The sequence below is a fragment of the Micromys minutus genome (assembly GCF_963924665.1).
Source record: "Micromys minutus genome assembly, chromosome: X".
Lineage (NCBI taxonomy): Eukaryota > Metazoa > Chordata > Mammalia > Rodentia > Muridae > Micromys > Micromys minutus.
This window is the reverse complement of record NC_137970.1, coordinates 122,007,409-122,079,497: the sequence shown is the minus strand read 5'-3', so window position 1 is coordinate 122,079,497 and position 72,089 is coordinate 122,007,409. Positions and strand designations below refer to the sequence as shown.

At 37.7% G+C, this 72,089-nt stretch overlaps 2 pseudogenes across 2 annotated transcripts; both read left to right on the top strand.

Moving 5' to 3' along the window:
* Window positions 1-44,801: 44,801 nt before the first annotated feature.
* LOC308415603 (60S ribosome subunit biogenesis protein NIP7 homolog) lies at window positions 44,802-45,343 on the top strand (annotated as a pseudogene). Its single transcript has one exon. The product of its transcript is annotated as a 60S ribosome subunit biogenesis protein NIP7 homolog (transcript).
* Window positions 45,344-67,755: 22,412 nt separating this feature from the next.
* On the top strand, window positions 67,756-68,687 carry LOC308415524 (heterogeneous nuclear ribonucleoprotein A3-like; annotated as a pseudogene). The gene has a single exon. The product of its transcript is annotated as a heterogeneous nuclear ribonucleoprotein A3-like (transcript).
* Window positions 68,688-72,089: the final 3,402 nt, after the last annotated feature.

Sequence of the window (72,089 nt, the reverse complement as noted above, 5' to 3'; positions counted from 1 at the left end):
GTGAGTTAAAACATCCTTTGGATTTTGTATACCCAAACAAAGCCAAAATATAAAGATAATGAGAAAAATAAAACTTTTTATTTTATTCTAAAAATAAAAACTATGAAAATATATACCCAATTCAAATGAGCATTTATCAAGAATGAATATGACATCACCAGTGTGAGGAAAAAGGGTGCCCATGATTTACCTTAAAGAAATAGTAATATATGAATTCCTTCACCTAAAGGCTAGGGAATCATCAACAAAGAGAAGATGAAAAGATTATAAGGAAAAAATAGTGTGTTTCTGCAGTAAAACAGTATTTGTCAGACATAACAAAGCTGTTATATAGATTAACACATACCAACTATGACTACAAGCATAAGATCTGCACAAGATCAGGCCAATCAAAATCCCAGCATGCAGAGGCAGGGGAGAAACTCAGGAAGTACCACCGTACCTGAAGAGGTCCTGGTGATTGAAAGGTGTAGAGAGTGACACAGTCAGTTTTTATCAGGGATGTAGCCACTGAGAGGCAACCCACACTCTATAAGTTGCTCTATATCCATGCACAGACAGAAAATATTAAGCAAACTCAATTGGCTTTAAAAACATATAAATGTGGTAGGGCATAGTGATCAATGAGATATAAAAAGAATTGGAGAAGGGAGAATGGGCTTGGATTTGATTAAAATAATCTATCATTTTAATGAAATTCTCAAAAATAAAATACATCTAAGAGTATTAAATTTATAAATATATAAATCCATTTTAATTTTTTCAAAAAACTAAAAATACTCTTTGAAGAAATTGTCTATAATTGAAACTGTAAACTTATAAGGTAAAACTATTCATATATAACAATAAAAAGTTTTCTATACATTTTTATATTAATTAGATATTAATTATAGTCAAAAGAGTATTGATACTAACAATAGTAAATGTATATTCAGTTGACAGAAATAAGATTTACCGAACTACATAGTGAATTCAAGCCCAACCTGAGTTTCTTACTTAATTTTCTATTGCCTTGAAGAGACATCATAGCCAAGGCAACTAATTAGGGAATTATAGTTCCAGAAGGTGAGTATGGCATGATTACCATGGCAGGGAGTATGGCAACAGGCAGGCAGTCATGACATGGAAGGAAAGCTCAGAGCTTACATCTAATGTACAAGGACAAAGCAGATATGAAATGGGGATTTGAAACTTCCTTTAATAAAGCCACATCTCCTAATAATTTTTAAACATCTCTACCAAGTGGGATCCAATCATTCAAATAATAAGCCATGGAGATCACTTTCTCTTTTTTTAACAACTTTATTTTAAAAAACAAAGATAAATGTACAAATTTTAAGCATTTTTGCATAAAAGTATACGAATATATTTTTGTCAGTGCTTAGTTTTTTTTAAAGGATTGATCGTGTGCATTAAGATCTTACTAGTTACAATGAGCATAAAGTACATGTAAAATAGGATGTAACCTGAAATTAGTCAAAGATTTCTTGGTGTGTAAGGATTAGCATAATTGTTTTTTCTTTTCTTTTTTTCTCTTTTCGTGAACTTCATATAGTCTGTGAGTTGTTTCTGGGGTGTTCAGAGCTTTCTGGGGTTAGTATTCAATAATGAGTGACTGTATATCATGTCTGTTGTTTTGTGACTGGGTTATCTCACTCAGGATGATATTCTCTAGATGCAGCCATTTTCTTAAGAATTTCATAACGTTATTTTTTCCTAATAGCTGAGTAGGACTCCATTGTGTAAATATACCACAATTTTTGTATCCATTCATCTACTGAAGGACATCTGGGTTCTTTCCAGCTTCTGGCTATTATAAATAGATCTGCAATGAACATTGTGGTGCGTGTGTCTTTGTTGTATGTTGGAGCTTCTCTGAGGTATATGCCCAGAAGTGGAATAATTGGGTCTTCAGGTAGTATTATGTTCAATTTTCTGAGATCATTTTCATTAAAGGACAATACTGATAATCTCAGCGAGACTTTTTTTCCTAAAGTCAAAATGTATAAGGTACAGAAGCAAGAGAGATAGAAAAGACAAATCTCTTATGTATGAAATTAAATGTCTCATAACAATGAAAAAAAAGAAAAGACTATGATGGGAAAGGAGAAGCAATGAGGTGGAAATAAAGCAGAGGAAAAGATGTATGAAAATGCCATATGGAAATCTATAACTTTGTAAGTTAATAAAGCATCAATAAAAATGGTGGTTATGAACAAGTTGATAATATCTTCTATTTTGTTTCACTGGCTCACAAGTCTATTTTTGTTCTAGTACTATTTTACTTTTATTAATATAGCTTTGCCAAATAATCAAGATGGCTACTTAAGAAAGTTTAGCAAGAAAATTTAGAAAAACAGATGAGCAAAATAAGTATTTAGTAAAATGATGGATTTCACAGTTTGAAATAATAAAACAACCAATTGAAACATATCCTATAAAGTATAAAATGAAAGGAATAAAAATGCAAAAGAGAATATAATCACTACAAGATATCTGACAAAATAAATAACCTATAACATGAAGACAATTCATTGGAAAATACAATATGAGGTAAAATGAAAGAAAGAAGAAAATTTATTAGGTTCTATTCAAAAGGTCCTTCCCTACAGGCCGCTGCCTGTTTCTTTCAATTGGTTTCAAGTTTCACATTGAGATCTTTGACTCAATCAGAATTACTTTTTGTTTTGTTTGGAAGATAATGGGTACAGGTCTAATTCCTTTTTATTTTCCCACAGAAGGCTTTTTTGGGGGGGGTGCTGGGGGCACAGGATATGAACACATAAGAAGGAACCTAAAGTATGCAAATGAACTTATGTTAAATGAACAGTTATTGAGGAATTATATTAAAAATGTGCATTGATGGCTCAACATCCAGCAATTCCGCATCACTGTTTGTGATGCTTATTTTCTCCAGGTTACATTTTTACTGTTTTAGCAAATATCAGAGAGCTGTAGTTATGTGTACTCAGGTTTGGGCCTTCTATTTTGTTTCATTGGTCCACATGTCTATTTTTTATGCCAGTACCATATTGTTTCTATTGGTATAGCTCTGCACTGTATCTTGAAATCTGGGATACAAATTTCTCCAGCACTGTTTCTTTTGCTCAAGATTGATTCTGCCATATTCTGTTTTCTGTGTTTCCAAATAAATTTTCAGATAGTTTTTTTTTCTACTTCTGTGAAAAAATAAAATGTGAATATTAAATTTCAATGAATTTACCAAGGGATTAAGATAAATAATTGGCAAGTGAGACTTCATAAAATTAAAAATCATCTGTACAGCTGAATAAGCAATCAACTTAGTGAAAATGAACCCCACAGAGTGAGAGTTTTTGCCAACTATAAATATGACAAAAATTAATATTCAGAATATACAAAAAGTCAAATTACAAAGAATTAAAAGACAAATGAGCTATTAAGAAATAAACTAGGGACCTGAAAAGTGTTCTGAAAAAAGAAAAAGAATCTCAAAAGACCCTCCATCATATTACAGAAGATACTTGCTCACAGATGTTTGTTGCTGCTCTAGTCATAATAGCTGGAAACTAGAGATAGCCAATTTTCATCAACAGATGAAATATATTTTCATCAACAGATTAATGGATAATGAAATTATAGTACATTTACACAGGGGGATAGTGTTCAGCTGTTAAGATAAATTTAATGATGAAATTTTCAGGCAATGAATGAAGCTAGAAACATTCATCCATCCTGACATACTCCAGACCAAGGAGGACAAATACTGCATGCTTAATTTCATCTGTGGATACTAGATTGGAATCTTCAGATATCTGTGCTTCATTTGAAATAGCCATAGAGGTCAAGAAAGTGGTAAGTAACCATGGAAGTCTTTCAAGAAAGAGGACAGAACACAGTGGCATAAAGGGTTAAATGGGAATAATGGGACAAATATGCTAAATTGGAGTGTGGTAGGGGAGAGCACAGTAGAGGAGAAACTACAGAGAAGTACACATAATAATAAGAACCTTTCAAAAATTCATATACAAACCTATTGCTATTCTAATATATATCAATGACTTAAAATGGGGTTACCCTATAATAGGATGCCCATACTCCAATAGAGAACATGCCCTAGCAAAAGTGCCTTGAATGCATTGCCTCTTCTTGTAAAGAGAAATCTCAGACTGATAAACATTACAGGTTCCTTCCAATACTATTGCTTACTATCAAGAACTTGGTGGTAAGTTCCTATTGCTGATGAAACCACACAGCAGAGTCATTGAATATGGGAATAGCAAGCTGTTAAGGACATAGAGGAATCATCCATACCAGCTACCTTTCATAGTGCTGGAAAGTACCATATGTTATTGCTGAAGAAAAATATAATCATTAGTCTTACTTACATACTTGTGAGCTATGCAAGCAACAGTAATTACTTCCCTAGCAAAATATGCCCATTCATGAAGAGGAGCTTAAACATCATAGAAGTTATTAGCCATTTCTTGATTGAATTTAGGTCTGGAATCCTAAGATTCAACTCATACCTGGCATCATTTTAGGAGAAAGAACTCTTGAATAGACAGGTAATGGTCCCTAGGGGGAAATCCTACTACTACTATACTGATAAATAGAGATAGCATTAAAATGACTCCTAGTCTACTATTATTATATCTATAGATTAGTGCAAGTGCAGAGAATAAGAAGATACTGTGAGCATCTATAACAAATGGGCATCTATAGACACTTTTTCCTGCCATCACTCAGAGACCATCATGTAAGAGGGGTGGAATAACTGTGGACAGATACAAAAAAACAGTATTTTCAAGATACAGAATGACAACTGTATATATGCATTTACTGCACATGTAACAGTGTGCACTGGACTTGTGCAAGATTAAGGCAGACAAATTCAATCATGGAAAGAAGAGGTGGACAGGAAGTTACATGGCTAGCCGAGGAGATGTTGATATTTCCTGGGGGAGTGCAGATTGGAAGAATGTAGCCTCTGGCAATTATTTTGCCATGGAATGCCATACATAATTATATTGTGCATCATGAATTAGACTTACTGAATTAAAGCAGTAGTGGCACATCTGGGTGAGTAGGGAAAAGTGAGAAGATCTTGGAGATTTTGGAGAGAAAGTGAATACCATCAACACACATTTCATGACATTTCTGTCAATTAAAATTTTAAACCTAAGAAACTTATGGGATTTCTTAGCTTCAAAGCAGCAAAACTGGCAACTTTAGGGATTAAAAAAATGTGGCAAAAGGTAAGAGATAGTAAGCATATTAAATAGTAAAACATGGTAAGATACAGTTTTAATCTTTGTTATAGGGAGGGAAAGGTAGGAGAATCATATATTTGAGGCTTGCTGGGATCTAAAGGAAAAGCAAGTCTCAAAAGACAAAAATATTAAATAAAAGGCTTATTTAAATAAATATAAAAAGAAAATTTACATATTTATGAAAAGACGTTAACATCCAGATACACTTCAATCAAGTTTCTGGTTATATTCAACTAAAGTAAACTGAACACAAAATATATTCTAACCAAATTGCTCAAAATAAAGACAAATAAGCCAATCTTAGTGGCAGATGCCTATAATCTTAGCAACGAGAGTATTGTCAGATCAAGGGTTGCCATGGCCACAAAATGAATTCAAGGCCAGCTTGACCTAAACATAGTGAGATCCTGTCACAAAGTTAAAGTAAAATGTAGAGCTCGAGATGTGGGTCAGTGGTGGAGTACTTGCCTAACACACTAAGCACAATGATTTCAATCACAGATACTGAAAAATAGAGAGAGAGAGAGAGAGAGAGAGAGAGAGAGAGAGAGAGAGAGAGAGAGAGAGAGAGAGAGAGAGAGAGAGAGATATGTGGGTGGGTGGGTAGATAGTTGGATGCATGGATGCATGGATACATGTATGCATGAATGTATGGATATATGAAAATAACATAAATAACAATTTAAAAACACAGAAATTACCAAACAAAAGAGGAAGCAGCAGTACAGGGAAGTTCTGAGATAGCTATATACAGAATTCTTAATAGAAACCTTATAGATCAGAAGGGAGTGGAATAACATACCTCATATAGAGTTGGAATAAAAACTGTTGAGGAGAAATATAGACCTATCAAAGAAGTCATTCAGAAATAAAAGAGAATTAAAGACTTTCAGAGAGAAACAAAACTTTAGGGTGACCTCTGCCATGAGATTAGTCATAAAAATGCTAAAGGAATAACGGCATCAAGACTGGGAAAAGGCATGCTAGTGGTTAATACAAAAGCAACTACAACCTGGAGATTCAGCCAATATACAGCTACCAAACCCAGACAATATTGTGGATTCTAAGAAGTGCTAGCTGACAGGAGCCTGATATAGCTGCTATCTTCTGAGAGGCTCTGCCAGATCATGACAAATACAGAGGCAGATGCTCTCAGCCAACCATTGTACTGAGAATGGTGTCCCCAATGGAAAAGTTAGAGAAAAGATTAAAAGAGCTGAATGAGTTTGGAAACCCATAGAAAGAACAACAATAGCAACCAATCAGACCCCAAAGATTTCCAGGAACTGAACCACCAACCAAAGAGTACACATGGACGGACCCATGGTTCCAGCTGCACATATACAGAGGATGGCCTTGTTGGTTATCAATGGGAGAAGTCCTTGGTTCTGCCAAGGTTTCATGCCCCAGTGTAGGTAAATGTCAGGGCAGGGAGGCAGGAAGGGATGGGTGGGTGGGTGGCATACCTTCATATAAGCAGAAAAAGGGAGAATATGATAAGGGGGCTACAGAGGTGAAACCAGCAGGGAAGAGGATAACATATGAAATGTAAATAAAATATATCTAATTTAAAAAGAGAAACAAACAAAAACCAAAATAGCTGGACAAACTCCAGTTTGCAAACACTATAATGGTAAAATAACTATGTATAAATCATACATGTTATTAGCATGAAAAATAAAATATAAACAAATCAAAGCTACAATAATTTATTAAAAGTTGAAAGAATATAATATAATGAAAGAATATAATTGCAATGTCAAAGTCAAAGTGGTATGGAATAAAGAAAAAAAACTGTGTCAATTTTTGTGATTAGTTAATTTATACTTAATTGAATATAAGTCGATTCAATTGTCTAAAGACAGAATGGCTCCTCTTTCAGCAACGGAGCCAGATAATTCAGTCAGAAAAATCAATAAAGACACATTAGACATAACTATTCTTGATCAAGTGGACTTATCAGACATCTACAGAGCATTGCTTCTAAGAGAAACAAAATACATGCTTTCTCCAGTGCACACAAAAGATTCTCTAGGAAGGAGCAGATGGTTTTCTAGGAAACAAACTTTAATAAATTTAACAAGACTGAAATCTTGTTAAGCATCATTTTGACTAAAATGATATGCAATTGAAAATCAATAATAAAAAGGCCTTTCAAAAATGCACATATATATACAAACAATACAGTACCATCTTAAAATATTCATAAGTCAATAAAAAGTTAAAAGGCAACTTTAAGTGTCTTAAGAAAAATTAAAATAAAATAAAGTACATCAAAACCTGTGGTTTATAGAAATGCAGTTCTAAGATAAAACTATATACATTAATTTTATAAAGAAAGAATATGATATCCTTTCAAAAACCTTAAGGGAGTAAAAAATATCAATATCCTAAATTTAAAATAAACAGTTATGAATGTTAGGTTGGGAACAAGACAGAAAACAGGCAAAGAATAGAGGTGAAAATGGGAAAAAAATGGTTTTTGAAAAGGTAAAATGTAAAACATTTAGCTAAATTAAAGTTTTTGAAAGTTTAAATTAATAAAATTATAAAAAGGAAAATCAAACTTAAATAATAATAATATAAAGATTTATGAGAGATTATTATGAAAAATATACTCTAAAAACCCTGTATAGCCTAGAAAAAACAATTAATTTCTCCTTTAGTTTTCTTTCAGAATCTTTCTTATTAAGCAATGTTAGCCTATTCCTGTCTTCCTGACTTAGCCTCTTGAGTTCTAGGATTACATGTACATATGTTTATACCTAACATATGTATTTTCATGCACTTGAAATAATGAGCTGGAATTTTGAAGAAAAAAAAGACCTTAGCAGGTCAATAATGAGTCAGATTAAAGAAGTAACAAGTGTGCTTTCAAATTCAAACACCTAATGGCTTCCCTGATAAGGTCTATCAAACAGTGAAAGAAGAAATAGCAACAAGTCTTTCAAATTCTTCGAAAAATTAAAAAAGAAATACTAGTTCCAATCAGATTTTATATGAAAAATATCTCCTTGATACTAAAGTGAGACAAAGACATTGTGATAACAGACAAAACAACTCTAATATTCCTTATGAACATGGAAGCAAAATCAATCAACTATATAGTAGAAAATTGACTGTAAAAGCACATCGAAAATATGATTTACAGGCCACTGACAAGGGGCCAGTGGGTTACTTGCCATCAAGCCTGAACAAACATGGGTTTGATCTCCCAAATCCACATGGTGGAAGGAGAGAACCAACTCCTGCAGGTTGCTTATGACTTCCACAACTGAACTGTGGTGAACTCACATATGCATGCTTGCTCACACACGCACACACGCACACACTCACACAGACATGCACACATGCACGCACGCACATGCACACAAATTTACATATGTAAAATATGTAAAAGAAAATTATAATGTATTGCATTAATGTGACAACTACAAAAGCCATTATTTCAATATACAAAATGTAATGAAATTCAATATCATTTCACCATTAAGAAAATTGGCAAATTTTGTATAGAAGAAATATACTGTATAAGTACCTGGTGCTAACTGATTGCCCCACTGTGCTCAGGCATATCTGTCACCAGGAACAGCAGAGATCCAGGGACTCAGGCCTGGTGAGACTGCACTGGGAGTAGCCAGGGTGCAGAGAGGTCTGGGTCAAGCGCCCGGAAAGAACCCCTCACCGATAAGTTCAGGGGAGCAGAAATTCTGCCAAAGGGTCTCGGTTTCCATCAGGGAGGCCCATACATGAAGAACACGGGTGCTCAGGCCATTTGCCACTAGAAACAGCAGAGATCCAGGGACACAGTCATGGTGAGACTGCACTGTGAGTAGCCTGGGTGCAGAGAGATCTGAGCCAAGACCCGAGGAAATGCGCCGCCCCCATTGGATCAAGGGAGCAGGAACTCTGCCATAGGGAGTCGGTTTCCAACCAGAGGGACCTTGCATGCAGAACATGTGCTCAAAGCCATCTGCCACCAAGAACAGTGGAGATCCAGGGACACAGGCCAGGTACACGGGAGAGACAAGAACCAATCACTGACAACAAGAGCACAGATAATCACAGACAACAAGATGGCAAGAGGAAAGCGAAAGAACTTACCTCAGGAAAAACAAGACAACCTGCCAAAACCAGAACCCAACTCTTCCATCACAGCAAAAAGCAGAATGACAAACACTCTGGAAAAAGATGACTCAGACCTGAAATCATACCTCAAGATGATGAAGGGGATCTTTAAAGAAGAACAGGAGGAAAAGCATAAAGAAATAGAAGATTTTAAAGAAAAAACAAGAAAAACATCAGAGAAATCAAAAAACTAGAGGAAAACAGAACCAAAGAAAGGAAGGAATTGAAGAAGGAATGTAAAATGGAAACATAAACAATAAAGAAAACGCTAAAAGAGACAACCCTAGAGGTAGAACACCTAAAAAAGAAATCAGGAGTCACAGATGCAAGCATTTACAACAGACTACAGGAGATGGAAGAGAGAATCTCAGGGGCCAAAGACAAAATTGACAACATAGACAAAACAGTAAGAGAAGATGCAAAAGCCAAAAAGCTCCTAACCCAAAAGATTCAGGATATCTAGGACACAATGAGAAGACCAAACTAAGGATAATAGGAATAAAAGAGGGCGAAGAATTTCAACTAAGAAGAACAGTATCTTCAACAAAATTGTAGAAGAAAACTTCCCTATCCTTAAGAATGAGATGAGCATGAACATAAAAGAAGCCTTCAGAACTCCAAATAGAGTAGAACAGAAAAGAAATTCCACTTGACACATAATAGTCAAAACACCAAGTGCCTAAAGCAAAGAAAGAATACTAAAAGCAGTAAAGAAAAAAGGCCATGTAACATATAAAGGCAGAAAAATCAAAATCACACCCGATTTCTCAACAGAGACTATGAAAGCTAGAAGATCCTGGACAGACATCATGCAGACACTAAGAGAGCATAAGTGGCAGCCCAAGCTGAAATACCCAGCCAAACTCTGAATCACCATAGATGGAGAGACAAAAGTATTCCAGGACAAAGCTAAATTTACACAATATCTGACCACAAACCCAGCAGTACAACGAATTATAGGTGGAAAACACAATATAAGGAGGGAAACTACATCCTAGTAAAAACAAGAAAATACCTAAGCAAGAAAACCAAAAGAAGAAAGACACACAGTCAAAATTCTACATCTAAAAGGAAAAATAACAGGAAACAGCAACCACTATTCCTTAATATCTGTTAACATAAACGAGCTAAATTCCCCAATAAAAAGATATAGGCTATCAAACTGGATACATAAACAGAATCCAGCATTTTGATGCATACGGGAAACTCATCTCAGAGACAAAGACAGACACTATCCCAGAGTAAAAGGTTAGGAAAAAACTTCCAAGCAAATGGCCCCAAGAAGCATGCTGGAGTGGCCATTCTAATATCAAATAAAGTAGATTTTCAACCAAAAACTTTCAAAAAAAAAGATAAAGAAGGACACTTTTTATTCATATATATATATATGTTCCAAATACAAGAACACCCATATTCATAAAAAAAACCCCACTAAAGCTTAAAAAATACATTGCACCCCACACAATAATACTGGGAGACCTTAATTCCCCATTTTCACCAATGGACAGATCATGGAAACAGAAACTAAAAAGGACACAGTAAAACTAACAGAGGTTATGAACCAATTGGAATTAATAGACATCTACAGAACATATCATCCTAAATAAATACACCTATTTCTCAGCACCTCATGGCACCTTCTCCAAAACTGAAAATATAATTGGTCACAAAAGAAGCCTCAATTGATATAAGAAGATTGAAATACTCCTATGAATCTTATCAGATCACCATGGTCTAAGGCTGTTCTTTAATAACAACAAAGACAACAAAAAGCTCATATACACATGGAAAGTAAACCGTGCTCTATTAAACAATAGCAGGGTCAAAGAAGAAATAAAGAAAGAAATTAAGGATTTTCTAGAACTTAATGAACACAAAAACACAACATACCAAAACCTATGGGATGAAATGAAAGCAGTACTGAGAGGAAAACTCATAGCTCTGAGTGCTTCCAAAAAGAAACTGGAGAGAGAAGATACTAGCAACTTGACAGCACAGTTGAAAGCTCTAGAACAAAAGGAAGCAGATACACCCAAGAGGAGCAACAGCTAGAAATAATCAAACTCAGAGCAGAATTTGACCAAATAGAAACAAAAAGAACCATTCAAAGAATCAACAACACCAAGAGCTGGTTCTTTGAGAAAATTAACAAGATTGATAAACCCTTAGCCAGACTAACTAGAGAGCAAAATGAGAGTATCAAAATTAACAAAATCAGAAATGAAAATGGAGACATAGTAACTAAAACTGAGGAAATTCAAGAAATCATCAGATCGTTCTACAAAAGCCTATACTCAATCAACCTGGAAAATCTGGAGGAAATGGATGAATTCCTAGACAGATACCAGATACTAAAGTTAAACCAGGACTAGGTAAACCATATAAATAATCCCCTAACAACTAAAGAAATAGAAACAGTCATTAAAAGCCTTCCAAACAAAAAAAGCCCAGGTCAAGATGGCTTCAGTGCAGAATCTTATCAGACATTTATTGACAACATGATACCAATACTCTCCAAACTATTCCACAAAATCGAGTCAAATGGAACACTACCTAACTCATTTTTGAGGCCACAATAACCCTCATTTCTAAACCACACAAAGACCCTACAAAAAAAAGAGAACTTCAGACCAATCTCACTTATGAACATTGATGCAAATATACTCAACAAAATCCTTGCAAACCGAATCCAAGATCACATCAAAATGATCATTCATCGTGATCAAGTAGGCTTCATCTCTGGGATGCAGGAATGGTTTAATATACAGAAATACATCAACATAATTCACCATATAAACAAACTCAAAGAAAAAACCCACATGGTCTTCTCACTTGATGCTGAGAAAGAATTTGACAACACTGAACATCCCTTCATGTTAAAAGTCTTGGAAAGAACAGCAATCCCAGGCCCATAACTAAACATAATGAAAGCAATATACAGCAAACCAATAGCCAACATCAAACTTAAAGGTGAGAAACTTGAAGCAATTCCACTAAAATCAGGGACTAGACAGGGTTGCCCACTCTCCCCCTACCTATTCAATATAGTACTGGAAGTCCTGGCCAGAGATATTAGACACCAAAAAAAAAAAAAAAAAAAAAAAAAAAAAAAAATCAAAGGGATAAAATTTGGAAAGGAAGAAATAAAAACATCACTGTTTGCAGCTGACATGATAGTGTACAAAAGTGACCCCAAAAATTCCACCAAAGAACTTCTACAACTTTTTACAAAGTTCAGCAAAGTGGCTGGATATAAAATTAACTCAAAAAAATCAGTAGCCTACCACTACTCAAAGGACCAACATGTGGAGAAAGAAACTAAGGAAAAGATACCCTTCACAATAGTCACAAAAACTATGAAATACCTTGGTGTGACTCTAACTAAGCAAGTGAAGGACCTGTATGAGAAGAACTTCAAATCTCTAGAAAAGGAAATTGAGGAAGATCTCAGAAAATGGAAAAATCTTCCATGCTCATGGATTGGAAAGTTCAAGATTGTAAAAATGGCCATCCTACCAAAAGCTATCTACAGATTCAATGCAATTCCCATCAAAATTCCAACGCAATTCTTCATTGAGGTGGAAAGAGCAATGTGCAATTTTATCTGGAATAACAAAATACCTAGAATAGCGAAATCTATCCTCAACTACAAGAAAACATCTGCGGGAATCACTATCCCTGACCTCAAGCTATATTACAAGGCAATTGTGCTAAAAACTGCATGGTACTGGTACAGAAATAGGCTCATGGATAAATGGAATAGAACAGAAGATCCAGAAATGAGCCCTCACATATATGGTCACTTTATTTTTGACAAAGGAGCTATAGTCATTCAATGGAAAAAGTACAGCCTCTTCAACGAATGGTGTTGGTCCAACTGGCACTCAGCATGCAGAATAATGAATATAGACCCTTTCTTATCTCCTTGTACAAAGCTGAAGTGCAAGTGGATCAAAGATCTCCACATTAAACCAGGTACACTGGAACTATTAGAAGAGAAGGTAGGGAAAACCTTAGAACACATATGCACAGGAGAAAATTTCCTGAACAGAACACCAATGGCTCGAGCTCTAAGGTCAAATATCAACAAATGGGACCTAATGTGATTGCAAAGTTTTTGTAAGGCTAAAGACACTGTCAAGAAAACAAAACGGCAGCCAACAGAGTGGGAAAAGATCTTTACCAACACCACATCTGATAGAGGCCTAATTCCCAAGGTATACAAAGAACTCAAGAAGTTAGACACCAGAGAATCAAACAACCCTATTAAAACGTGGGGTATAGAGCTAAACAAAAAAGTTGTCAATTGAGGAATATCAAATGGCTCAGAAGCATCTAAGGAAGTGCTCCACATCATTAGCCATTAGGGAAATTCAAATCAAAACAACCCTGAGATTCCACCTCACACCAACCAGAATGGCTAAGATCAAAATTAAGATGACAGCAGATGCTGTTGAGGACACAAAAAAAAGAGGAACACTTCTCCACTCTTGGTGGGGTTGTAAACTGTTACAACTACTCTGGAATTCAGTCTGGCAGTTCCTCAGAAAATTGGACATAGTACTACCCGAAGACCCAGTTATTCCACTTCTGGGCATATACCTCAGAGAAGCTCCAACATACAACAAAGACACATGCACCACAATGTTCATAGAAGCTCTATTTATAATAGCCAGAAGCTTGAAACAACCCAGATGTCCTTCAGTAGATGAATGAATACAAAAATTGTGGTACATTTACACAATGGAGTACTACTCAGCCATCAGAAACAATGACTTTATGAAATTCTTAAGAAAGTGGATGCATCTAGAGATTATCATCCTGAGTGCGATAACCCAGTCACAAAAGAACAGACATAATATGCAGTCACTGATAACTGGATACTAACCCCAGAAAGCTCTGAACACCCCAGAAACAACACACAGACTATATTAAGCTCAAGAAAAAACAAAGGCCAAAAAAAAAAAAAAAAGAAAGAAAGAAAATGAAAACCCATTATGCTTAATCTTTACACACCAAGAAATCTTTGACTATTTCCTGGTTACATCTTGTTTTACATGTACTTTATGCTCACTGTAACTAGTAAGATTTTAATGCATACAATCAAACCTTTGAAAAAATAAAGTACTATCATAAATGTATTCCTGTATTCTTATGCAAAAATGCTTAATATCTGCACATTTTTCTTTTTTAAAATAAAGTTGTTCAATTTAAAAAAAACAAAAAATAAATAAAATAAATATACTTCAACACAATAAAGGCCACAAGTAACTTATCTACAGGTAAGATGATGCTAGATGAAGAAAGACAGAAGCCGTTTCTTGTGGATCCAAAACAAAGGATGGTGACTTCAACACCTACTTATTTTGAATAGATCACTGAAGGTGAGACATACTGGGAAAAATGAAGGAACAAAACCTATTCAAGTTATAAAATACATTAAAGTATACTTATTTAGACACAACAGAATCTTATAGAAAGTTCTAAAGATTCCATCACAAAAAGTTACAAGTGAACATTTTATTGAACTTGAAAAATACACAATAAATATAGTAAAAATAAAGCAATAAGCATGTATAACAGTAATGAACACTGGCTAATAAAAATAAAACAAAGAAAAAGCATTGGCATTTAAAGTTACTATAAAATAATATGTTTTAAAATAAATTATGGTGAAACATTCTGTGTGATATCTGTAAATATGCCATAACAGGGTCAGATGCTGAGCAGGTGATGCTGATGGGCTCCTCAGGTGTCCAGGCCACCAGAAGTTATGAACAACATAATGGGGAGGCAGGAGAGAAAGAACTCAGTTGTTCTTTCCTCCCATACCCTAAGTCATTCAAGGGATTCTGCTTTGCCATACTCACATGAAAATCATTCAGCTGCTCTCATGCAGCTCTAACAGAGAGGTCCAAATTAGTGATAATTGAGGTATCATGTCAAGAGCAACAAAAAACTGAAGTTCTGTTAATAGTCAAAAGAAAGCGCCATATTAGAAAGAAATCCTTCAACCCTTGTAAAGTCTTAGATGAACAAGCTAACATTTTTAGTATAACCTCATAGAGACTGACCTAAAACCACCTAGCTAAGCCTTAAACTGTGAAATAATTTGTTTGCTTAAGCCAATACATTATGAGACTCTTACATATAATAATAGATCACCAATAGCACAGAACTTATTAAAATAAATAAAATTTATCTAAGGACAAAAACATTATTCATGCACTGGGAACAATGAAATATTTAAAGAAATTGAAAAGGATGTCTTTTTATGTGGGTTAAAAATATAATATTTAAATGTCCAAACTACCTAAAATGTTCTAACAATTTTCACACAATCCATATTAAAATTCCAATTGCGTTAGTCAGAAAAGGTCATGGTAAAATTCACAAAACATGCTGAATTACAAAAATTAATCTTAAGAAGAAAGAAAGAACAATGTTGGAGGTATACCCACTGACTTCAAAATGTATCACAAAGTTTCATAGCTGCTGGCTACCACAATCTTGCCAGAAGATAATTATTTAGGCTCCTGGGGGTAAATTGCCATAAACAGTCTTATATAGCAATGGGTTATCCCTGTAACAATACTGACTGCCCAGACAGTAGTTCTTCTCTGTTTGTAAAAGTGGCCTGTCTGTTTTGGAGGTAGCCAACTGCTTCCCAACTGGAGAGGTGTCAAGAATAAAGAGGGAAGTGTTTCCCTCTTTAATAAATGCTGTTAAGTGTGGAAGAACAAAATTAGTGACTTATTCCACACAATATACAAAATTCCACAGAATGGAATTCACAGTTGATATATAAAATCCACTCAAAGCTTGTGGCTGAGGTCATAGACCCTATTAGAGATGTTACTACTGATATTTAGCTAATTATATTTGTCATGCCTATCAAATTACTTTCTAATACCTATGTATCCATTTAAAAATAACACTGCTGTCAGTTTTGGTGAGAAAGAGACTCAATTTTGGTCAAAGTACACAAAATAATTTGACTGTTAAATTCACAGACATAAATGTGCCATTTGTATCACATACACTCTAAGGTTCAAGGAACATTATGGGAGAAGGGACAAAAGAAATGTTGAGGTGTCCACTTTGTAGAACACTTATTTCTAGGTGTGACATGGCTTTTATTCTCTTTAATTCATGACTTCTGTAATGACCTGCAGAAGAGCTATATAAAATCGGTCTTGTCAACACGCTTTCATAGCAGTTGGAATGTCTCCTGACACCTTCACTTTTGCTGAGCATTTAAAAAAAGATAACAATTGATGGGGAAGAAGAATCACTTTCTATATTGGTGCAGCCATGGAAGTTACCTATATTTCTCTAAACAAGTCCCACATGTGTTCTTATAAACAAATTTAAATAAAATCCAATGGATAACACACACACACACACACACACACACACATGCTGTGTGCCCAGTCATTAAGAAGAGGAGGAACTAATATTAGTCTCTATGTTTAGAGACTAATGAAAGAGAATAGGCAACCCAGAGATACATCCTCATACTTCTTTGTAAATGCTTTTCAATAAATAAAGCAGCAGTTCCCTCTTTTATTAAGTCTTGTTAAGTATAGAAGAAGAAAATTAGTCAACCATCTCACACAATATACAAAAATAATTCTACTGGGGAAGAAACGTAAATGATGCTTAAGGGGAGGAGCTAAGTGACTGGAATACAGAGCAGCATAAGAGTAGTCATCAAAATACTTCAATGAAATTCATTTTTCACCGTTAATGTATGCTGATTTTAAATAAGAAACAGTGTGTAAATGACCTGAAAGGATATTTACCAAAAGAAGCTTTCATCAAATGACTATTAGAAATCTAAATGTACTCAACATTGCTTATAATCATTAAAATGTAAATTAAACCCACAGCAAGATACAGTCTCATAACTCAAATAATAGGCACTACCGAAACCACAATGGAAGAAGAAGCCATTGCTGTTGCTTGGTGTGAATGCAAGTTATTGTAGTCACTTTAGAAAAGAGTGGGCAGTTCCTTCATATGTTGAAAACAGAACTACCACATTATCCAAAAATCCTTTTATTAACCGTATAATGGATATTAAATCAAAACATCAAAGGTACATCTGAACTCACATGGTCATTGCACCATTTTATATAAGAACCAAAAATGAAAACAACATAAGCAACTACAAGTGGATGAATGGAAAAAGTATAATACATACACACACACACACACACACACACACACACACACACACACACACACACATATATATATATATAACCAAATATAGGAACAAAAAAAAAACCTACCATTTGTGGCAGTGAAAGAATTCATAGCTCATTGTGTAATTGAAACAGGCTAACAAAGAAACAAACAGAAAAAATGCCATGTGGTTTAATTTATATGTGAAACCTAAAAGTTGATATTCTATAAACAAAGAACAAAATAATCCTTAAGGGTTTGTTATGTTAGGAGTAAGGTTAGAAGATTCTACTCAAAGAATGCAAAATTTCAACTTGACACAAGAAATAAGCTTAAGAGATTCATCATTCATCTTGGAAACTATAATAATATACTGTATTCTTGAAAAACACTAGGAAATGGATGAAGGGTTGTCACTATAAAAAAGATACATAGATGAGGTAAGTATATGTTTCTTTGTCAGACAGTTATATCATGTATTCAAACTTACATGGCTTACATAGTAAATAGAATTTTATGTGTTCACTTTTAAAAGTTAAAATAATCAGACTGTTTACATTTTTCTTTAGAAGATGCTATTTGTAAATGCATTTAATCTTTATTTTTACATCTATACCAGCGTATATGCACATACATATCTGAAAAGGTATCTTAATTATCCAACTATTTGCCACTTCGAATAATAGTTCTTTTCAAAAGAACTTGGAAGATACTTTTTCAAAAGAAAAGAACACGAACTAAACCATAAGCTTTGTGAAATCCCAAAAGGGGTCCTAAGTTTGGAGCCAGGTGCTATTGCCAGCCCCTATATATCATTCGAATACAGTGTTTGTGGAGGAAACCATAACCCATAGGGATCAAGTGGAAGAATTTGAAATTCATCATGTGTATTTTGAAGTCTGGAACTGTAGTCTGTTCAACCACATTAAATGTTCCCTCTATCATAAGCTCAGAGGCAGCCCAGCTCATTAGAAACATATATAAAATCTGATCTTAAATAGATAGCTGAATTAAATATCTCCTGATTATGACATACTTAGTTTTATAAAAAATATTTCACCATTTTTGAGTTAATAAGATAAAGATTTTCTTCCTCATACTAGGAGCTTGAACATGATATTAAGGTTTTCATAAAAATAAATAAAACAGTAGCTGTGTGAATAACAACTCTTATTTCTGGGCAGTAGAACTAAGTTGCATCATTTTTTCCACTGAAGAAAAATTATCATAACCTACATTATATTATTTCTACTTCTTTTGAAATAATACATGACCTTACATAGTCTGAGTTTTTACTGAGCCTATATAACTTTTGTGATAAGAAATAAAAAAATATGTTCATTGATTATACATATATATGTAGGCAATAATAACTGAACAGGAGGTTAATAAAATAAAAATAATAAAAAGACATGAACTTAGGAGGAATATTGAGCAGTGAGACACTGGGAAGTGATGGAGAGAAGCAGCAGTGGATAGATGTAATCAAATAATATTTGAAACATTGAAAGAAAAACTCGTTAAAATATAATAAAATGTATTCACTAGAATGAACAAATATAAATTAATTAAACTAAACTAAAATCAAATTATAATGTAATGTTTTATTATACTGCTAATAAAACTGATTAAAGATGTTAAATCTACAAAACAGCATAAAAGTTCTGGAAAAAGATGAGATAATACAAATGATTGTAGAAAATACAGATACATGGAAACAATAAGTAAAATTTAGATATACATTTTTTTATCCAAAGGCAAGAATAAGTTTACATTACTATCTGGGTAGAAACCTCCGGGAACTCTCAGAGCACAGGTATCATGCTACTGCTTGGGTCTGTGCCCCTCAGGCCTCCATCTGCACCCAGAGCTAGAGCCCATTGACTCACTCAGAACTCACAGCTGCCCATAGAGAGCTAAACACTCACTGATCTCCCTTTGGAGTCCACAGCTGACTGACCTACAGGAAAAAACAGCTCTATTCAGAGACAACAAGATTAACTAACAACAAAAGTATTAAGATGGTAAGAGGCAAGTGCAAGAATCTAAGCAACAGAAACAAAGAAACGCTGGCAACATCAGAACCCAGCCCACCTGCCACAGCAAGTAGTATATACTGCAACACACCAGATAAAGAATATTTGGACTTAAAATCGCGCCTCATGTTGATGATAGAGGACCTAGAGAAGCACATGAGTAACTCCCTTATAGAAATACAGGAGAACACAGAAAAACAAGTACAAGCCCTTAGAGAAACATTGGAAAAAAGGCAAAAAGATGAAGGAATTGAGCAAAATCATCCAGGATCTAAAGACAGAAATGGAAACAACAAATAAAACACAGAGAGAGACAACATTGGAGATAGAAAACCCAGGAAAGACATCAGGAGTCACAGACACAAGCATCACCAACAGAATACAAGAGATGGAAAAGAGAATCTCGGGGCAGAAGATAACATAGAAAGCACTGACACAACAGTCAGAGAAAATATAAGAGTTAAAAAATTCCTAACCCAAAACATCCAGGAAATACAGGACACAATGAGAAGACCAAACCTAAGAATAATAGGTGTAGAAGAGAGTGAAGAGTCCCAAATGAAAGGCCCAGTAAATATCTTTCACAAAATTATAGAATACTTCCCTAATCTAAAGAAAAAGATAACCATGAACATTAAAGAAGCCAACAGAAAACTCGAAATATATTAGACCAGAAAAATTTCCCCTGTCAGATAATTGTCAAAATACAAGATACTCAAAACAAAAAAATATTAAAAGCAGTAAGGGAAAAAAAGATAAGTAACATATAAAGGCAGACCGATGAGAATTACACCAGTCTTCTCAACAGAAACTATGAAAGCTAGAAGATCCTGGACACACATCATACCAATCCAAAGAGAACACAATTGCCAGCCCAGGTTACTATATCTAGCAAACCTCTCGGTTACTATTGATGGAGAAACTAAGATATTCCAGAAAAAAGACCAAATTTACATAGTATCTGTTCATAAATCCATCCCTAAAAAGGATAATAGATGGAAAGCTACAATACAAGGAGGGAAACTACACCCTAGGAAAAGCAAGAAAAGAATCCTCTTTCAACAAAACCAAAGAAAAGGGGCAAACAAACATTAATCTACCACTACCAACAAAAATAACAGGAAACAACAATCATCTTTCCTTAATATCTTTTAACACCAATAGACTCAATCCCCTAATAAAAAGACACAGACTATCAGACTGGATACATAAGCAGGACCAAGAATTTTGCTGCATACAGGAAACTTATCTCAGCCAGAAAGACAGTTACTACTTCAGAGAAAAGGTTGGGAAAAATCCTTCTAAGAAAATGGTCCCAAGAAACAAGCTGGAGTAGCCATTTTAATATCAAATAAAATAGATTTTCAACCAAATGTCATCAAAACAGGTAAGGAAGGACTCTTTTAAAACATAAAAGGAAAAACCTATGAAGACAAATTCTCAATCCTAAACATCAATGCTCCAAATGCAAGGGCACCCACATACATAAAAGAAACTCTACTAAAGTTCAAAGCATATAATTGCTCTACACACAATTAGTGGGAAAGATCAACATCCTGCTCTCATCAGGGAAGCAGAAACTGAACAGAAAAACAGTGAAACCAACAGAAGTTACAAACCAAATGGATTTAACAGACATGTATAGAATATTTATTCCTGAAAAAAAAGAATGTATCTTCTTCTCAGCACCTCACGGTACCTTCTCCAAAACTGACTATATACTCTGCCACAAAACAAGTCTCAACAGATATAAGAACATTGAGATACTGCCATGCATTCTTTCAGATCAGGATGAACTATGGCTGGTCTTCAATACCAAGAAAAACAACAAAAAGCCCACATACACATGGAGGCTGAACAATCCTCTTCTCAATGATAACATGGTCAAAAAAGAAATAAAGAAAGAAATTAAGGATTTTTTAGAATTTAATGAAAATGAAAGCACAACATACCCAAACCTATGGGACACAATGAGACCAGTGCTACAATAAACCTCATATCTCTGAGTCCCTCCAAAAAGAAACTGGAGAGAGCATACACTAACAGCTTGACAGCACAACTGAAAGCTCTAGAACAGAAAGAAGCAGATACACCCAAGAGGAGTAGATGGCATGAAATAATCAAACTCAGAGATGAAATCAAACAAATAGAAATGAAAAGAACAATCAAAGGAATCAAGGAAACCAGGAGCTGGTTCTTTGAAAAAAATCAACAAGATTGATAAACCCTTAGGTAGATTAATGAAAGGGCACAGAGAGAGTATCCAAATTTAATAAAATCAGAAATGAAAGGAAAGACATAACAACAAAAACTGAAGAAATTTAAGAAGTCATCAGATCCTACTACAAAACCTACATTCAACAACACTAGAAAATCTAAAGAAAATGGATACATTTCTAGACAGATACCAGATACCAAAGTAAAAGCAGGATCAGATAAACCATCTAAACAGCACCATAACCCTAAAGAAATAAAAGCAGTCATCAAAACACCTCCCAACTGAAAAGAAACAAACAAAAACAAAAACAAACAAACAAAAACAACACCCAGGACTGGATGTGTTTAGTGAATTCTATCAGACCTTCATAGAAGACCTAATAAAATACTCTCCAAAATATTCCAGAAAATAGTAACAGAAGGAACACTACCAAACTCATTCTTCAAAGCCACAATTATGCTCATTCCTAAATTTCACAAAGACCCCACAAAGAAAGAGAACTTGACACTAATTTCATTCATGAACATTGATGCAAAAATACTCAACAAAATTGTTGCAAACCGAATCCAAGAACACATCAAAACAATCGTTCACAGTGATCAAGTAGGTTTCTTCCCTGGGATGCAGGGATGGTTCAATTTATAGAATTCCATCAATGTAATCCACCATATAAACAAACTCAAGTAAAAAGACCACATGATTATCTTACTATATGCTGAAAAAACATTTGAAAATATTCAACAACCCTTCATGTTAAAAGTCTTGGAAAGATCAGGAATTCAAGGCCCATATTTAGACATAGTTTAAAGGGTTCTCTCTCTCTCTCTCTCTCTCTCTCTCTCTCTCTCTCTCTCTCTCTCTCTCTCTCTCTCTCTCTCTCTCTCTCTCTCTCTCTCTAATACAGTAATGGAAGTACTAGCCAGAGCAATCAAACGGCCAAAAGAAGTCAAAGGAATACAAATTTGAAAGGAAGAAGTCAAAATAATACTATTTACAGATGATATGATAGTGTACTTAAGTGACCCCAAAAGCTCCACCAGAGAACTTCTACAACTAATAAACAACTTCAGCAAATTGGCTGGATATAAAATTAACTTGAACAAACCAGTAGCCTACCTCTACTCAAAGTACAAACAGGCTGAGAAAGGAATTAGGGGAATGACACCCATTACAACAGTCACAAAGAATATAAAATATCTTGGCGTGATTCTAACCAAGCAAGGGAAGGATATATATAAAAAGAATTTCAAGAATCTGAAGAAGGAAATTGAAGAAGACCTCAGAAAGCACAAAGATCTCCCATGCAGATGGATTGGAAGGATTAACATATTAAAATTGGCCATCTTGCCTAAAGCAACCTACAGGTTCAATGCAATCCCCATCAAAATTCCAACTCAATTCTTCATAGAGTTAGAAAGTGCAATTTGCAAATTCATTTGAAATAATAAAAAAAAATACAGGACAGAGAAACACTATTCTCAACAACAACAATTAAAAAAAAAAAAAAAAACCTTCCAGGGGAATTACCATTCCTAACCTCAAGCTGTATTACAGATCAATTGTGATTAAAAACTTCAAGGTATTGGTACAGAGACAGGCAGGTAGATCAACTGAATAGAATTGAAGACCCAGACATGAACCCACACACCTATAGTCATTTGATCTTTGACAAAGGAGCTAAAAACATTCAATGGTAAAAGGACAGCTTCTTCAGCAAATGGTGCTGGTTCAACAGGCAGTAAGCATGCAGAAAAATGCAAATCGATCCCTACTTATCTCCTTGTAAAAAGCTTAAGTCCAAGTGGATTAAAGACCTCCACATAAAACCAGGTACACTGAAACTAATAGAACAGAAAGTGGGGAAGAGATTAGAACGCAGAGGCATAGGGGAAATTTTCCTGAACAGAACATCAATGACATATACTCTAAGATTAAGAATTGACAAATAGGACCTCATGAAATTGCAATGCTTCTGTAAGGCCAAGGACACAGTTAAAAAGACAAAATGACAACAAATAGATTAGGAAAAAAATCCTTTCCCATCTGACATCTAACAGAGGGATAGTATCCAATATATACAAAGAACTCAAGAAGTTAGATTCTAGAGAATTAAATAATCCTATTAAAAATGTAATACAGAGCTAAACAAAGAATCTTCAACTGAGGAATAGCAAATGGCTGATAAGCACCTAAAGAAATGCTCAACATCCCTAGTCATCAGGAAAATGAAAATCAAAACAACCCTAAGATATATCACCTCATACCACTCAGAATGGCTAAAATAAGAACTCAGTTGACAGCAGATGATGGCAAGGATTTGGAGAAAGAGGAACACTCTTGCACTATTGGTGGGGTTGTAAGCTGGTATAACCACTCTGGAAATCTGTCTGGTGGTTCCTCAGATAATTGGACATAGTAATACCTGAGGACCCAGCTATACCTCTCCTGGGCATATACCCTAAAGAAGCTCCAACATATAACAAGGGCACATCTTCCACTATGTTCATAGCAACATTATTTAAAATAGCCAGAAGCTGGAAAGAACCCAGAAGCCCTTCAACAGAGGAATGGATACAGGAAATTTGGTACATTTACACAATGGAGTACTACTCAGCTATCAAAAACAATGACTTCATGAAATTCCTAGGCAAATGGATGGAACCTGAAGTTATCATCCTGAGTGAGGTAATCTAGTCACAAAAGAACACTCATGGTATATACTCACTGATAAGCAGATAATAATCCAAAAATGTTCAGAATAACCAAGAAACAATTCACAGAAATTATGAAGCAAAGAAGGCCAGAAGATGGATGCTTCAAACCTTCTTTAAGAGAGAACAAAACACTCCCGGGATGAAATAATGGGATAGACAGGGGATCAGGGATTGGAGAAAAGATCATCCAAAGACTGCCTTACCTGGGGATTCATCCCATATGCAGCCACTAAACCCAAGCAATATTGCAGATGCCAAGTAGTGCTTATCAAGAATCTGATGTGGATGCCTCCTCAGAGGCTCTGCTGGAACCACACTGACACAGAGGAAGGATGCTTGCAACTAACCATCAGACTGAACTTGGGAACCCCAATGAAGGAGCTATAGAAAGGACTGAAGGAGCTGAACGGAAGAACAAAATTATTAACTAACCAAACCCATTACAGCTCCCAGGGACGAAAACACCAACCAATGAGTTCGCATGGAGAGACCCATGGCTCCAGGTGCATATGCAGCAGAGGATATCATTCTCTGTCATCACTGAGAAGAGAGGACCTTGGTCCAGGGAAGGCTCCTTTTTCCAGTGCAGGGGAATTCCAAAGCATTGAGGTGGAAAAGGGAGATTGGGAGAGGGAGCACCTTAATGGAGGCAATGGGAGGGGGAGGGGGAAGAGGCAGATTGAAAGTGGATAATATCTGAAATGTAAATACAGACAATATCCAATAAAAAGGAACGAAAAACGAAAACCAGCAGATATTTTTGCTCTTATTAATAAGACCAAAGGGATTAATAAAGGTAGAATTTCAAAAAATAGGAAAAGAAAAAGAAAGGAAATTGATTAGAATATATCTATTGATATGCTAAAGAAGCTGCACCCATTAAATTTTAGCATTGAGGACCCTTAAGATCTGAATGAGACCAGTTGATATTCCAATATAGGTGGAGAAACAATCTCATGGCACCCCATAACTACATTAAAAAGTTCCTAAGGACAAAACCACCAATCAAAGAGTACACATGGAGGGAACCATGGCTCCAGCTGCATATATAGCAGAGAATGGCCTCTTCAGACTCCAATGGGAGGAAAGGCCTTGGTACTGTAAAGGCTCAATACTCCAGTGTAGGGGAATGTCGGGGTGTTGAGGTGGGAGTGGGTGGGTGGGCATGGAAGCATCCTCATAGAAGCAGGGGGTATATGGGAGGGGGAAGGGAAAGGGAATAACATTTTAAATATATATACATAAACTATCCAATATTGTCTGGCATCAATAGGAGGAGAGGCCCTTGGCCCTGTGAAAGTTATATGCCCCTGTGTAGGTGAACACCAGGGCAGGGAGTTGGGAGGGAATAGGTAGGTGGGTGGGGAAACACCCTGATAAAAGCAGGAGGAGGGATGATAAGATAGAAAGTTTCCAGTGGGGAAACTGGGAAAAGGAGAATAATATTTGAAATGTAAATAAAAATATCCAATAAAATAAGAAGGAAATAAATAAAATAGTTAAAATTATTTTAAAAGGCTGTATGCAATTAATAACTACAGACAGTTAGAGAAAGAGAGGAGGGGGGAGGAAGGGAGGGAGGGGAAAGGGTGGGAGAAGGGAAGAGAAAGAGGAAGAGGGAGAGAAAAGTGCCCATAACTGAACATAAATATATACAAGCAACACTTAGCAGATTGTATTTATCTATTTGTTCACATATATTATAATTAAAGAGACTAAATTTGAGAAAGAGTAAATGGCTGGTTGGAAGTGTGAGTATTTAGGAAGACAAGAGGGTAAAAAGAAATGATAATATTTTAATTAATTGAAAATAATGTAAACAGGCACAGAAATCAATAACCATTTGGAAGGCAAGTCATCCAGTCTATGTACCAACAACAGACATTACTGAGGAAGTATATATACCAAATGGATTAGAAACACCAATGAAAATTATAGTAGAAGCAATGTTTTCAGAAAAGTCATCAGAGATTATATACTCTACAGACTCAATGTATTCCACCATACCAATAAAATTATAAAAGATTAATATACATTCATCTATTGACAGCTATATTATGATTTAGGAGTTCATATTGGGGCTCTGAGAAGGCTTAATAGGTAAAAGTTCCTGTTATGAAATCTTTTGACCTAAGGTCAATTTCAGGGTCCCACATGGCCAAAGGAAGAACTACATCCTCCACCTTGTCTTCCACATGTGTACCAATGTCTGTGTGGTTCCCACCACAAGGACATACACACACCCCAAAATAAAACAAAAAATTAAAATACATTTCTATTCATATCCAAGAAGGAAACAGAAAGTCATCTGACATAATCTATAATTTGTTCCTTTCAAATAAAATTAATAACATCATTTGTCCCTACAAAATTTTTTGAGGCTTTGTCTTGAGTATAACAATATTTAAAGATGACAGAGTAACTGGGGTCATTAGGAATCAACCTTCACAAACAGATTAGTGTTTTTCTTGTGGGAATGTGTTTATTATATCAGGAATTGGGTCACCTTCTCCAGTCATCTGCACATACCACTTCTTTCAACAAGGCATAGAACAGCATGAAAGTCACAGAGAGGCTGCGAAAATAATCACACCATTATCATGGACCTTCAGGATAGTGAGCCAAGACAAATCTTTCTCCATTATGCATTTTATAGCCTTGTGCATTCTATTACAGCTACATAAAACAGACAAAGTCAACCAACAAAAGACAAAGAAGCAGTAACTTAATGAGTTTGAGAAAAAATACTACTAAACGAGTTATTTCTATTTAGTAAACTTGGTTTTGATAGGTTAAAAAAAAAAAAAAAAAAACAGAAATGTTTCCCGAATGTCCTTAAAGATGCCAGATACTTTCCCTCTATGAGATAGCATTGATTACTGAACATGGAGACACATAAACAGAGCCTGAGATGGGCTTTAAAGCAGTGAACTTCCTCTAGCAATGAAGAAAATTTCATTCAAGGATATTTAATGGCAGCGGATTATCATAGTTGGGAAAACGGGGGTGATAAAAATGGAGGCAGCCACTCAGCAAGTACAAGCTCCACCCTCTGCGCCACTTCCAGTCTCTTCCTCAGCTCCAGTCCTAACATCCCCAGCAACTGCAGTTCCTGTGTCCACCCCAGCTCCAGTTCCCATTCAGGCCTCAGCCCCAGCTCCAGCTCCAACCTCAGCCTCAGCTCCTGTTCCAGCATCCACTTCATCTCCAGTCACAGTCTCTTCCTCATCCCAACCAGCAGTTCCAGCTCCAACTCCTATCCTGGCCTCAGCTTCAACTACAGTCTCCATCCCTATCCTCACTTCAGCTTCAATTCCTATCCTTGCTTCAGCCCTAGCACCGGCTTCAGCTTCTTCTCCAACCCCAGCAGTCTCAGCAGCTGTACCATCTATTTCAACAGCAGCTGTCCCAGCCTCAGCCCCAACAGCCTCAGTTCCACTTGCCCCAGCCTCAGCTGTATCCACTGCCCCACCCCCGACCTCCACGATACAGACACAGACCCACAAACCTGTCCAGAGTCCACTTCCACCTTCAACACCATCTTCAAAGCAGCCACCACCTTTGATTAGACTACCTTCAGCTCAGACATCTAATGGCACAGAGTATGTAGCTACTGGGAAATCCATGCAAACTTCACAGTCACATAGCTCTCTAACAGCTGAGTTGTGGGATAACAAAGTGGCTGCTCCGGCTGTGCTAAATGACATTTCTAAAAATATTGGGTCCTATTAGTCCACCACAGCCACCGTCAGTCAGTGCATGGAATAAGCCCTTAACATCATTTGGATCAGCAGCTTCATCAGAGGGAACAAGAAATGGTCAAGAAAATGGTGTTGAAATTGGAATTGACACAATTCAGTTTGGTGCTCCAGCCTCAAACGGGAATGAAAATGAAGTGGTTCCTGTGCTTTCAGAGAAACCAACTGACAAAGTTCCTGAGCCTAAAGAGCAGCGTCAGAAACAGCCTCGGGCAGGGCCCATTAAAGCTCAGAAGCTTCCAGACTTGAGTCTGGTAGAAAACAAAGAACATAAACCTGGTCCCATTGGAAAGGAATGATCATTGAAAAATAGAAAAGTGAAGGATGCCCAACAGGTTGAGCAGGAAGGACAAGAGAAACCAAGCCCAGCTGTGGTCAGAAGCACAGATCCTGGAACAGCAAAAGAAACCAAAGCAGTCTCAGAAATGTCTGCTGAAATAGGAGCAATGATCTCAGTATCATCTCCAGAATATGGCACTGATTCGAAAGAGTCTGTAACAGACTACACTACACCTTCCTCTTCTCTGCCTAACACTGTGGCTTCTAATAATGCAAAGATGGAGGATACTTTGGTTAATAATGTGCCCCTGCCCAACACCCTTCCCCTCCCTAAGAGGGAGACTATACAAAAAAGCTCCAGCCTAACTTCAGTTCCTCCCACTACTTTCAGCCTGACCTTCAAGATGGAGTCTGCATGGAAGGCATGGGAAAATTCTCCAAATCTAAGGGAAAAGGGATCCCCAGTCACTTCTACAGCACCTCCAATTGTGAGTGGCGTCAGCAGTAGTGCCAGTGGACCAAGCACTGCCAACTACAGCTCGTTTTCCAGTGCATCAGTGCCTCAGATCCCAGTTGCGTCAGTCACTCCTACAGCGTCGCTGTCAGGAGCTGGTACTTACACTACCTCTTCCTTGAGTACAAAATCTACAACCACATCCGACCCTCCTAATATTTGTAAAGTAAAACCTCAGCAACTACAGACCAGCAGCATACCTTCTACAAGTCATTTTTCACAGTTGAACTGCATGCCTTCCCTTATTGCACAGCAACAGCAGAGTCCACAAGTTTATGTGTCTCAGTCGGCAGCAACTCAAATCCCAGCCTTCTATATGGATACAAGTCATTCATTCAATACCCAGTATGCGAGATTGGCTCCACCATCCCTGGCTCAGCAGCAGGGCTTCCAACCTGGTCTCTCACAGCCAACATCTGTTCAACAGATTCCAATTCCTATTTATGCCCCACTGCAAGGGCAGCATCAAGCCCAGCTGAGTTTGGGGGCGGGGCCTGCTGTTTCCCAGGCTCAAGAATTATTCAGTTCTTCAATTCAACCATATAGATCACAGCCAGCCTTTATGCAAAGCAGTCTTTCCCAGCTTTCTGTGGTCCTCTCTGGTACAGCTATCCACAACTTCCCAGCGGTCCAGCACCAGGAACTTGCCAAGGCACAACCAGGTCTTGCCTTTCAGCAGACTTCAAATACTCAGCCCATCCCTATACTATATGAACATCAACTGGGGCAGGCATCGGGGCTAGGAAGTTCTCAGCTGATTGATATACATATTCTTCAGGCAAGAGCAAATCTTACTCAAGCCTCAAATCTTTACTCTGGACAAGTACAGCAGCCTGGTCAGACGAATTTTTATAACACTGCCCAGTCACCAAGTGCTCTCCAGCAGGTTACAGTACCTTTACCAGCATCCCAGCTTTCCTTGACTAATTTTGGATATACAGGACAACCTCTGATTGCCTTGCCTCAGACGCTTCAGCCCCAGCTACAGCACACAACCCCACAAGCACAGGCACAGAGCCTGAGCCGTCCTGCCCAAGTGAGCCAGCCTTTCGGAGGGTTGATCCCTGCTGGAGCACAGCATGGCATGATGGCGCCCATGGGGAAAATGTCTGAAATGGAACTAAAGGCCTTTGGGAGTGGCATTGATATCAAACCAGGAACACCTCCAATTGGTGGTCGGAGTACCACACCAACATCTAGTCCATTCAGAGCTACATCAACAAGTCCAAACAGCCAGTCTAGCAAAATGAACAGCATTGTTTATCAGAAACAGTTCCAGTCAGCCCCTGCCACAGTGAGAATGACAGCCCTTTCCTGCACAGTTTGCACCCCAGGCAAAACAGAGAGCAGAAGTTCTTCGGTCCACGCAGCGCTTCTTTGAACAGCAACAGAGCAAACAGATAGGAGGCAAAGCCCAGAAAGTGGACAGTGATACAAGTAAACCCGAGACACTGAGCGACCCTCCTGGTACCTGTCAGGAAAAAGTAGAAGAAAAGCCACCCCCTGCACCCACCATAAACACCAAACCTGTTAGAACTGGACCAATCAAACCTCAGGTCATCAAAACCGAAGAAACAAAATCATAAAGGCTGTGATTTATTGGGGGTGGGTGGGCAGGGAAAGTGAAGTCAAACAATGCCAGCAGCCACAGGGGAAAAGTGATCTGTGATATTAGCCTGTGAGACACACAAGGGGCATAGAGAATTTTACACTGACAGAGCTGCTATACCAATTACAATGAGGCTCCACAGGCTTGCACCTCCTCTGTAACATTTGCATCTTCAGTTGGTTTACACACAAGTGTGCAGGCAGTCTGTAAGTGCGTACAGTTTAGTCCTAAGGAGCATGAAACACCAGAAGTAGGAGGAGAATGATAACCACAAAGTAGCTGGGTGGTCCCATTAATACATCAGCTGTGGTTCTTTTGCTCCCTTGTGTTCTTTGGATGTGTCTATGGCATTTCTAGACTTGAAAGTAAAATGATGCTATCTGGTGCTGGATAGAGGAGCCTTATTTTTTTATTATGGCAGCTTGCTATTTTTGTAACATGGTGATTTGGTTGAACACAATAAAGTACAGTAGTAACTGATCTCCCCTTCCTGGATGAGTGAGCAGATGATTAAATATTGATGTCAGCATCCTTGAGTACATTTGGATGAGCAACACATGGCTACAGCTTCTGCTTCTGTTGAAAACAGTGCTGCGTTTGGTTGTGGTCCCAAGCTTTGAAGCACTACTTGGCATCTCCTTCAGTGGAGGTCTCGCCATCGAAATCTAGCAGATTTAATGATGGTAAGGTGAGGTCTAGCTTGTCTTCACTAGGTCATCTTCATACTAATCCAGTGGTTATACGGTTTTGCTTTAGGGATATTTCATTTTTTAATAACGGTTTTTAGCTGACATTTATGGAGAGAATTAAGCCTTAGAACTGTGTCACTAGTGAAAGGAAATCCTATCTAAGTGTATTTCTTTACAAAGCTGTGTCACACCATCCTTTGGGCCCTCTTGCTGGAAAAGTAGAATCAAGTCTCAAATAATGCCTTTTAAATTGTATCCTCTAGTATTATAGATGTAGGACAGTACTGTATCTTCCCTCTGTGAGTGTAAAATAGCTTGTACCTGCTTTATGATACGTAGTAGTGACTGTGCTTTACCAGAGCTGTTTTTAATGATGTTGCTCAGAATGTTTTCTTCCCAGATGATGATTGAGAAGCTAATTTTAAAAAAAATGGTGCCAGGTACCACAAGAATAACAGAACTGTGCTGTTTTCTGGGGTTTTGTTTTTTACTTTTTTTTTTTTAATGGAGTGTGCTGGTTGTCTCTACAATTTTGTTCAAATGACTGCAGAACCTGGAAAAGCTGTTGCTGCTATTGATGCATAACATGCTGCTATTATTGGTCTTTTTATATAAATATAAATATATATACATATATATAATTTGAATTTTTGCAAACTTTAGCTGTGCTGTCAACTTTGGAAAAAAGTATCCCAGTTTACTGTGTTGAGTTGGCATTGTACAGAAATTAACAGCCATATTGGTCTAGAAATGTTGAACTTAATTTTTTTTCCATTTGTACAGGGGTAACGCACTGTATTAAATATGTAAGGTCTTATCTACGTGGGTTTGGTTACAAAAACTAATAAAGTATTCGCTAAATAAAAAAAATGGAGGCAGCCATAAGCAAGGCTATTTTCTTTTTTCTTTTATTTTTTTTTGCAAATTTCAGATATTTATATGACAAATTGGATAGATAATTAAGTAAATGAATTTGCAAAAAAAAAAAAAAAAGAACTAAAGTAAGGGTTTCATTACACAGAAAACAATATTGTAAGAGGAATGTTATGAGAAACATTAGATAGTTATGAATGTTATGAAAACTCTAGTGAAAAGAAAGGCGTGTTTTCCTCTCTGACACCATGAGCTAACTCGGTGACCGGTGTGAAACAGGTCCTTTCTAAAGAGTTATGGAATGAATAAAGAGCACCAAAATATGTTGACCAATTGTGTTATCACTGGATTGAATATATTTCTACAGATACTAGTTTGAATGTTAATGCTTATTTAGAGAGAGAAAATTGTTGGTATGTTAAAGTTGAAATCACACATATATAGGCACCATTAAACTAACTTAGAAATACACATTTATATTCTTCATATCGCTCTTATTTTAAGAGGGATGAGGGGGTTATGGGATGGTTTGAAGAAGAAAAAGGAGGGGGTAAATAATGCAGTTGTGTTTAAATTTTAAAAAAATGAAAATGAAAGAAATCAGTGTTTTTATTACATAGTAACATTGTGAAGTTTGTAATTTTAAAACCAATGCACCATATGTCATGTATTAGACATGACAGGAAATAATAATCAAATTTGTTCTGTTTAATTAATTTACTGTGTTTATGAATATATTCTTAGCCCAAATGCCAATCATTATTTAATTAGGCCCTCCTGCTTTATGAAATGCCTACTTAAACCCAAGAAAATTGGGATGCACTTGCCTTTATTATACATGCCTGACTTGTGATTATCAGATTTACCTACAAAAGAAATGGCTACCATTGGCTCAGGAGCTGTTCTCAGCCCAGACCACTTAATCTTCCTTTTCTCCATCTTTGGCAAGGATGCAATTTTTCCTGAAGCTTTTTAAATATTCAAATTTCATTAACATATATAATAAAATAAACACAGAGTTTCATTCTATTATAGTTCCCTTTGTTCTGTGAAGGTTTATTGAATAACCCCATATGTTCAAGAAGTAAACTAGCCATGCCAAGAAATACACATCATTTTGGGTTATTGCACAAATGGGACAGCTGTGCTGGGTCAGACAAATCATCTATCTAGTCTGGTGCTTGAGGTTATCCAATAATTTTAAAAAATATATGGATTGTGTTTCAATTAAAAATTAAAAATTGGTAATGAGTTAAATATCATACTTTAGGTGTGGTTTTTTCCAAAGCATGCTTTCAAAAACAAGCAAAACTGATAATATATTATAATACATTATATAATATATAATATAATATATATATATAACTGATAATGTATATTTTAGTATAAACTATGAAGACCTACCAAGAAAAAAAGATATTTAGTCCTCCTGTGATCAGCTCTGTTATCCAAGAACAGCATCTGCCATGCAATAATGAGAAGATGGGGGGTTTCTTTTGCTGCTAGGCAACTTAAATCTCTTATAGTTAAGAATACCAGCATATCTTTTAAAGAACGGTCATTTTTGTCTTGCAAAGAGATTCCACATACATACATATATACATACATACATATATACATACATACATATATGTATATGTATAACTACACACATGCACATATATATTATAGTACTAAACTTATATTTAAACTACAATTTTTTGGTCTTCTCTTAGCCATACTCAGGGAAGACAGTAGTGCAGACTGTCTTTCTATATAGCTCTTTTCTTACATTGTCAGTTATGTTTGGATATTGTTATAGGGCTTTCCCCTCCTAATATTTATTATCTGGTACTTAGTATCTATTCATGAAATATGTGGTAGGCATAGTGTGAATTTAGTTCCTTTCTTGGAAAATTAAAAATTCTTATTTCAGGATTTTCAGAATTCAGTGTTTTTTTTCCCCAATAAAGAATTAAGAATTGCAAAGAAGTCTAGTGATTATCTTAAAGCCCAATTTCTTTTGTCTTTTTTAGCCTCTGCCTATGAGTATAAAAATTGAAGACAGAATGGAAGGGAGGTGAAGGCTAGTGGAGTTTGCAGTACTGAGAATACATGCTGGGATCAAATATTTCCCAAGGCTAATTAGCAAGTTAAAAAGTCAACTGTGGAATGCATATGAGACTGCAAGGGAAGTCAAGTGAGAAGGGGAAATGCAAGTAGACATGTGCAGCATATACTTGTAGAAGAGGAATTGCTACTGCCATTGAAAAAGTGAAAGAGACTTCGAGAAAATTAATGAAGTGAAAACTAAATTAGTTAATGAAGTAAGCGCCACAAAATTAATGAACCAAGGACTAGAAGAGCACATATTCAGAAAGTAACTCTTCACACACAAATTTGAAGCTTAGCCTTTATGTATTTTGAGAACCTGGCCACCCAAGACAGAAATAAGCAATATATTGACAGTGACATTTTCTTTCTAAGAATATAAATAAGGACATACCAGCAGAATTTTAAGCCATGGCTCTATTTTCATTCTACTGTAAAGGTTAGTAGGAAATTGAATTAGACTAGACATCATAGTAAAAAGGGTAGTAGGTGGGAAAAATACCCATTTACACAATGATCACTGTGTTTCAAAGGCTTGCTTTAAGTCACTCACTCCATCTGCAAACCTTTAGACACAGGTGTATTTGCCATTGTCAAGGTTATGAAAAGAAACTAAAAAATGACACCTAAGCAGTAGATGAGCTACATATTGAATGGCTCTTTCAATTGTATTCCAATTTCCTACACACATTTAGGTTTCTGATGGGTATTCCTTTCTCCTTTTTTTTTTTTTTTTCCCTTCACCTCCTTTTGAAGGTTTTTTGATCTTTTCTACCACGTATTCTTGCCAATCATTGAGTACTTTAATCAACTTTACATATGGGAGAGTCACTTGACCTCCCCAATGTAACATTGAAATTCCATTTTTATAAGGTTTTTCTCTATCGAAATTTATCAAAATTTACAGAGAAGTTACTGGAGAGTACCTGTGTGCTCCCAGCCTACAAGTTCCCCCACTACACGTAATTAAGGCCAACTTTTTTACTTTTCATCTATAATCATGTCCCCGTTCTGTACCAGGATCCTCCATTCAGTGGTCATGTTTCCTGGGGTTTTTCTCGGCTCAGGCCATCTCTTAAGTTTTTATTTTTTAATGAATGTGATAGATCTGAAAAGAACTTGTCAAGTATTTTATAGAATACAGCTTAATTTTGATTTGTCTTTTTTTTTTGTGAGTAGGTTGGGGTTGTGGCGTTTCAAGACAATTACCATGGGACATAAACACGGGTAACTACTACTCATGTTGAACTTGTGTCACTTGACTGACGTAACACTTCTGGTTTCTGCACTGGAAAGGCAGAATATTATTTCTCCCTCCTCTATAACTCTTAGAAAAAGATCACTGTTTCTTGTCCATGATGAACTTTATGGTATGCTATACTACAGCTCTCCACAGAAAAGTTTCTAGGGAATTGCCATTCATAGAACTAGTCTTTTCTTCCCAGTTTACTATTTTACTATCCAAGAATTTTCTTGCATTAACTTGAATTTTTTTAACATTTTCTTTACCCTTTCTTTCTTGTGTATTGTTGTCAAATTGTCTTAACTTCAGGCATGTCTGGCTAGTTTATTTGGAGTTTTCTGTTCCTTTGAGTATATTAACTATAATATTTTAAGAATGCTATAATTACTTTCTAAACCTAAAAGATCTTTCAAGTTTATGTGAATCTCCTACCCAACTCCAAATACCAAACATTTATTCATAGAGTCAGGAAATATGGTCGTGGAAACTATTTTTGAACAGTAGACATGTTCATTGATATAAGGGAGTCACTGCTTCTAGACCCTCTTAGCAAACAGAGCAAAGATGACATATATGTATAATATCCAAGTATATTTACATATTTATCAATAAGATTTCTTCATTACCATCTATACCTACATTAAGTTTAATAATTCATGCCATACCGGTTCTTTACTCTTTCCCAAGCATGCCAAACAAACTTCTTTCTCAGAACTGTTATACTATTTCCTCTTCTTAAAATACCCTTCCACATGTAGCCTCTAGGCCCATATCATTACTCTCTGTACACCTTCTTTTAGATGTCACCTTCTCTACAAGTCTAATTTTCTAGAATTTTGTATCAGCATTCTAACATTTTAGGAAACACCAATAATTCCTTCTGGTGTTTTCATAAGTATTGAACATATCAGAGACTAAAGCAATTCAAAAAATGCAGTTCTGGGGGCTTATATCCATCCTTCTCATTTCAAGAAAACAATACTAGGCTTCCTTTTAATATTTTCTTTCTCAGATAGTAGTATCTGATACTAAATTAAGTGACTAAAAAGCAGTATCAATTCTCTCATTCAAGATGCAGTCATTCCAAAGAAGTAACCAAAGTTGTAAGAAGTTGCTTTCTTGTATAATACAGCAATTTTCACTCTGAGTAAAACAAAACAAAACAAAAAAATATGAGGTTTGTGAATATTGTTCACTGAAGAAATGGCACATGTTCAGGAAATTTTCCCGTGCCAATGTGTCCAAGGTTCTTTTCCACTTTGTCTTCTATTAGATTCATTGTATCTGGTCTTATGCAAACGTTCTTGATCGACTTGGACTTGAGCTTTGAACAAGGAGATAAGAATGAGTCCATTTGCATTCTTCTAAATGCTAACCTCCATTTCAACCAGCACCTTTTGTTGAAAATGCTGTCTTTTTGTCACTGGATGGTTTTGGTTCCTTTGTCAAAGATCAAGCCACCATAGGTGTTTAGGTTCATTTCTGGACCTTCAATTTTATTTCATTGATATACCTGCCTGTCTCTGTACAAATGCCATGTGGCTTTTATCACTATTGCTGTGTAGTAGAGCTTGAGTTCAGGGATGGTGATTCCCCCAGAAGTTCTTTTATTGTGGAGAATGGTTAGGGTAGACAGAACCTGTAGAGACCATATCCAGTGGATAGGCATGGCCCCTGGTTGAGTGATGAGGCCACCCACCCTCCTCAAAAACATTAATCCAGAATTCCTCCTGTCAAAAGGAAATGCAGGGACAAAATGTGGTGCAGAGGCTGACTGAAGGAGAGGTCACTCAGAGACTGCCTCACCCAGGGATCCATCCCTTATGCAGACACCAAACCCAGTCACTATTGATGATGCCAAGAAGTGCTTACTGACAGGAGTCTGATATAGCTGTCCCCTGAGAGGATCTGCTTGAGTCTGAACAATACAGATGCAGATGTACAGGGCCAAATATCAGACTGAGCGCAGGGACCCCAATGAAGAAGTTAGGGCAAAAACTGAAGGAGCAGACGGGTTTTCTAACCCCATAGAAAGAACATTATCAACCAACCAGACTCTCTAAAGCAGCCAGGGAGTAAACCACCAACCAAAGAGTACACAATGCAGGGAAAGATGGCTCCAGCTGGATATAACAGAGGATGACTGTAGGGAGCCGTTTGTGCCACACCCAAACATGGCACCGGCTTCCCACCGAGAACTCAGCAAACAGAGCTGTTGCCCAGCCAAGAGACTTAATGCGCATGCGCCACATACGTCATAGCCCGCTCTCGGGGCATACTATTGAGTTACTGGAGGGCGCACCAAACAGGTAGCGACACGAGTCTCCTAGGCATATATAGCAGTGCATTTCTCCCCCACGTGGAGAGGAAGATAGTGGAGAGATTGCAGGAGACTCCACCTGGAGGGATGGCGGAGAGGTACCACGTGGAGAGAGACTGGACAGAGAGATCGCACGTGGGAGACTGCTCGTGAGAGGTCGCCTAGACAGTAGAACCCGGCAGGGAGTCCCCGGCTCAGAGAGAAGTTTCCTGCTCAAGAAGTCCCCTGCTCAAAGTGCCGTACAATAAAGGTTATCCGCAGAAGAATCTGTTTGGTTGTTGCACGCCTGTTCCTATCAGCGGGAAGCGTGGGCGCGTGACAGATGACCTTATTGAGCATCACTGGGAGGGGAGCCCTTTGGTCCTGTTGAGGCTCAATGACCCAGGAGTCATAGGGTGCTGAGGCAGGAGTAGGTGGGCAAGTGGGGGAATAGAGGGTTTGTGCAGAGGAAACTGAAGAGGGGGATAACATTTGAAATGTCAACAAATAAACTAACCAATAAAAGTGAAAAAAAAAAAAAAAAGAAAGAAAGAGCAAATGCTTGGCCAGTCCAGCTTATAGCTGATCAGGGCCAAAGATGACTTTAGAAATGTGATTGGTTCCTTCATTGTTGAAAAGCAAATAAAAAGTCAGAGAAAAATATCCCAGTTCTACCACAATCACACCAATTTTCCCAGCCCACCCATTCCCTTAGCTGTCATCCCATAGCTTCCAATTTACCTCTGCCAGCTTCTTTCTTCCTTGTTTTCAGGACTGGATCTCAATTTTACTTCTTCTAATGTTCTGTTTCCTCCCTCATTTGATATACTGAGCTCAGCCTCCCCTCTTGATTTTCCTTGCCACAAATGCTGCAAAGAAGATACATCTATTCACCAACTTCACCCTAATAAAGACCCAAACATATAGCTAGAGCCAGGCTAGGATCTTCAGTTCTGCCAGGAAAGATGCACAGTATAAGAGTATTCTTTTTACATAGCAATAAGGCATTTAGATTAGGAATGTACCACAAGATTAGGGCGAAAAGGAAATGCTAGGGATCATTTTTATGGTAAATAAATCAGAGGGGGTGTTTGTAATTTTGTCTCCCTGATCCCCTAAATCTTATCTCCCAGGTTCCAGGTTGTTACATATTTTTTAAATGAGAAACATCTAGTTCTCTAGTGAAGACAAGCAGGATGGCATCTATGGAAAGCCATGAAATTGACAACAAAAAGGCAAGAAACGGCTTCAACCCTGTTGACTAAAAAACTAAGTCTAAATATGTTTTAAAAATAAATAATATCATTTCTCAGACTCTTCATACCAATATTAATATCTGTAAGTAGTTAAGGTCCTGAGAGTTTAATTGCACTGACAATGTCATTTTCAAAGTGATAAGATGAAAAACAAAACCGAACAAAACAAAAGCTGTGAGAAATTTGCAGCTGTAAGGTCAGACCTGAGACTTCCTGGGCTTTCATGAAACTGATTTCATTTCATTGAAAATGAACATGATCTTATAGCTGATATCAAACCCATCAATAAAGGAACCGGGCAAAAGAAAACACAGGTCCTGAAAGCTATAGATAACTTCAAACTAATAAGATAAATATATTTATACAAATATAAACAAAAACTCAAGCCAACAGAGATCAGGATTTCTAGTTTTCTTATGGTTTTGTCAGTTGTATTTAGAAAATATGAAATTCATAACCCATTTTGTAGAGTCATAAATTAACTTTAATTTTCTGCTATGAAGGTGGCTTCTTTAATGTGTCCTTAAGGAAATGTGAAGCTTTAGAGAAGCTGTCAAAAGGGCCAGAGCCCCTTGGTGAGGCTGGGGGCAACCACAGCACCACCACTGCTGCCACTTTCTGGTGTTCAGCCTGCAGGCCAGGTTGCTCAGTCTCCCACACTTCCTCCCCGGACAAAAAGAGTAATCACTTCAACATCCACAGGTGAGATATTGGTTTAATGAAAAAGACTGGAGTAAGATTAGTTATTTGAAAAGTTTCATGACAGGCAAGTCAACAACCAATTGGGATTAACTAGTTTTGATAAGTTGGGAGAAAATAGGAACTTACACCACTGAGACAAACATCCTAAGATTTTGAATACTTATTCACAAATGACAGTATTTTCTGTTAAAGCTGCTCTCTGAGCACCATTATCAGAGAGAATCAACTTTTCACTTCACCTACTCAAAAGACTAAAAGACTCTGTTGACACAGTTCTTCTTAAAAGCTGTGCTTTATGGGCTTTAGATATACCTCTAGCAAAGGGGCAGGAATCACTGTGAATGGATAAACAAACCATTCCCTAAAGTAAATTCTAATTCTCTCACCTAATAATTCAGGCTTTACAGTCTTCAAAAATATGAAATGGGGTGATGGAACATTAAGCCAAAATAAATGCTGCAAGGGCCAGAGAACTAAAGAAACAATCCATGAAAATTTACGAAACAAATTAGCAGCACATGGGTAGTCAGATCACAGGGCAGAAAACAGTGAAAAATACTGCCCAGATGATGTCTTTCCTATTGTTTCCTGTAATCATCACAGAAATTCCTTCTTATCATCCATATTTTCATTCATTCAGCTATTTGTTTTTAAGGGGAAAAAATCATAGAATACCTACTATGTGCCAGGAGATGTTCCAGGTACCAGAAAGACAGTAGAAATAAGAGAGAAATTGTCTATATTTTCATGCAGCCTATCTCTGGCAATAGGTAATGAGCATGAAAACTCAGATAAAACTGTACAGACACAAATATTAGAAATAAAACGGAAATAGACTGATGTCACAGGGAGGATACCGGTACAGGTACTCCTTTCTATGAATCAGTAAGTCTGAGGACATAGTCTGAGTACAGGCTTCATGGATGAATGGAGCCATTCATGCAAATAGAGGTTTGCAGATATATGAAAAATAATGTTCCGAGAAGAGGGGATATCCATGGAAAAGTAATGTTTACACAAATGAAAGCTTAGATTCATAGGGGCTGGAACTTCCCAAGCCTGGTAAATATAACAGATAAAATCAGAGAAACTGGCAGGAAGTGACTGGTAAAGACCTCAGAAGCACTGGATAAGAATGCAGAGTATTTTATCCCAAGCATAATGAATGACATAAAACTATTTGCACTTTAGACTATTTATTTTTTACTTAGCCAGAGAGATTAATGGCAGATGAGGGTGGGTATAAGGAGATGAGAATGAACGTGCAGTAAAGAGAGAAACAGATACTGGCCAGTGCCTTGCTAGAAAAAGAGACGTAAACAAAGTTTGGCTCAGCTTTAATGTAGCCCGCATGAGACTTGCTACTGAATTCACTGTGAGTTGAGTGAAAGAAAGGATTCAAGAGCTTACTTAGGAACCGATTAGAGTGGTGCCAGGTCTCTGGAATGGGGAGCAATAAAAGAAGACGATTAGAAGTCTATTATTATCTAATAATACTGCAATAAAATGCTTTAATTTTGTTTATAGATAAGAGGACTATGTCAGAAGGCCATGCAGCCAGAGTACCCACGCTGTTCTGGCTAGTTTCCCAGGCTATGGAATGTCCCAGGGTCAAGTAGCAAATATCTCTCCCAAGGTTTTATTCTTCCCCACAACTCCTTTTTTTTCACATTTTTATTGGAGAGTTTATGTATTTACATTTCAAATGTTATCCCCTTTCCAGGTCCCCTAACCCCCTCTGCCTGTTTCTATGAGGATGCTCCCCCACCCACCTACCTATTCCCACCTCACCAACTGGCATAGCCCTACATTGGGAAAACGAGCCTTCACAGGACCAAGGGCTTCTCCCCCTATTGATGCCAGACAGTGCCATCCCCTGCTATAGAAAACAAGCTCCACTGACTTTTTCCTGTTGCTAAGCTCCTTTCTTGTCTTCTCATACTTAACTACTTCTTATCCACTGGTCCAAGACCTGAATTCTGGAGTTATTGAAAATTACTCCATTACCCACTGCAACATGGGTGAAGTTAAATTTGATGAAGGATTTTAAAATCTCATGATGAGTTTGAGTGGCTTTTACATCCAGTAAACAACAACAAAAGCAAAGCAAACCAAACAAAATCTACACTCACTCATAGGACATGAAAGCCAGAGTGATGGTGGCTCATTTCATATTTTGTTTGTTTATCATGGAGTTATAAACATTGTTGAAATGCTTTTCTGTGCTAAGAATTATCATGCAGACTCCTAGATGTTTAAAAAAATTGTAAAAGTATTATAGTATAGATATTTAAAATAACATTTTTTAGTGTGAGTGTGTGTAATAGTTTAATTAATGCTATGATAAGTGGAGTGACAATCTTCTTCCTCTAAAATCCATTCTCTACCTACCACAAACAAAGTGCCAGGTACAGGAAACCTTTGTTCAGATTTTTGGTTAGGGAAGTCCAAGAAACATCTAAAATAATATACACTATTGCCATTGCCCTTGGTTGCCTCAATGGAGATAAGACCACGTTGCTGAATTATGCATACACTTCAGACACAAGATTTGGAGTAATCATTTTGGATCTGACCTGGAAACCACCACACTGAGGACTAGCCATCACAGTTTTGAAAAGAGCCATTCAAGGTACCAACAGAGAAAAGCAATTAAATAGTCCTATCCAGCTATAACACCAAGGAACCACCATGGCCAGTATGGCAAGATATTCTGAAAAGGACAATAGTAATATTTATATCTTAGAGATAAGCAACAATCACTCAAATTGAATATGAAGGCCTATTCAATAAGAGGATATCTATGTCTGGTACTACAGATTTAGCTTAACCTTTGAGAGTTAAGGCCACAGAATCCACAAGACAGCATAGTACGACCAGTTTTCTAAATCAGCATAAGCTCTAACAGCATTCTAGATATTTATCTATATGTATCTATATAGATACATGTATCTCTTGTGCATCATCAAAGAGGCTTCTCTTTGCAATAGATTTATATCATTAAAAAGCCACAAAAAAATTGTAGAAATCTCCTAAAAATAGTATATTTAACTTCAGTATGACTACAACACAGCCACTATACTTACTGCTCAAGGAATATCTCAGAAGAGGAGGATGGAAATATTCAGAAAGCTAAGTGATCAGTAAGTACATCTGCTGCAGGACAGATTCTTCTGAAAGAAAATAGAGAAATGGAGAACATGATGTGGAGGGTTATACTTAGAAGGACTACTTGTGAATATGGATAAGATATGTTGTATAGAATTCTAGTAATAAAATGTTATATCAAAACACAAGAAAGTGTAGGTTGATTAATACAAAATGTAACATAAATCCCCTAAACAAAAATACAAAAATAAAATATCATTAACTAGTCATGAGCATACTCTCATAGATTTTCCACTAGAGTGGATCACTTATTCTAGAACTTGGAGTTGTGAAGCTTGAATCTTGCATTACTACAACAAGTCTGTCTTCAAGGAAAAATGACACTGTCACATGGTTCCCTTTGAAACAAATGGCAAAGATGGTAATATTGAGCTGTCCTTGGAAGTGAACAGAGAGCCCCAAAAGCCAGTTTAGCATAGATAGAAGACACAGTGTTTTATGCTTGGCTTTCCTCTATTCAGAAATGCCTCTCTGGCCCAACTGATGTTTTAAAGGCCTCTCTAGAGGGCAGCCTCAAGGAGGTCAGGTCAGGAGGTTAGAATATGATGTGGTGAGAGGTCCTGGGGTCAACTTTGGAGAAACACAAAACACAGAGAGGAAATAGTTGTTACCCACTACAGAAGGAACTGACATTTACAAACACATCTGTTCCCAGAGAGTTCAGTGGGAATGGGGTTCAAAGATTGTTTGTTGTCTGTAAGCTCTGACAGTCACAGAATACAACTCTGAGCACACTGCATTCCATTCTGGTGCCATGATTCCCAGATTCCTATCTGGAGCTAATCCTTTCCAATAGTATATAAGATGCTGCTCTGTCCTTAAAGCTTATGTTTGTTTTCCTCTCAAGCTCCTCAGCACACATCTTGACAGTTACTTTGTACATTTAAGATTATCCATTTCTGCCACCACTGCAGGCCTTATCGTTACAGTGGGACTCTCATAATGACTTAATCACATTATTATCACTTTACGATGCAGTTCCCAGAGTATCCTGAAAGCAATCTATAAGCTAAATAAAGATAAACCATACACAGCATGTCAAGTCTCATGCATTCAGTTTCAAAGGGAGCATCACAGAGCTGAACTTTCTCATGTCCTTTCCCACTGTCAGCTCTACAATGTTCCCACAAGCAATGAGACAGTCATTCAGCCACCTTCTGGTCAGGACTCATGACCATGTAGGCCACTGGTTCTTAGCCTTCTTAATGTTGCAACATTTAAAACAGTTCCTCATACTGTGGTGACCCCCAACCATGAAACTATTTTCATAGCTACTTCACAACTGTACTTTGCTACTGTTATGAATCATTACATTACAAATTGTAATGTAAATATCTTTGAAGATAGTTTTCCAAAGCAGCTTCTGCCCAGAGGTTGAAAACCTCTATTCTACAGTAATAGGCAGGTTAGTGAGAAAATGTCAGCATGTCTTATAGAAATTAGATTAAGATTGAACAAAAGCCACTAGGAATGTCTGTAACATGTAGAGAATGTGAAATCAGTTAAGGGTGCAATCTGCTGTTCTTATTTATAAAACTTCCCAGCATTGGACTTTTATGCTACAAAATAATAAAATAAAAGGGGTATATGGAAATAGGCAAATACATTCTTGGCATACTAAGCCACTTCTAAAGAAATAATTGGACCAGAGGTCATGCTGTGATTTTTCTTAAAGCAAGTAAAGGAAAGCAAGGATTTGTGAAAGTAGAACGCATTTACAATTCTATTTAAGAATGTCCAGTTTCAAGGCACCAGGATCCCAGGAGCCAAGATAGTGGGTAAATGAAGCCTTCAACTGAAGAAGAGACCTACATGATGTTTGAGAAAATTACCAATTACATTGGAGAGACCCTACAACTCCTGGTGGACAGGACCAATGGCACCTACTGTTTCCAGCTGCGCAACGGCTCAGTATACTATGTAAGTGAGATGATCCTGATGCTGGACGCCAACATTGCTGGAGATAAGCAAGTGTCACTGGGGATGTGTTTTGGAAAGCTTACTAAGACCCAGAAGTTCCGGTTACATGTTACAGCTCTGGATTACCTTGTACGCTATGCCAAGTATAAAGTGTGGCTAAAACCTGGAGCAGAACAGTTTTTTAGTATGGAATCCATGTGTTGAAATCCAGTCTGGGTTTCATTACTGAAAACATGTCTCGGTACCAGGGAGTAGTGATTTATTCCATGGCAGACATTCCATTGGGTTTTGGGGTGGCAGCAAAGTCTACCCAAGATTGCAGAAAAGTGGACCTCATGGCAATTGTGGTGTTCCATCAAGCAGACATTGGGGAGTATGTATGCCAAGAAGAAACACTGACTTAGGATGGTTATCCCAAGAACATTTTTGCTGTGTGAGAGGGCTTAGCGTTGTCTCCTATGTGCAGGCCATCATGTAAAATCTGGATAACACTGAGCTATGGAGCTTGGCTTCTTATCAGAAATGGCTCAAAAATAGGGTTTCAGGCCCTCTAGAAGTAAAAGCAGGTGTACCAAAAGTATAAGGCTGGCTCAGGCTACTTGGCAAGTTCAGGGCTAGCCTGAGCTACATAGTGACATGTTTCAAAACTTTAAAACAAACCATGACCTATGAGTGTTTGTGTGAGTAAATAGACTGTTTCTGTTTTGTATCTGCATCATCTATGTTTGAATCAGAAGACTCATTCTGAGTGACAGTTTCTAAGTTACTTTACTGAGGACAGGAGTAATCTTACTTTTACCTATGATAACACTGTTTTTCAGGCTTATAATAGCACAGTAGACTTTCTATTATTGTTTACTAATATTAAAGGTAGAAATAGCCATATAATAATAGTAAGCCATGCCTATGGTTTATATATAGGATTAAATAAATTTTTATAGAAAAAATATATATATTTATAAAGAATTTATAGTTTCAAGGGGAGCGAGTGGTAAACATAAAGAACTTTTGTTATGTGAAGATTTGTAAGACCATAGAAATAAATGGCTTTCTACATGAACAGTGCAACTAACCAGGTTACTGCCTGGCCTTGCACTGGGGAGGAAGACTCTACGCATGACCTCTGAAGTAGAAGTTCCTGGATATATCAGGTGATGCAAATTCATGTGGTGTTTTGTTGTTGCTGACTCACGTGTTGTTTTGCTAAGGCAAGACCCATGGGAAGACGTGTAATCTTTAGAAAAGTATAAATAGGACCCAATGGACAATGACGGTGTGCTTGCATAGCTAGCTAGTTTTACAGTGCTTTCTTGGTCTTGTATTTTCATTCTCCTTTTTGCTGATCTTCACTTCATCGAGAGAGATATGCAGAGAACTCTTGTCAACTCAGTTGGTCCTGATCACTTCCATTGATTTGTGCTGACTTGGCAGCAGAAGGCTAGCAGTTTCTGCTAGATTCTGCCACTGCGACTGATTTGTATTTGGTACCCTGACACTACGGAACTCGACTGCTTGTGTTCTGACAGAGAATGGAATCACCCTAAAAACTACTTCCAACCAGCTCCACATCCCCTTGTCCTATTTACCATCTTTTCTCTCCTGTCTTTGGACAGTGGGCTAGAAGGGAGGTCAACGTGTTTTAAAAACCCTTATTAAAACTAGGTTTTAAAAATCTAAGCCCCCAACACATATACAGCAGAGGACTGCTGGTCTGGCCTCAGTGACAGAAGATGCACCTAGCCCTTGAGAGACTTGAGGCCCCAAGGAGATCAGAAGTTTGGGGTCGTGGGGGCTGTGATGGTGTGGGGACATACCTTTGGAGATGGGGAGGAGAAATGGGATGCGGAACTGTTGGAGGGCAGAGTGGGAGGGGGATAGTAAATGGACTGTGAGGACAGATTAAAGATAATATTAATTTTAAAAATCTAAGCCTGCAGACCCCTGCACAATGGGTGACTACCAGGACCTAATTCAGAAATGAGATAGTTGAGACACTTGCTGATGCTCAGCACATTTCCATGTGACATTTCCCTTCTCATACTTTTTTCCCACATACAGTTTTTTTTTCATTATTTTTTGTTTGTTCAGTTCAGTTCTGTTCTGAGTTGTGTTTTCCTGGCACCTGGGCTTCCTCGGAATCCTTATACCCTTCCTTTGAATCCTTAGGTACTGAGAATGTGGGCAAATCCCACCATGTGTCACGCCCATTGGTCATCCTGTTCGGTGAGTTTCTGGAAACCTAAAAGCCCTCCTTTGTGAGGGTTATGCTACATTTTTATAATTAAGAAAAAGTTATTCTCATCTCAAACTTTCTCAATGTATGCATTTGGTGTGAGAGCTAATTTGGTTCCCAGTGTGATGGGATTTAGAAATACCAAGATTAGTAAAGCACAGTTTTGGGTATACCTGGGATGATCTTTCCAGCTAATTGACTCCAAGACATTTGGAGTGAAATGTGCCACAATTCAATGGTTTGTAAGGCTGAAATGAAACAAAGGCAGAAAATGGTAAAACGATCTGACACTTTCTCTTTATCTCCTGACTTATTTAAGAACTATACTCCCACATACAGACACACAAGCACACTACCACCACCATACTGTCTCTGCTTCAGGGGACTGACACCTGTAAAACAATACAATGAAACACATATAGCTGCCTCATTTAAATCGGCTCTCTGGTATTTTGCTTGCAATTATGCAAAGTAACTGCCACATTTGATAAAAATGTCTGTTTGTGGATGTGATTAAAGTGTTGAAGTTGTGTTCTTGGCAGGGGTTCAAATGCCCAAATTTTTTGTAATAAGAGAGAAGCCAGAGATCCAGAAATGCACAAAGTAGACCAAGGACACATTCACACAGGTAGACATTAATACATCTGCAAACCAAGGTAAAGTATCAGCCACCAGAAGCTACAAGGGAAGGGAAATATTCCCCACTAGAGTTTTCATATCAAGCGTGGCTATAACCATATCTTGATTTGGACACAATAAAGCTGACTGAACATTTGACACCAGGCCTGTGGAAGAATATGTTTTGTTCTCTGAAAGCAATCTGTCAATGAAAACAAATGTCACTGAGAAATAGACAGAATGGCCCCTGAAACATAGATAGTTGGCATAGATAGGAGCTTCACTTTAGGGTGAAAGTGAAAAAAAGTTGCTTTCTTTTTTTTTTTCTTTAACAACTTTGTTTTACCAAACAAAGATAAATGTACAGATTTTAAGCATTTTTGCATAAAATTATACAATACATTTTTGTCAGTACTTGTTATTTTTTAAAGGTTTGATAGTGTGAGAAAGATCTCACCAGTAACAATGAGCATAAAGTACAAAGTTGCTTTCATAAAGAGTATATGTATGCTCAGGCAAAAGCTTTTAAAAAGCCAAGTAGAAAAAACACTGGAAGAAAGGCCACATTGCCAGGAAAAGGAAGTAGGGAAAAAACCTAGAGCAGGGCTGCTAGGAAGATGACAAGAACTTCTAGCTAGAGACACAGGTCTGAGAGGGGATGCAGGATTGACAGGGAACACCAGTCCTCCAACCCATGCAGGACAGACACTCTGACAAACATACATGTTTCTGTATGTATGTGAATCCCTGCTGCATGGTTGTCCTTTCTGTGTTCTCTGTTTCCTTCCCCTTTCTGATAAGAATACAATCATTCATTATAAGGCATACCTTACAATGTGTAATGTACTTAACTATTATTGTTCAAACACTTCTTCCAACTAGGTCATTTTCTAGGATTCCAGGTAGATTTGAACTTTCAAGGGACCCTATCAAATGTAATCCACACAGAATTATCTATAAGCCATACTTAAAAAATTTTGCTTATATTAAATCATACCACTATTACTAGCTACATCTTATACATGAGGAAAGTGAGGATTGCAATGAGGTTAAGCAAACAGCCTGGCATTATACACACACACACACACACACACACAGGGCATCACACACACACACACACACACACACACACACACACACACACACACACAGGGCATCAGCACTAGTTTCAACCCTAAACAATTTGGTTCCAAAAAGTTATACTCCAAAAACATTAGAATAATCTGCTAGGAACAACTTCTTTTTAAAGCAAAAAATATTGTCATTTCTTATACCTATCTTTCATAGGAGATTAAATTTAAACAACCTTATTTACATATCTACTTCTGTTTAGACAGAGCATAATCCTTAAAGCTTGTTTCTTTCATTATAAACAGGATGACTCATAAATTTGTTCAGTGATCTTCCCTGTTGCAGATAACAGCTGGATGATATGGAAGTAACTTTTTTTCTGTATCATTATGTGAATTATTTTTCTTTTTAATTATTATTGATTTCTATTCAGATGTCTCCCCCTTCTTGATCACCTTTGCAGAATTCTTCAACCCATTTCCCACCACTTTTGCACCCTGGGAATCCCCCTTCCCTGAGGAATCAATTTTCTATAGGATTAGGTCAGACAAGGCCATCTTCTGTTACCTCTGTGCTAGGTGCTAGGTCCAACCCTTGTATGCTCTATGGTTGGTGGCTCAGTCTCTGGGAGCTCCGGGAGTCTAGAATAGTTGACACTGTTGGCCTTCCTATGGTTTGTCATCCCCTTCAATCTTTCCTTTATCTTTCTTTTCCTAGGGGTCCCTGACCTCAGTCCAATGGTTGGTTATGAGTATTTGCATCTGTTTCAGTCAGCTGAAAGTTTCTCAGAGGACAGCCATGCTAAGTTCCTGTCTACAAGCACAACATGGCATGAGTAATAGTATTAGGATTTGGTGCCTGCCCGTGGGATGGATCCCAAGATAAGCTGTTCACTGGTGGGCCATTCCTTCAGTCTCTGCTCCATTTTTGTCCCTACATTTTTGTTGGACAGGAACAACTCTGGGTCAGAAATTTTGAAGATGGGTTGGTCAATCTTCCCCTCCACTGAAGGCCCTGTCTGTCTACTGTCAAGTAATTTTAATTGAGCACCTTATATGTACTTAGCAATGGACTAGGTGTAAGATGTGGGTGGTGCACAAGGGAAACAAAATCCTCAGTCTTGAATGCAAATGGAGAAATCCAATTAACCATTAACCAAATACCTGCCCATTTGCTTATAAAAGGATGACAAGTCGGCTTCATTTCACGTGAAAATCCAGGGAAGAAGTCTGTAAAAGGAATCACTGAAATTAGAATCTGAGAGATCTCTGCAATGCAAGAAGTGCCTCTGAGAAAGAAAAAGTCACCTTGACCTGAGAAAAAAACCAAAGAACATCCAAGAAGCCAGATGATGGATCAGATGAAGATGGAGCAAGGATTGAAAGAATGAAGGAAAATCAGTGGCTATACAGTCAGGTAATATTTTCTTATTATCTCTTCTGTACTTGTTTTACATAGTTCTAATTTAGTCATCCTTACAGATGGATGGTGGTCAATATTCTTCACCTCGGCTTTTCAGATGATGCAAACTGAAACTCTGAGCACCTTTTGGACTAAGGCTATTATTGATTGTAGTACTCAGTTTTTTCCTTGATCCCTTTAAAGATATAAAAACAAATGTAAAGACAATGTACTAAAATACCTTGTATAGGAATGCACATGACAACGTACTGATAATTGCTGTGAAACATCAAACAACTGTGATGCATTCAGTGCATGGACAAATAAAATAGTTGAGGTATATCCATACAGTGAACTATTTATTAACCATAAAAGAATGTTGTACTTAATGTGTACAAGACTACAAAATATGATTCCAAGTGAAAGAAGATGGATTAAAAGGTCATATATCCTAATGCTTTATTGATATAAAATATTCAGAGCAGTTAAATTTGCAAAGGAGAAAAAAACTGCTTAGTGGTTTCCAAGGTTCCAGGGGAAGAAGAATGAAAACTGACTGGTAATGTGATTTCTTAAAGAGGAATGAATTACCCTGAACTGGATTGTTGTGATTTTTGCTTACACCTAGAAATACACTAAGAAACATGGAATTGTGTACAATAAATGAGTAGCTTTAATAGTACATAAATTAAACCTCAACATGTGTTTTTAAGAGAGTGTTTTAGGACAAGGAGTTATTTTTGGCATAAAAGAATCAAATACCAAGACCTATGCCTGCCATTTGGATGGCATTGAATATAAGTTAGCTGTTTTTGTGCTTAAAAATTATAGCATATCCAGAATAGTCTAGAAATATTGACTTGTTTTTCCCCACAAGAAATCATATTCAGTTTTCACTCTAACTTCATTGCACTTCCTGATAGTTTTAACTCCCTTTTATCCTGCAATCTGTAAAACCAAGTGAGAGATGTCAAACTGCAGTGAGAAAGTAAGAGGGAAAGAAAAGCAAATGGAACCCATTTTATTATCCACCCAAACACTGTGGATAAATATCTCCTCCTCATTATGTTTCTGGGTTTGATTATTTACCAGGAAGATACATTTGCTGGTGATTTTCCTATGCTGCCTCCTCTTTGATGTCCTGTCTCTCTCTCCCTCAAAAGGTTCAGCTATGTCTTTAAACATCTCTACCTTTAGAACTGCAAAATAGGGCATTTACAGGCCAGCATCAGGGTGCTGTGAGGACCTATAGCAACAGTTTTTCTTAGTACTCAGTCGAAATTGAAGTAGTAGAAAATCTCCAAGCCCCAGCTGTTGATTGGACAAGACACAGCTGAAGCCTTGGGAATGTGAAGGACAGCTTTGGGACTGTGTCTGTCTGCACATCACTGAGCTTCTACATCAACCATAGCTGCAAAAGGGAAAGGGAAATGTAAAAGTACCTCAAGGAGCTAGGGAATGAAGCAAATGCTTCCCACCTTTCCCAAAGGTCTCATTTAACTTTAATTATGGAAATTAGACTGTGTTGTTTGCAGCTGTTCTGCAGTTAGCTTTCCTTGGCCTTGGCTTTATATCTGAGTAGGCAAGTCCCTCCAATAGTATCAGCATGTCACAGTGGGCAGGGTTTTCTGATGCTTTCTTTTTCTTAGATTTTATAAGCAGAGGCTAAATTAGAGAACATATTGGTTCTCTATATTGGTTAGCATTGTCTAGAGTAACAACTTATAGAATCTCTCTCTCTCTCTCTCTCTCTCTCTCTCTCTCTCTCTCTCTCTCTCTCTCTCTCTCTCTCTCTCTCTCTCTCTCTCCTGTGTGGCTTCTGTGTGTCTGGAAACAAGATTTATTAGAATGATTTACAGGCTGCAGTCTAGCTAATACAGCAATAGCTAGCTGTAAACAAAAAGTCCAAAAATCTAGTATTCTTCAATATATGCTAGAGTCCTGGAGAACTAGGATCTGATGCCAATAAAGACTTGATAGCAAGGTGAGGGTAAAGCAGACAGTGAACAAAAGATTTCTTCTTCAATGTCCTTATATAGGCTTTCAGCAGGTATAGCCAGATTTGATTTGGCTTAAAGATCTAGATTAAGGCATGTCTTTCTACCTCAAAGATTTGGGTTAGAAATAGATATTCTCACTAGAAAACAATCAAAGATCCCTTGCAGGTGTGATTTCCACTTTTAGGATGTAGTCAATTTGACAACTAAGAAGAGCCATCATAAGTCCAGCCCTTGTCAACTTGACACAGTCATCTCCTTATGCTGTGATTAATTTCTGAAAAAAAATAAGCATGTCATAAGGATGCCTAAATATAACTATCATATGTACAATTGCAAATGTATTATATATTTAAGCAGGTCATAATTATGCCAACCATAATATAACTAGCTACCCTTTGTATAACTGAAAATGCATTATAAATTTTAATTAGCTTGCTATGTCCCTTCAGAAACATTCTTTGAGTATTTCAAACTTAAATATGGTAATTATTGATATTCCCTTCATTGATGTCATATCACCTGATAAATAAATTGATGAAAGAAAACACAAATATCTGTAGAAATACATTCTTAGCAAAATATAAAACACCCATGCCAGTTACAATCCTCTTTTCTGTATATGTTCATGTGACCTTAGATGATATTTATAACTACCTTCCTATACTACCCATTCTGTATTTTCTCCACCCTTGACTAGCTCCTCAGCCAATCATGATTCTTTTCTTGGAAAAATGGCCTACACCCTCATTCCTGAAGATTCTTGGCCCTTTGTTATCCTGTCTTGATTAGGCTATTGTAGTCTCCCATTGACTTTAATCACAGGACATGGTGGCACCAAGAGATGCCCTCAAGGATCTCCTACCTTCCAAACATAATCCTTCCTACCTCCATTTTGGAGAGGCAATCCAATTTCCCCATGGTAATCTGGATCAATCATCAATTCTAACACTATTATTCCTGTCTCAGCCTGTTGGTTTAAGGGCATTTATTGAGGTTCCTGGCAGAAATGCTCCTCCCATTCCTGATCCAAAGCTTCTGGGCCAACAGAACTTAAGGTTGTGGGAACGGGAAGCAAAGATTTTCCTAGTGAATCACTAGGGGTAATATTGAGTGGAACTATTCTCTTCTCAACCCCTTGATTTCTTGACCCATGGATCCTAGCTATGGGAGAAACTGTGCCATATATTGGATGCTGATTCAAAACATATACTGCCATCTGGAGAACACTACTCCAACCTTCCAGGCTACTTCTACCTAGTTGGTGCTATCAAACCTTCCAAAAACTCATTCCATCTTTCTACTGGCTGCTTAGAATGGTGGGGAACATGGCAAGATCAGTGGATTTCATGATCATGGTCTCACTGTCACTTTTCTATGGCTGTGACGTGAGTTCCTCAGTCAGAGGCAATACTGTGTGCACTTCCAGGATAGTGGACAGGGCATTTTGTAAGTTCTGTAAGTCCACAGATAGTGATTTGGGCAGAAATATTTATGAAGTAAAGACAAATCTATAACAAGAAAAAGTATCTACTCCAGTAATAAAATAGTGTTGTCCGTTACACAGACTCCACAGAATAAGAACTCTAGTGTAGTCAATCTGCCACCAGATCACTGGCTCATCACCACAGAAAATGGTGCCATATCTGGAGTTCAGTATTGGTCACTGCTGTTGGCATATCTGTCACTCAGCAGCAGCTATCACCAAGTCAGCTTTAGTGAGTGGACATCTATATTGTTGAGCCCTGTGTTGCAAAAGCCCCATCTCTGCCACCATAGCCATTTTGTCCATAGGCTCATTAGGCAACAATGGAAATGGCTGGTGAAACAAACCAACTGTTCAAACAACAGGACATTCTATCTATTTGATTAGTGAACTCTTCCTGTGGAACTGCTTTGGACCAATCATGTACAAAACACTTCCATTTGATAATGGATTGCTGCTTTACCTGTTGTACTTTATGACTTGGTGGGTCAGATAGGACCCAGCTCATGAGGGTCAGCTCAGGTTGCTTAGTAACATGTTGACTCATTTTCAAATATTCAGTTTCCCCTAAGACCCCATAGCAGGCCAAAAGCAGTGAGACAGGTGTCCCGTTATTGTTAGCTTGCTAGCTTAGATCACAAGTAGTAGTCAATATACAAGTAATTAAAATATGGGTAGTCATGTAAAATGAATGAATGAATGATCTTAAGTGTCTACATGGATAGCTAGTTTTCATTCTTATTCCAAAGAATTTTTTTTTGTAAAAGTTTGGCTTACAATTGAGGTTGGAAGGCCAGCAAGATGGCTCAACATGTAAAGGAGTTTTCTGACATGTCTGACTCATGAGATTTTTATTCAAGTCTGGTATTCAGGTGATCTGAATAACAAAGAAGAAATGTTCTGGTCTGGATTATCTGTGCTTGATCCCTAGGTATATATGGTGGAAAGAGAGAGTCAACTCCTATTTCACATTGAATTTCAATATGACAAATAATGAAGGGGTTGTTAACAATAACTTTGTGTACATAGCAACTCTCTTGCATTCATGAACCATTTCTCCACCTCAGTTTCCTCATCTTCTTCACCTTAGTTACTCCACACTAGAAGAGACAATACTTAGAAACCTTGGAGCAATGCTTTGCACATGACAACAACTCCATAAATTTAAGTGTGGGTACTATCATAGTCTCCATAGTGCTTACCAGTGTGGAGACTATGGTTGGCATCATTCTCAAAGAGTAGGAACTGAAAGGGACCAAGAAGTGAGTGCATTGTATATGTTCAACAATGGTTAATTTTCAGATGTTCTAAATAATAAAGAAAATTTATATGTTGCAGGACTGCTAGATCTCTCTGGTCTGGATTCCCCAGGCTTACTGTCCAGGTACAAATTGTTTGGGTTCAGAGGCTTCTCAACTGTATCATCAGTGTGTCAGTAACACCTGGCCAGCATTGTTATATTTGTTATCTGATGATCAGAACCATAGTTGTAGTCAGGTTGGGATGTTTCTATAACAAACTGATTTTCCCAGGACTCAAAGAAAATTGAAGGATGGCAGCTCCATGATTCTCCATAATTATCTCTATTTCCTGTGTAAGTTCTCTAATCCATTTGTCTAGAGAACATACATTTGGACATTTGAGAGACATAAAAGGAGAATCTGACAGAGATAAACATAATAACCCAGAGACTCCCTCTCACATACGCTTCACTATTTAAAGCTCATGGATGAGAACACATTTTACTCCAATTCCCCTGATTGTGTGTGTGTGTGTGTGTGTGTGTGTGTGTGTGTGTGTGTGTGTGTGTGTGTGGTCTTTGGAGTGAGGGTAGGAAGGCTGATTATTCTTATGAAATTTCATTATGGTTTAATTATTTTTTTCATGAGATAAGCCCAGAAGGCCTTTGTTTCAAATATTATTTCTAATTATTCATAGCTTATGAATGCAATCACAAATAAGGGTGAGAAGGTAGGTTTATTATTTAATCAACTGCATAAAAATGATGTACTATTCAAATTTAAAAGGAAAGAAAGTCATCTTATAATTAAAGCCCCACTCAGATAATGAGGTCTATTTGGCTATATCTATTCTCTTGTTGCTAGAACTTTCGAAGAGTAAAGCAACAGAATAATGATACTACATAGGCATGCATAGAGGTCTAATCAATGAAATTCGAAATCCCTGACCTTCCGGAAAGAATTCAGAGTTCAGATCCAACCGCCATCTTTTTGCAGTGAGCCTTCCTTAAATGTGGGTACTCTTGAGCCCTGTGTTTATACTTTAAATGATGGAGAACTCAACATCTGACAAGGAACCTTTGATCTTCGGTTGAGAAACTTGATGTCTCAGGAAGCATCACCTTGAACTAAACTGAATAAATAAAATCAAGTTTATCTGGACCTTCATTTTTATATATAAATTTATTACTCTGCATGATTCACACTCGATCTACTTTTCCATGTTATCAAATATGTGAATATAGTGACTGCAGATGCAAGGCCTTATACTCTTTTTTTTTAAACGACTTTATTTTACAAAACAAAGATAAATGTACAGATTTTAAACATTTTTTGTTTAAAATTATACATTTTTGTAAGTACTGTTTTTTCAGATATTAAAATAATTTTTACATAAAACTATGTGAATATATTTTTAAGTCAGTACTTGATTTTTTCAAGGGCTTGACAGTATGCATTGAAACCCTAATAGTTACAATGAGCATAAAGTACATGCAAAACAAAACGTAACATGGAAATAGTCAAAGTCTTCTTGTTTTGTAAATATTTTTTTTTGTTTTCTTTATTTCTTGGACTTCATAAAGTCTGTGAGTTGTTTCTGGGGGATTACAAGCCTCTGGGGTTAGCATCCCAATATAGATGACTGCATATTATGTCTGTTCTTTTGTGACTGGGTTATCTCACTCAGGATGATATTCTTTAGATGCAACCATTTTCTTAAGAATTTGGTTAAGTCATTGTTTCTGGTGGCTGAGTAGTATTCCATTGTGTATATGTACCACAATTTTTGTATCCATTCATCCTCTGAAGGACATCTGGGTTCTTTGCAGCTTCTGGCTATTATGAATAGAGCCACTATGAACATTGCGGTGCATATATCTTTGTTGTGTATTAAAGTGTCTCTGGGTTATATTCCACAGAAGTGGAATAGCTGTGTCTTCAGATAGTACTATGTCCAATTTTCTGAGGTATCGCCAGAGTGATTTCCAGAGTGGTTGTATTAGTTTGCAACCCCACCAAGAGTGGAGAAGTGTTCCTCTTTCTCCTCAGCCATGCCAGCATCTGCTGTCATCTGATTTTTGGATCTTGGCCAATCTGACTGGTGTGAGGTAGAATCTCAGGGTTGTTTTGATTTGCATTTCCCTGATGGCTAAGGATGTAGTGCACTTCCTCAGATGTTACTCGGCCATTCGGTGTTCCTCAACTGAGAACGTTTTGTTTAGCTATGTACCCCATTTTTTAATAGGGTTATTTGATTCTCTGGTGTCTAGCTGTTTGAGTTCCTTGTATACCTTGGAAATTAGGCCTCTATCTGATGTGGTGTTGGTAAAGATCTTTTCCCATTCTGTTGGTTGCCATTTTGTTTTCTTGACAATGTCCTTAGCCTTACAGAAACTTTGCAATCTCATTAAGTCCCATTTGTTAATATTTGACCTTAGAGATTGAGCCATTGGTGTTTTGTTCAGGAAATTTTCTCCTGTGCCTATGTGTTCTAAGGTTTTCCCTACTTTCTCATCTAATAGTTTCAGTGTATCTGGTTTAATGTGGAGATCTTTGATCCACTTACACTTGAGCTTTGTACAAGGAGATAAGAAAGGGTCTATTTTCATTCTTTTGCATGCTGAGTGCCAGTTTGACCAGCATCATTTGTTGAATAGGCTGTCCTTTTTCCATTGAATGTTTACTGCTCCTTTGTCAAAAATCAGGTGACCATATACATGAGGGCTAATTTCTGATTCTTCTATTCTATTCCATTGATCAACATGCCTATTTCTGTACCAGTACCATACAGTTTTCAGTACAATTGCCTTGTAATATAGCTTGAGGTCAGGGATAGTGATTCCCGCAGATGTTTTTTTGTTGTTGAGGATGGATTTCGCTATTCTAGGTCTTTTGTTATTCCATATGAAATTGCTCATTGATCTTTCCAATTCCTTGAAGAACTGGGTTGGAATTTTGATGGGGATTGCATTGAATCTGTAGATTGCTTTTGGTAGGATGGCCATTTTTAAGATGTTGATCTTTCCAATCCATGAGCATGGGAGATCTTTCCATTTTCTGAGATCCTCCTCAATTTCTTTCTCTAGAGGTTTGAAGTTCTTGTCGTACAGGTCCTTCACTTGCTTAGTTAGAGTCACACCAAGGTATTTCACAGTTTTTGTGACTATTGTGAAGGGTATCATTTCCTAATTTCTTTCTCCACATGTTTGTCCTTTGAGTATAGGAAGGATACTGATTTGTCTGAGTTAATTTTGTATCCAGCCACTTTGCTGAACTTCTTTATCAGCTGTAGGAGTTCTCTGGTGGAACTTCGGGGGTCACTCAAGTACACTATCATGTCATTGGCAAAGAGTGATGTTTTTATCTCTTCCTTTCCGATTTGTATCCCCTTGATCTCTTTTTGCTGTCTAATTGCTCCAGCCAGGACTTCCAGTACTATGTTGAATAGGTAGGGGGAGAGTGTGCAGCCTTGTCGAGTCCCTGATTTTAGTGGGATTGCTTCAAGTTTCTCGCCATTAAGTTTGATGTTGGCTGTTGGTTTGCTGTATATTGATTTTATTATGTTTAAGTATGGACCTTGGATTCCTGTTCTTTCCAGGACTTTTAACATGAAGGGGTGTTGTATTTTGTCAAATGCTTTCTCAGCATCTAGAGAGATGACCATGTGATTTTGATCTTTGAGTTTGTTTATATGGTGGATTACGTTGATGGATTTCCTTATATTAAACCATCCCTGCATCCCAGGGATGAAGCCTACTTGGTCATGATGAATGATCATTTTGATTTGTTCTTGGATTCCGTTTGCAAGGATTTTGTTGAGTATTTTTGCATCAATTTTCATAAGTGAGATTGGTCTGAAGTTCTCTTTTCTTGTAGGGTCTTTGTGTGGTTTAGGTACGAGGGTTATTGTAGCCTCAAAAAATGAGTTAGGTAGTATTCCATCTGATTCTATCTTTTGGAATAGTTTGGAGAGTACTAGTGTTATATCCCCAATAAATGTCTGATAAAATTCTGCACTGAACCCGTCTGGACCTGGGCTTTTTTTTGTTGGGAGACTTTTGATGACTTCTTCTATTTCTTTAGGTGTTATAGGGTTATTTAGATGGTTTACTTGGTCCTGGTTTAACTTTGGGATCTTGTATCTGTCTAGGAATTGGTCCATTTCCTCCAGATTTTCCAATTTTGTGGAGTATAAGTTTTTGTAGTAGGATCTGATGATTTCTTGAATTTCCTCAGTTTCAGTTGTTATGTCCCCACTTTCCTTACTGATGTTGTTAATTTGTATACTCTCTCTTTGTTCTCTAGTTAGTCTTGCTAGGGGTTTATCCATCTTGTTGATTTTCTCAAAGAACCAACTCTTGGTTTTGTTGATTTTCTCAATGGTTCTTTTTCATTATATTTGGTCTATTTCTGCCCTAATTTTGATTATTTCTTGCCGTCTACTCTTTTTGGGTATATCTGCTTCCTTCTGTTCTAGGGCTTTTAGCTGTGCTGTCAGGTTGCTGATGTAAGCTCTCTCCAGATTCTTTTTGGAAGCACTTAGGGCTATGAGTTTTCCTCTCAATACTGCTTTCATTGCATCCCATAGGTTTGGGTATGTTGTGTTTTCGTTTTCGTTGAATTCTAGAAAATCCTTAATTCTTTTTTTTTATTTCTTCTTTGACCCTGCTATCATTTAACAGAGTGTTGTTTAGTTTCCATGTGTATGTGGGCTTTTTGTTTTCTCTGTTGTTGTTAAAGACCAGCCATAGACCATGGTGATCTGAGTGGATGCATGGGAGCATTTCAATCTTCTTATATCGATTGAGACTCGCTCTGTGTCCAATTATGTGGTCAATTTTCGAGAAGGTGCCATGGGGTGGTGAGAAGAAGGTGCATTCTTTAACTTTAGGATAATATGTTCTGTATATATCTATTAATTCTAGTTGGTTCAGAGTCTCTGCTAGTTTTGCAGTGTCCTTCTTCAGTTTCTGTTTCCATGATCTGTCCATTGGTGAGAGTGGGGTATTAAAGTCTCCCACTATTATTGTGTGGGGTGAAATGTATTTTTTGAGCTTTAGTAGGTTTTCTTTTATGAATGTGGGTGGTTTTTTATTTGGAGCATATATGTTAAGGATTGAGAGTTTCTCCTGACAGGTTTCCCCGGTAATGAATAAAAAGTGTCCTTCCTTAACGTTTTTGATAACTTTTGGTTGGAAATTTACTTTATTCGATATTAGAATAGCCACTCCAGCTTGCTTCTTGGAGCTGTTTGCTTGGAAGTTTTTTTCCCACCCTTTTACTCTGAGATAGTGTCTGTCTTTGTCTCTGAGATGAGTTTCCTGTATGCAGCAAAAGGCTGGATTTTGTTTATGTATCCAGTCTGATAGCCTATGTCTCTTTATTGGGGAGTTGAGTCCATTTATGTTAATAGATATCAAGGAATAGTTGTTTCTGTTTCCTGCCATTATTGCTTTTGTAGGTTGAGTTGTGTCTGTGTCTTTTTCTTCTTTTAGTTTTCTTGTTTAGGAGTTTTCTTGTTTTTACTAGGCTGTATTTTCCCTCATTGTATTGGGTTTTCCACCTATAATTCGTTGTAGTGCTGGGTTTGTGGTCAGATATTGTGTAAATTTTGATTTGTCTTGAAATATCTTCATCTCTCCATCGATGGTGATTGATAGTTTTGCTGGGTATAGCAGATTGGGCTGGCACTTGTCTTCTCTTATGGTGTGCATGATGTCTGTCCAGGCTCTTCTCGCTTTCATAGTCTCTGTTGAGAAATCGGGTGTGAGTCTGATTGGCCTGCCTTTATATGTTACCTGACCTTTTTCCCTTACTGCTTTTAGTATTCTTTCTTTGCTTTGGGCACTTGATGTTTTTACTATTATGTGTCGGGAGGTATTTCTTTTCTGGTCCAACCTATTTGGAGTTCTGAAGGCTTCTTTTTTGCTCGTGGTCATCTCATTCTTGAGGGTAGGGAAGTTTTCTTCTATGATTTTATTGAAGATATTTACTGTGCCTCTTTGTTGATACTCTTCTCCCTCTTCTATTCCTATTATCCTTAGGTTCGGTCTTCTCATTGTGTCCTGGATTTCCTGGACATTTTGGGTTAGGAGCTTTTTGTTTTTTGCATCTTCTCTGGCTGTTTTGTCTATGTTTACAATGTTGTCTTCTGCCCCTGAGATTCTCTCTTCCATCTCTTGTAATCTATTGGAAATGCTTGCTTCTGTGATTCCCGATTTCTTTTTTAGGTGTTCTACCTCTAGGGTTATCTCTTTTTGTGTTTTCTTTATTGTTTCAGTTTCCGTTTTAAATTCCCTCTTCCATTCCTTCATCTCTTTGATTCTGTTTTCCTCTAGTTCTTTGAGTTCTTTGAGTGTTTTTCTTGTTTCCGATTTAAAAGCTTCTGAATGTTTTTGCTTTTTCTCCCGTTCTTGTTTAAGTATCTCTATCAGCATTTTGAGGTATGATTTCAGGTCTGTGTCTTCCTTTTCTGGAGTGTTTGGAATTCTGATGTTTGCTCTTATGGGAGAGCTGGGTTCTGGTGTTTCCAGGTTGTCTTGGTTTCCTTGGGATATCCTCTTTCACTTTCCTCTTGTCATTTTGTTGTCAGTGATATGTTCTTGCCTTTCCCTTGTATCTGGTCTGTGTCCATGGATTTCCACTGGTCCAGGTGGCAGATGTGTTGAGCCCTGTTCTATGCCTCAGAGTCCCGGGGTGGGAACAGAAGTTCCAAAGTTCTATTCCTGGTAGCTGGATCAGACAGGGCGGGGCAGGGCAAGGCAGGGGGTGCACTTTCCGTGTGCACTCTGTAGAGATCTCTCTGCTCCCTGGCAGCCCAGGTCTCCCACCCACCAGTTGCTCTGCCTCTACGAGCCGCTGTTCCAGGTGGCAGATGGGCCAAGCTCCGCTCTGTGTCCTGAAGTCACCTCTGGGTGGAAACAGAAGTTCCTAAATTCTGTTCCAGGTCACAGTTGTTCAGCCTTTACGAGCTGCCGTTCTGGGTGGTAGATGGGCCAGACTCCGCTGTGCGTCCTGAAGTCGCCACCGGGTGGAAACAAAAGTTCGAAATTTTTGTTCCTGGTTGCTGGATCGGGCAGGGCAGGGCAGGGCAAGGCAGGGGGTGCACTTTCTGTGTGCAGTCCGCAGAGATCTCTCTGCTCCCTGGCAGCCCAGGTCTCCCACCCACCAGTTGCTCAGCCTCCAAGGCCTTACACTCTTACATACATTCAGACAGACAGACAGACAGACAGACAGACACACACACACACACACACATACCCCACAAACAAAAACAAAACAAAACAAAACAAACAGACAAAAGACCTTGCCTTCCTAATCTATGGTAAGCATTTTTGTATCTGTTTTCATGTGGCATGGTTTTCTCCCTCACATCTGAGACTTAGAAGACATCATAATAGAGGGAACAAAAAGTTTTAGCTTGACAGTAGGCAACAGTGCTGTGAAATAAAATTCTTAGATAAAACAAGGGTGTTATCCGTGCCCACAAAATTCAGTGATGTTTAGGTATATAAGACTAGGCCCATCAGCAGCATAGATAAGAAAAAGGCTCATGAGGTCCCATCCCTCCTGAGAAGCTATATATAGTTAATTATTGGTGGGGAAAGGGAGTCATTTCTCAGAGTAGAACCACTGGTAAGTTGCCTTTGCTCAATTAAATAATCTTCTTCTACCCATACTCATGCAAGCAAATCTAATATTATTCAGTGAACTTTCTCTCTCTCTCTCTCTCTCTCTCTCTCTCTCTCTCTCTCTCTCATACACACACACACACACACACACACACACACACACACAAAGCCATAGAATAGAAGTGGAGACAAGATTTACTAGAAAGATGGTTCAGTAGAAGAAAGGAGGTAAAAGTAGGTTAATAGGGGGAGTGGAATATGATTAAAGTAATTTGTATGCATATACGCGTATATTTTTAACTCTCATGAAATGCTTCAGATTTCAATTCGGAAAATGGGATCACAAACCCACAACTTTATCATATTCAATTCATAAAATGTACTGGAGGTCCCATTATTGTGGCAATGTGAGAGGACAAGATGTAGCATGTATGTTTAGAAGTATAGCTTTCTAAGATATTATGCTCAGTTATTGTCATTCTTATATAGGGCAACTATCAGATCCAACTATCCCAATACAATATTGAAGCTTTCCCTGTCACTTCTTCATCCACTTGGTGGCTATGAAGTCCTCCAATGCCCTGTACAGAAGATTCTGACTAAACTTTCCTAGTTCCAAGAAGTGAGATTTAGTACAGGTTTTAAACTAAGATCTTCTACAAGAACAAGAAAAATGTCTCAGTTGGTAAAAGCATATACTGCTCAAGCCTGACAATTTAAGTTCAAACCAAAGAAGAAATATCAAGGAAGGAGAAGACAGATGTCCAAAGCTGTACTCTAATTTCTACATCTGTGTTATAGCATGCACACATATATGTAAATAATAGCAATAATAATAATAATAATAATTATTATTATTATTATTATTATTATTATTATTATTATTATGATAATATGCTAAAGCAGGAATTTTTATACTGACCATGATCCTTAAAGAATAAATGTAAATGCATGAATTTCCAAACCACATGGGTGAGCACCTATAGCTGAGCATTGCATTGTCACATTGGTTCCAATATTGGATTTTCTGTTTGTAGCCACACTAGTGCCAATAAGAAATATTTTAAGTATATCAGCCTGATGAGAAAATAACAGAGATCCTCTCTGTTGAAGAGCCAGCATTTAAACCCACATCTGTGATTATACAGCCTGTTCTTTTCATTTTCTTGGCAGTCTGTGTTCCTAAGCACCATTAAATAATTTGCTTCTTTTGAAGAAATATTAAAATATTTCATAGACTTTTGGAATTCAGTGTTTCTCAGAATGGCAAATTTTCAGAGATCCTGAAAACTTATAAGAAGTACTCAGTTTTATATTTGAATTCATTTTTATAATCCAATCCCTTTCATAACAACAGAAACTGGGGAAAATCAAGAAATCATCAGATCCTACTACAAAAGCATATACTCAACAAAACTGGAAATCCTAGAGGAAATGGACAATTATCTAGACAGACGGCAGGAACCAAAGTTAGATCAGGATCAGAGAGGCCATCTAAACTTCCCCATAACCCCTAAGAAAATAGAAGCACTCATCAAAAGCCTCCCAACCAAAAGAACCCCAGGACCCGATGGGTTTAGTGCAAAATTCTATCAGACCTTCAAAGAAGACTTAATATCGATACTCTCCATACAATTACACAAAATAGAAACAGAGAGAACACTATCCAATCCATTCTTTGAAGCCACAATTACACTCATTCCTAAACCACAAAGACCCTACAAATAAAGAGAACATTAGACCAATTTCCCTCATGAACATTGGTGCAAAAATACTCAATAAAATTCTTGTATACAGAATCCAAGAATTTATCAGTGATGGAAGGATGGTTGAATACAGAAATCTATCAATGTCCCCCACTATATAAACAAAATCAAAGAATAAAAAAACCACATCATCTCTCTAAATGCTGAGAAAGCATTTCACAGAATTCAACACCCCTTCATGTTAAAAGTCTTGGAAAGGCAGTAATTCAAGGCTCATACTTAAACGTAGTAAAAGCAATATACAACAAACCAGTAGCCAACATCAAACTAAATGGTGAGAAGCTTGAAGCAATCACACTAAAATCAGGGACTAGACAAAGCTGCCCACTCTCTCCCCACCTAATCAATATAGTACTGAAAATTCTAGCCAGAGCAATCAGAGATAAAAAAAAAATGTCAAAGGAATAAAAACTGGAAAGGAAGGAGTCAAAATATCACTATTTGCAAATGATATGATAGTATAATTAAGTGATTCCAAAAATTCCACCACAGAACTTTTACAGCTGATATAAAGTGGCTGGATATAAAAATTAACTCAAAAAAATCAGTAGCCTTCTTCTACTAAAATGACAAACAGGCAGAGAGAGAAATTAGGGAAATGACACCCTTCACAAGAGTCACAAAGAACATAAAATACCTTGGTGTGACCCTATCTAAGGAAATGAAGGAACTGTATAACAAGAACTTCAAGCCTCTGCAGGAGGAAATTGAAGAAGACCTCAGAATATGGAAAGATCTCCCATGCTCATGGATTGGAATGATCAACACAGTAAAAATGACCATTTTGCATAAAGCATTCTACAAATTCATTGCAATCCTTACCAAAACTCAAACTCAATTCTTTATGAGGTCAGACAGAGCAATTTGAAAATTCATTTGAAATAATAAAAAAAAACCCCAGGATAACAAAAGCTTTCTCAACAATAAAAAAATTTCTTGTGGAATTACCATCCCTGACCTCAAGCTGTATTACAGATCAATTGTGATTAAAACTGCATGATATTGGTAGAGAGACAGGCAAGTAGAATCAAAGACCCAGAAATTAACCAAAACACCTATGGTAATTTGATCTTTGACAAAGGAGCTAAAAACATTCAATGGAAAAAGAAAAATCTCTTCAACAAATGGTGCTGGTTCAACTGGGAAGCAGCATGCAGAAGAATGCAAATCGATAACTTCTTGTGTCCTTGTACAAAGCTCAACTTCAAGTGGATCAAAAACCTCCACATAAAGCCAGGTACACTGAAACTAATAGAACAGAAAGTGGGAAAGAGCTTAGAACAGGGGGAATTTTCCTGAACAGAAAACCAATGGCTTATACTCTAAGATCAAGAATCGAAAAATGGGACCTCATAAAATTGCAAAGCTTTTGTAAGGCAAAGGGCACTGTTAAAAGGACAAAATGGCAACCAATAGATTGGAAAAAGATCCTTTCCCATACAATATCTGGCAGTGGGCTAGTACACAATATATACAAAAAAACAAGAAGTTAGACTCTAGAGAATCAAATAATCCTATTAAAAATGGAATTCTCAATTGAGGAATACAGAATTGCTGAGAAGCACCTCAAGAGATGTTAAACATCCCTAGTCATCAGGGAAATCAAAACAACTCTGAGATTCCACCTCACACCACTCAGAATGGCTAAGGTCAAAAACTCAGATGACAGCAGATGCTGGCGAGGATGTAGAGAAAGAGGAACATTCCTACACTGTTGGTGGGGTTGTAAGCTGTTACAACTACTCTGGAAAACAATCTGACAGTTCCTCAAAAAATTGGACATAGTATTAACTGAGGACCTAGCTATACCTCTCCTAGGCATATACCCTAAAGAATCTCCAACATATAACAAGGACACATGTTCCACTATGTTCATAGCAGCCTTATTTATAATAGGCAGAAGCTGGAAAGAACCCAGATGTCCTTCAACAGAGAAATGGATACAGAAATTTTGGTACATTTACACAATGGAGTACTACTCAGCTATCAAAAACAATGACTTCATGAAATTCCCAGGCAAATGGATGGAACTTGAAGCTATCATCCTGAGTGAAGTAACCCAGTCACAAAAGAATACTCATGGTATGTATTATCTTATAAGTGGATACTAGCCCAAAAATCTCAAAATACCCAAGAAACCATCCACAGAACTTACAAAGCTCAAAGAGAAAGAAGGCCAGAAAGTGGATTCCTCAGTCTTTCTTAGAAGGAGGAACAAAATGTTAATGGGAGGAAATAAAGGGACAAATAGAGGAGCAGGGATTGGAGAAAAGATCATCCAGAGACTGCCTCACTTGGGGATACACCCCATATGTGCCCAATAAACCCAAGCACTATTGCTGATGCCAAGTAGTGCTTATTGACAGGAACCTGATATGGATGCCTCCTCACAGGCTCTGCTAGAGCCATACTGACACAGAGGAGGATGCTTGCAACTAACCATCAGACTGAACATGAGGACTCCAATGAAGGAGCTAGAGAAAGGACTCAAGGAGTCAAAAAGGGTCTGCAACCTTATAGGAAGAGCAAAATTATCCAAATGTACCACAGCTCCCAGGGACTGAAACACCAACCAATGAGTTTGCATGGAAAGATCCATGGCCTGAGGTACATTTGCAGCAGAGGAGAACATTTTCTGACATCAGTAGGAAGAGAAGCCTTTGGTCCAGTGAAGACTTATTTTCCCAGTGTAGGGAACACTAAGGTGCTGAGGTGGGAGATGGTAGTTGGGAGAGGGAGCACCTTCATGGAAGCAATGGGAAGGGAGGGGAGTCGGATTGTGGGAAATGGATAACATCTGAAATGTAAATGCACAGAGTTTTCAATAAAAATATTTGGAGGGAGATACATCAATCATGGTGCTCAATAATAGAAATTCCAGCAATTAAAAATAAATTTCTATTTAAATGGTATGATATATTTGCTTTGTAGAAATTTTTCTTCTGAATTTACAGCCCAGTCATGAAAGGACTTCTTAAGAAATAGGATATAAATGATTAGGGGGAATGGAAGAGGGGGGAAGAGAATAACCTTTGAAAGGTAAATACAGAGAGTATCTAATAAAAAGAAAAGAAAAGAAAGAAAAAAACAGGATTTTAAAAACTTTTAAACAAAAATTTATACAGTATATTCTGATCATACCATTACCTCTACCAATTTCCCCCAGGACATTCCCCAATTCTCCATCCATCAATCTTTATAAATATATTCCTTCTCTCTCTTTAGAAAACCAACAGGCAAATCAAAACCCAGAACTTTTAAAAAGAAAAGTCACAGGAAATGTGCACACACAAAATAACTCTTATAATAACACAAAATCTGTTCTCTGTCCCATATTGAACTTGAGTTAGAAGAGGTAAGTCCGGTCTCAGAATGGTGGGCCATGATCCAAAGGAACCAGAGCAGCTGAGGAAGCTGTTCATTGGTGGGCTGAGCTTCGAAACCACAGATGACAGTTTAAGAGAACATTTTGAGAAATGGGGCACACTTATAGACTGTGCGGTTATGAGAGATCCTCAAACAAAACCTTCCAGAGGCTTTAGTTTTGTGACTCACTCTTGTATCAAAGAGGTGGATGCTGCAGTGTGTGCTGCATCCAACACAAGGTTGATGAGCTTGTGGTGGAACCAAAGAAAGCTGTTTCTAGAGAGCTTTCTGTGAAGCCTGGTGCCCATTTAACAGTGAAGAAAATTTTTGTTGGTGGTATTAAAGAGGATACAGAAAACTATAATCTGAGAGACTACTTTCAAGTCTGGCAAGATTGAAGGCATAGAAGTTATGGAAGACAGGCAGAGTGGGAAAAAGAGAGGATTTGCTTTTGTGACTTTTGATGATCATGACACAGTTGATAAAACTGTTGTTCAGAAATACCACACTATTAATGGGCATAATTTTGAAGTGAAAAGGGCCTTTCTAAACAAGGGATGCAGTCTGCTGGATCACAGAGAGGTCATGGAGGTCTATCTGGCAACTTTATAGGTCGTGGAGGAAACTTTGGAGGTGGTGGAGGAAACTTTGGTCATGGAGGAGACTTTGATGGAAGAGGAGGCTATGGTGGTGGAGCTGGTAGCAGCATAGGTGGTGATGGAGGTGGTGATGGTGGATATAATCGATTTGGAGGTGAGGGTGGTAACTATGGTGGTGGTGGGAACTACAATGACTTTGGAAATTATAGTGACCACAACAATCAACTATGGGTCCATGAAGGGGGCAGTTTTGGTAACAGAAGTTCAGGAAATGCCTATTATGGTGGTGGCCATGGATCTGGAGGTGGAAGTGGTGGATATGGAAGCAGAAGGTTTTAAAACAGAAACGGCTACAGTTTTTAGCAGGAGAGAGCGAGGGGCTGTCAGGACAGCTGCAGGTCACTTTGAGACAGTCGTTCTAAATGCATTAGAGGAACTGTTAAAATCTGCCACAGGAGGAAAGATGATCCACAGTCAGAAAAGTTACTGCAGTTCAAACAGGAAACCCTTCTTGTTTAGGATGGTCACAACCACAGTTTGTACAAAGTGTAGCTATTGATTAATGCAATGTAGTGTCAATTAGATGCATATTCCTGAGGTCTTTTATCTGTTGTAGATTTTTCTTTTTCTTTTCCTTTTCATTAAATCAGGTATATTGCCCTGTGAATTGTGGTCATGGTACCAGGAATAAAAATAATTAAGGAATTTTTAACTTTAAAAAAACCGCACAAAATCCTAACATACAAGCTAAAGACCAGCAAGATAAAGAATGCACAAAGAAAACAATATGAGAGTGGGAGACCTAGGCTGCTGGGGAGCAGAGGGATCTCTGCAGAGTGCACACGGAAAGGGCAACCCCTGCCCTGACCTGCCCTGTCCTCCCCGATCCAGTGACCCGGAACAAATCTTAGGAACTTCTGTTCCCACCCAGAGACGACTTCAGGACGCAGAGCAGAGCCTGGCCCAACTGCCAGCTGGAAAGGCGGCTCGTACAGGCTGAGCAACTGTGACCTGGAACAGATCTTAGGAACTTCTGTTCCCACCCGGAGACGACTTCAGGACACAGAGCGGAGCCTGGCCCAACCGCCAGCCGGAAAGGCGGCTCGTACAGGCTGAGCAACTGTGACCGGGAACAGATCTTAGGAACTTCTGTTCCAACCCAGAGACGACTTCAGGAGGCAGAGCGGAGCCTGGCCCAACTGCCAACCGGAAAGGCGGCTCATACAGGCTGAGCAACTGGTGAGTGGGAGACATAGGCTGCTGGGGAGCAGAGGGATCTCTGCGGAGTGCACACGGAAAGGGCACCCCCTGCCCTGACCTGCCCTGTCCTCCCCGATCCAGTGACCTGGAACAGATCTTAGGAACTTCTGTTCCCACCCGGAGACAACTTCAGGACGCAGAGCAGAGCCTGGCCCACCTGCCACCCGGAAAGGTGGCTCAGAGAGGCTGAGCATCTGTGACCAGAAACAGATCTTAGGAACGTCTGTTCCCACCCGGAGGCGACTTCAAGACGCAGAGCAGAGCCTGGCCCAGCTGCCACCCGGAACCTGGGCTGCCGGGGAGTAGAGAGATCTCTGCGGAGTGCACACGAAAAGTCTACCAGGGACACAGACCAGATACAAGGGAAAGGCAAGAACATATCACTGACAACAAAATGGCAAGAGGAAAGAGAAAGAGTATATCCCAAGGAAACCAAGACAATCTAGCAACACCAGAACCCAGCTCTCCGATAGTAGCAAACATCGGAATTTCAAACACTCCTGAGAAAGAAGACACAGACCTGAAATCATGCCTCAAGACGCAGATAGAGTTACTTAAACAAGAAAGGGAGGAAAAGCAAAAAGATTCAGAAGCTTTTAAAGAAGAAACAAGAAAAACACTCAAAGAACTCAAAGAACGAGAGGAAAACAGAACCAAAGAAATAAAGGAATGGAAGAGGGAAATTAAAACAGAAATTGACACAATAAAGAAAGCACTAAAAGAGATAACCCTAGAGTCAGAACACCAAAAAAAGAAATCAGGAGTCACAGAAGCAAGCATTTCCAACAGATTACAAGAGATCGAGGAGAGAATCTCAGGGGCAGAAGACAACATTGCAAACATAGACAAAACAGCCAGAGAAGATGCAAAAAACAAAAAGCTCCTAACCCAAAATGTCCAGGAAATACAAGACACAATGAGAAGACCAAACCTAAGGATAATAGGAATAGAAGAGGGAGAAGAGTATCAACAAAGAGGCACAGTAAATATCTTCAATAAAATCATAGAAGAAAACTTCCCTACCCTCAAGAATGAGATGACCACGAGCATAAAAGAAGCCTTCAGAACTCCAAATAGGTTGGACCAGAAAAGAAATACCTCCCGACACATAATAGTAAAAACATCAAGTGCCCAAAGTAAAGAAAGAATACTAAAAGCAGTAAGGGAAAAAGGTCAGGTAACATATAAAGACAGACCAATCAGACTCACACCCGATTTCTCAACAGAGACTATGAAAGCTAGAAGAGCCTGGACAGACATCATGCACTCCTTAAGAGAGCACAAGTGCCAACCCAAGCTGCTATACCCAGCAAAACTATCAATCACCATCGATGGAGAGACAAAGATATTTCAAGACAAATCAAAATTCACACAATATCTGACCACAAACCCAGCACTACAACGAATTATAGGTGGAAAACCCAATACAAGGAGGGAAAATACAGCCTAGTAAAAACAAGAAAACTCCTAAACAAGAAAACTAAAAGAAGAAAAAAACACAGACACAACTCAACCCAAAAAAGCAAAAATGGCAGGAAACAGAAACAATTATTCCTTGATATCTATTAACATAAATGGTCTCAACTCCCCAATAAAGAGACATAGACTATCAGACTGGATACATAAACAAAATCAAGCCTTTTGCTGCATACAGGAAACTCATCTCAGAGACAGAGACAGACACTATCTCAGATTAAAAGGGTGGGAAAAAAACTTCCAAGCAAACAGCTCCAAGAAGCAAGCTGGAGTGGCTATTCTAATATCGAATAAAGTAAATTTCCAACCAAAAGTTATCAAAAAGGATAAAGAAGGACACTTTTTACTCATTACCGGGGAAATCTGTCAGGAGGAACTCTCAATCCTTAACATATATGCTCCAAATAAAAAATCACCCACATTCATAAAAGAAACTCTACTAAAGCTCAAAAAATACATTTCACCCCACACAATAATAGTGGGAGACTTTAACACCCCACTCTCACCAATGGACAGATCAGGGAAACAGAAACTGAACAAGGACACTGCAAAACTAGCAGAGACTTTGACCCAACTAGAATTAATAGATATATACAGAACATACTATCCTAAAGTAAAAAAATACACCTTCTTCTCACCATCCCATGGCACCTTCTCGAAAATTGACCACATAATTGGACACAGAACGAACCTTCATCGATATAAGAAGATTGAAATACTCCCATGCATCCTCTCAGATCACCATGGTCTACGGCTGGTCTTTAACAACAACAAAGACAACAAAATGCCCACATACACATGGAAACTAAACAACGGTCTGTTAAAGGATAGCAGGGTCAAAGAAGAAATAAAGAAAGAAATTAAGGACTTTCTAGAATACAATGAAAACAATAACACAACGTACCCAAACCAATGGGATGCAATGAAAGCAGTAATGAGAGGAAAACTCATAGCCCTAAGTGCTTCCAAGAAGAAACTGGAGAGAGCTCACATCAGCAACCTGAC